We start from the raw sequence: 72089 nt of genomic DNA, 5'->3' as shown, positions 1-72089 counted from the left end.
TTAGGCTTCCAACTGCCTCCCTGAACCTTCTTTGATCTGTCGTTTTGTCTGCAACATCTGTGTACTCTAGTTTTGGTTCACATGGAGTCTCTCTGGACTTGCAATTTTGCATTTCAAATCTCTCTAAGATGTTGTGAACATATCTCTCTTGAGACATTGTGACTTTACCATTTGTTTGGTCAAAATCTATTCCCAGAAAATGTTTCAATTTTCCTAGATCCTTCATTTTGAATCTTTCAGTGAGCATCATTTTCACACTGTTGAGTACACCATTGTTTTTAGATGCTACGATGAGATGGTCTACCCATACTAGTAAAATCACGTTCTCATAATACTTCTCTCGTAAGTACACACAATGATCAGCAGAATTTTGTACAAAACCATTCTCAGTTAGACATGTGTGCAACATTGCATTCCAATTTCTACCGGACTGTTGCAAGCCGTAGAGAGACTTGTGCAATTTACACACTAGCTTTTCACCTGTGACTGATTCTTTGTCGTAGCCTTCTGGCTGTTCGATATGAATTTCACAATCGATCGGAGCGTGAAGATAAGCAGTCTTCACATCAAGCCGGTGCAGCACTAGCTCCTCTTGTGCCGCCTTTTGCATGATCACCCTCACACTTGTCATGTCTGCTGTGGGTGAAAATGTCTCTTTGTAGTCAGTTCCCTTTTCTGACTGTAGCCTTTCGCTACGAACCTCGCTTTGTATTTATCTGTTCCGTCAATGTCACTCTTGAGGCCATAGACCCATTTTCCCCCCACTGTCTGGTGGCAAATGGGTGAGGGTAAAGGTGTCGTTTTCCTCCAGTGACTTTACCTCATCATCCATAGCATTTTTACACTGCCTTGATTTGTTTGACATTATCGCTTCCTTGTAGGTTTGAGGAATGTCACATACTGCTCTGTAGCCAGAGTCCACGCATGTTACAAATTTGTCCAATGTATCCTCAGTCTCAAAGTCCTGTAAGTGAACCGGCCTCCTCCGGGTTCGTGGTGGGTTCCTTCCGTTTACAGTGTCAGGGACTCTGTGCGTTCAGTCTGTTCAGGTAAAGTCTCAGAAACACCCTGTAAACCTTGATCTGGTACATTTTCAACCTTGTCATCATCAACACAAATTTCTCTTTCATTAACCCTGGGGTTTACATCACCATACCCCGTGTATGACTCACATGTTTGTGTTTCTTTTTCTGTTGCAGTTTTGGTTGTGAATTTTACCAATCTGTGTTTCTGAACTTTCTCTTGTTCTGGGTAGTACACTAGGTAGTCTGGGCAGTTTTTATCATAACCCACAAAAACACCCTGCTCACACCTAGAGTCTAGCTTGCCCTTGGCTTGTTGCTGGTAAGCATAGCACACTGATCCAAATTTTTGCATTTTGGAAATGTTTGGTTCTTTCCCTACGAACAACTCGTATAGCGTTTTCTGTGTACGCCTAGAGTAGCATCTGTTCCGTACAAAGGCTGCCGTCTGTACAGCATAGTTCAACAGGTAAGTTACTTTCTAGCAGTAAGCGTCTACCCATCTCATGAAGGGTTCTCCACCCTCTCTAGGCCGTGCCATTTTAGTGTGGTGAATAGGGTGAAGACGTTTCATGTCTAATCCTATTCTTTATTAACAGTGCCTGGAACTCTTTGCTTGTATACTCAGAAGCATTATCTGATCTGATGCACCGAACCTCACTGTATGGTGCTACGTCAGCTAAGAACCGTTCTGTTGCGAGACCTGCATTACTCTTAGACCTTAGAAAGTACACCATCATGGTACCAGAATAGTCATCAGTAAATATTTGTGCATATTTGTGACCATTGATGCTAGGCGTTTGCATGAGACCGGCTAGGTCAGTATGGACTAGCTCCAAGGGTTTCTTAGCCCACCTGTCAGGCTCCTTGTTTCTCGTCTGGGTAAATTTGCCTTTTGTGCACACTTCACATAATTGTGCTGGTTTAGCCACACTCCCTATTATCTCCATGCCTCTCACTACACCTTATAATTTCTGCACATCTTCATAATTACAATGGCCCAACATTTCATGCCAGGTTTGTACATCATGACACACTTTACATTGATCAATATCAGTTTGAACAGTAGGCAAGTAATACAGATGACCACTTTGGTGTATGTCAAACCTGCTACCGTCCCTTGTGACCATGCGATTGTCCCCTTTCTCGAAGGTGATCGTCGCTCCTCCATTTGTGGCACGCGGCACGGAAAATATGTCATGTGGATATGTGGGTATCATTATTTAATATTTATACACTAAACATGTATTTAATATTAATACACTAAACATATTTAATTATATACTAATTATATATTTAATATTCATACAGTATACATGTATTTTTTTAAACATGTATCTAATATGTATACACTAAACATGTATTTAATATCAATACGCTGGACATGTATTTAATATTAATACACTGAACATGTATTTAATAATCATATACTAAACGTATATGTAATTATACACTAATCATATATTTAATATTCATACAGTAAACATGTATTTATTATCCTCTAAATAAGGCACACTTGGACATAATGAATTTCTTTATGTGTGCAGTTGCGGCAGAAGTCCACAGGAGGGCGCACGTTCCCTCTTAATAAGTCTGCCCCCCCACATAAGTTATGACCTAGTTTTATCGACCAGCCCTATTGGCCTTTTTCCTTCTTCTTTTTTTACTTTTATTTTTATTTATTTTTTTACATAAGTTAGGTTTCTCATACACGTATATTCATACACTAAAGATGTATTTAATATTAATACATTAAACATGTATTTAATATTCATACACTAAACATGTATTTAATATTTATACACTAAACATGTATTTAATATTAATACACTGAACATGTATTTAATATTCATTAACTAAACATGTATTTCATATTCATACACTAAACATTGATTTAATATTAATACACTAAACATGTATTTAATATTCATACACTAAACATGTATTTGATATTAATACACTAAACATGTATTTAATATTCATACACTAAACATTGATTTAATATTAATACACTAAACATGTATTTAATATTAATACACTAAACATGTATTTAATATTAATACACTAAACATGTATTTAACATTAATATACTAAACATGTATTTAATATTAATACACTAAACATGTATTTAATATTAATACAAAAACATCTATTTAATTTTAATAAACTAAACATATATTTAATATTAATACACTAAACATGTATTTAATATTCATACACTAAACATGTATTTAATATTCATACACTAAACATGTATTTAATATTAATACACTGAACATGTATTTAATAATCATATACTAAACGTATATGTAATTATATACTAATCATATATTTAATATTCATACAGTAAACATGTATTTATTATCCTCTAAATAAGGCACACTTGGAAATAATGAATTTCTTTGTGTGTGCAGTTGCGGCAGAAGTCCACAGGAGGGCGCACGTTCCCTCTTAATAAGTCCGGTCCTCTCCGTCTCTCTCTCTCTCTTTTTCCTTTTTTTTTTTCTTTTTTTTTTTTACATAAGTTTGGTTTCTCATACACTTATATTTATACACTAAACATGTATTTAATAGTAATACACTAAACATGTATTTAATATTTATAAACTAAACATGTATTTAATATTAATACAAAAACATGTATTTAATTTTAATTAACTAAACATATATTTAATATTTATACACTAAACATGTAGTTAATATTAATACACTAAGCATCTATTTAATATTAATACACTAAACATGTATTTGATATTAATACAAAAACATGTATTTAATTTTAATAAACTAAATATATTTAATTTTCATACACTAAACATGTATTTAAAATTAATTTAAAAAAATGTATTTAGGTTTAATAAACTAAACATATATTTAATATTCGGACACTAAACATGTATTTAATATTTATACACTATAATAATAATAATAATAATAATAATAATAATGATAATAATAATAATAACTACATGTTTAGTGTATGAATATTAAATACATGTTTAGTGTATGAATATTAAATACATGTTTAGTTTATTAAAATAAATACATGTTTTTGTATTAATATTAAATACATGTTTAGTGTATAAATATTAAATACATGTTTAGTGTATGAATATTAAATACATGTTTAGTGTATTAGTATTAAATACATGTTTAGTGTATAAATATTAAATACATGTTTAGTGTATTAATATTAAATATATGTTTAGTTTGTTAAACTTAAATACATGTTATTGTATTAATATTAAATATATGTTTAGTGTATAAATATCAAATACATGTTTAGTGTATTAATATTAAATACATGTTTAGTGTATTAATATTAAATATATGTTTGGTTTATTAAAATTAAATACACGTTTTTGTATTAATATTAAATACATGTTTAGTGTATAAATATTAAATACATGTTTAGTGTATTAATATTAAATATATGTTTAGTTTATTAAAATTAATACACGTTTTTGTATTAATATTAAATACATGTTTAGTGTATAAATATTAAATACATGTTTAGTGTATTAATATTAAATATATGTTTAGTTTATTAAAATTAATACATGTTTTTGTATTAATATTAAATACATGTTTAGTGTATAAATATTAAATACATGTTTAGTCTATTAATATTAAATATGTGTTTGGTTTATTAAAATTAAATACATGTTTTTGTATTAATATTAAATACATGTTTAGTGTGTAAATATTAAATACAGGTTTAGTGTATTAATATTAAATACATGTTTAGTGTATGAATAATAACTACAGGTTTAGTGTATTAATATTAAATGCATGTTTAATGTATTAATATTAAATACATGTTTAGTGTATAAATGTTAAATACATGTTTAGTTATGAATATTAAATACATGTTTAGTGTATTAATATTAAATATATATTTAGTTTATTCAAATTAAATACATGTTTTTGTATTAATATTAAATACATGTTTAGTGTATAAATATTAAATACATGTTTAGTGTATTAATATTAAATACATGTTTAGTGTATGAATATTAAATAAATGTTTAGTGTATAAATATTAAATACATGTTTAGTGTATTAATATTAAATACACTTTTTGTGTATAAATATTAAATACATGTTTAGTGTATTAAAATTAAATATATGTTTAGTTTATTAAAATTAAATACATGTTTTTGTATTAATATTAAATACATATTAAGTGTAAGAATAATAACTACATGTTTATTGAATGAATATTAAATACATGTTTAGTGTATAAATATTTAATACATGTTTAGTGTATTAATATTAAATATATGTTTAGTTTATTAAAATTAAATACATGTTTTTGTATGAATATTAAATACATGTTTCGTGTATGAATATTAAATACATGTTTAGTGTATAAATATTAAATATATGTTTAGTGTATTAATATTAAATATATGTTTAGTTTATTAAAATTAAATACATGTTTTTTGTATTAATATTAAATACATGTTTGGTGTATTAATATTAAATACATGTTCAATGTATTAATATTAAATACATGTTTAGTGTATAAATATTAAATACATGTTTAGTGTATGAATATTAAATACATGTTTAGTTTAGAAATAGTAAATACATGTTTAGTGTATAAATATTAAATACATGTTTAGTGTATGAATATTAAATACATGTTTAGTGTATAAATATTAAATACATGTTTAGTGTATAAATATTAAATAGATGTTTAGTGTATTAATATTAAATGCATGTTTAGTGTATTAATATTAAATACATGTTTTGTGTATTAATATTAAATATATGTTTAGTTTAATAAAATTAAATACACGTTTTTTGTATTAATATTAAATACATGTTTGGTGTATAAATATTAAATACATGTTCAATGTATTAATATTAAATACATGTTTAGTGTATTAATATTAAATACATGTTTAGTGTATAAATATTAATTACATGTTTAGTGTATTAATATTAAATACATGTTTAGTGTATAATTAATAAATACATGTTTATTGTATTAATATTAAATACATGTTTAGTGTATTTATATTAAATATATGTTTAGTTTATTAAAATTAAATACATGTTTGTTGTATTAATATTAAATATATGTTTAGTTTATTAAAATTAAATACATGTTGTTTGTATTAATATTAAATACATGTTTAGTGTATTAATATTAAATATATCTTTAGTTTATTAAAATTAAATACATGTTTTTTGTATTAATATTAAATACATGTTTAGTGTGTAAATATTAAATACATGTTTGGTGTATGAATATTAAATACATGTTCAATGTATTAATATTAAATACATGTTTAGTGTATTAATATTAAATATATGTTTAGTTTATTAAAATTAATTAGATGTTTTTTGTATTGATATTAAATACATGTTTAGTGTATGAATATCAAAAATACATGTTTTTGTATGAATATCAAATACATGTTTAGTGTATGAATATTAAATACATGTTTAGTGTATAAATATTAAATACATGTTTAGTGTATAAATATTAAATACATGTTTAGTGTATAAATATTAAATACATGTTTAGTGTATAAATATTAAATACATGTTTAGTGTATTAATATTAAATATATGTTTAGTTTATTAAAATTAATTCGATGTTTTTGTATTAATATTAAATGCATGTTTAGTGTATTAATATTAAATACATGTTTAGTGTATTAATATTAAATACATGTTTAGTGTATAAATATTAAATATATGTTTAGTGTATTAATATTAAATACATGTTTTGTGTATTAATATTAAATATATATTTAGTTTATTAAAATTAAATACATGTTTTTTGTATTCATATTAAATACATGTTTGGTGTATAAATATTAAATACATGTTTAGTGTATTAATATTAAATACATGTTTTGTGTATTAATATTAAATATATGTTTAGTTTACTAAAATTAAATACATGTTTTTTGTATTAATATTAAATACATGTTTGGTGTATGAATATTAAATACATGTTCAATGTATTAATATTAAATACATGTTTAGTGTATTAATATCAAATACATATTTAGTGTATAAATATTAATTACATGTTTAGTGTATTAATATTAAATACATGTTTAGTGTATAATTAATAAATACATGTTTATTGTATTAATATTAAATACATGTTTAGTGTATTAATATTAAATATATGTTTAGTTTATTAAAATTAAATACATTTTTTTGTATTGATATTAAATACATGTTTAGTGTGTAAATATTAAATATATGTTTAGTGCACAAATAGTAAAAATATGTTTAGTGTATAAATATTAAAAACTATGTTTAGTGTATGCATGACCAGACTTATTAAGAGGGAATGTGCGCCCTCCAGTGGAAATCTGCCTTAACTGCACACAAATAAATTAATTATTTCAGTGTGCCTTATTTAGAGAATAATAAATACATGTTTACTGTATGAATATTAAAAAATATGATTAGTATATGAATATTAAATGTGTTTAGTATATGATTATTAGATACATGCTCAGTGTATGAATATTAAATGCATGTTTAGTGTACGAATATTTCAGTGTATAAATATTAAATACATGTTTAGTGTATAAATATTAATTAAACAATATATATATATATATAGAGAGAGAGAGACAGAGAGAGAGAGAGGGAGAGAGAAAGACAGAGATAGAGAGAGAGAGAGAGAGAGGGGGGTGGTGGGGGGGACCAGACTTATTAAGAGGGAACGTGCGCCCTCCTGTGGACTTCTGCTGCAACTGCACACACAAAGAACTTCATTACTTCCAAGTGTGCCTTATTTAGTGTCCCAGACTTCCAATTCCTCCTTTACATGTTTAGTGTATAAGTATTAATTAAACAACTGTTTAATATATGAATATTAAAAACTTGTTTAGTGTATAAATATTAAATTCATGTTTAGTGTATGAATAAATACATATAAATATATATATATATATATATATATAGAGAGAGAGAGAGAGAGAGAGAGAGAGAGAGAGAGAGAGAGAAAGAGAGAGAGAAAGAGAGAGAGAAAGAGAGAGAGAGAAAGGGAGAGAGAGAGAGAGAGAGAGAGAGAGAGAGAGAGAGAGAGAGAGAGACCAGACTTATTAAGAGGGAACGTGCGCCCTCCTGTGGACTTCTGCCGCAACTGCACACACAAAGAACTTCATTACTTCCAAGTGTGCCTTATTTAGTGTCCCAGACTTCCAATTCCTCCTTTACATGTTTAGTGTATAAGTATTAATTAAACAACTGTTTAATATATGAATATTAAAAAATGCGTTTAGTGTATAATATTAAATACATGTTTAGTGTATAAATAAATAAATATATATAGAGAGAGAGAGAGAGAGAGAGAGAGAGAGAGAGAAAGAGCCACCGGAGCAGAGACTGTGAACAACAGGTACCCTGTTTATAATCGACACCTGTGTAATATACATCACTTGTGTTTTTATTCCAGTTTATTTTGCCAGCGACATTAAGTCATGACCGTGGTTAAGCGTCTGTCGTGTGTGTGTGTGGCCTCTTCAATGCCCAAGATGGCGGTCGCCGTTAGCAATGACTGCTACATGTAAAGCTGATCACTTTCTGTGTGGGTCCAAACCAGGCTAATCCGTGTTTATAGCAATGTATGCTTAAGACATTGTGGACATAACAAACTGTGTGAATGATGAACCGGCTAAATATTTTGGGATACTGAATGAGCAGTGTGTATTGACGGAAGAGCTAAGCTAATTATTATCCCGCCAGAATGCTCTAGCCCAGGGGTGTCAAACGTCCGGCCCGAGGGCCGCTTTAGGCCCGCTAACAAATTGTATCCGGCCCGCAGGATGAGTTAAAGTATAAAAATGTACCTGACATTTTTAAATGAAAGAAACAGCTGTTCTAAATGTGTCCACTGGATGTTGCAATAGCAATTCTTTGTAGTTGATGCAACATATGTACAAAATAAAGCACATGATGTTAGTACATCAGTCGAGGAAAATGAGCAAACTACACGAATAACATCCTGTAATTTGACTTTGATATAATTTGTTTTATCTTGAAAGACACCAATGAGTTGACTGATGAACATTATCACATAATGTATTCAGAAAATATAAATAACAACAAACAAAATGATTAACCACAGCATGTCAGTGTAAAAAAAACTTTTTACACTTGTTCTATTTTCAAACAATGAAAAACAGTCTGAAGTTGTCTTTATTTTTAAGTTATCGTGCTGTGATTTTACCAGTCCGGCCTACGGCTAGAGCAGAGGTGTCAACCCTCCGCCCCCGTTCAAATGTGTTGTGGGTACTAGTGCTGCCGTGATTAGTTGGCTAGGAATTCACACGGTTTTGATTGATTGATTGAAACTTTTATTCACAGATTGCACAGTACAGTACATATTCCGTACAACTGACCACTAAATGGTAACACCCCAATAAGTTTTTCAACTTGTTTAAGTCTGGGTCCACGTTAATCAATTCCTGGTGGGCGAGAGAGAGACGTGAGTGTAACGTAGGCGTATCAATTAACACCGCCGCCCTTTATTTCTCTATATTTTCAAGATAGTCGACCATGAAAAGGCCATTTTTTTTTTAGCCGACGGGTTGTTCTACTATTGACCGCCTATTTATTTTTGTTCTCCCGTCCCAAACGGCTCACTGTAATTCACTTCCACAAGTCTGTGCCCTGCTGGAAAAGCAGATCAACTGAGAACAAGAGAGTATTAAGACACGTTAATACAATTATTCAGTGTGGAGTAATGGTCTATTACTGAACTGTCATTTTCACCTTTTATGTCATTCATGTTTATGCATTACTTACCTGCACTTATGTTCAAAGGGGTGACTCTACACTAAACACAGTATTTCCATAGCTAATATTACTTGCTAATACTTACCTGTAGGACCTGTTGAGTAAAGTTAACATGTATTTGAGTAAAGTTAACATGTATTTGAGTACTTACCATGAATATGTAGACAAAGTAACTGATATAATACTGAGTATGGTAAGTGTAGCATGTCTGTGTGGTGTAGCCTATACTATTTATGTGTAATATAAAGTGTATGAAGTATCTGTTGAACATAGAGGTGGTGGGAAAAAAATGGATAATTGTCTGCAGCTAAATGCTTTTAGTGAAACCAAATATTTCCATTTCATGTTTCTTGTGTTTCAGAGGAGGATTGAATGCAGTGCAAATATTGCAAATTGGAAAGCTCCAATCAAGAGGTATGGCTGTCATTTATTTATTAACTGTGGTACTTATATGTTCATTGCCCTGTATGGAATAGGTGTAGGAGTGTACACATTTATTGACACACTGCACTATACCTGCCCTCCCACTCCACTACATGCTCCTCCAACATAAAGCACCCCACTATACCATCAGCCCTGAAATTTCAAGTCAAAAGCTCACATTGTGATTAAAGTTAAATGCCATTGCTCCGCTGATTGTGTTTTTCAGATATCTGAAAAATGTCATGGCATCACCAGCAAAGATCTCCTGAAGATTTTCAATGAGTGCCTTGAGAATTATGTGCCTCGCCTGCTCAGACTGTACCGGGCTAGAAAGGAAGCTATTGGTCAGCAAATAGAAGACTTCCTGGATAAGCTTGATGAACAAGTAAGTGATGGACATGTGTCAGTAAAATGGATTTTATCAGTCATTGCTATATGTTCTTAGTTTGTGCTATTTGATAATTATAACAATGTTTAATTTGCAAAAGTAGAAAATGCTTTAGTCTGAAGGCTTGAAGTGTTTTTTTCCCCTTTTCTTGAGCATGCTACTGGTCAGACTTGCGGTCTACTGGTCATTACTAAAAACAACTTTTGATTTTGCCATTTGTATAAATCCACTATGGCGCTTCACTAATGTACATGCTTATGTCTTCCACTGTATACTCTATAGACATCAGACATTGTGTCTCACCGAAAGATGACAGCACTGAGATGCCTCCCCGTTTTTGTCTGGGACGACACAACTAAGTGTGGAGAGACGCAGCCGACGGGCCGACAGCGGGCGGACAGAGGCGTTCTGGACCAAGATGAAGGCCAGGAGGCGGGGCATGCGGCGTGACGCACGCGGAGCGGCAGGAGGACGGCCATCGGAGTCAGGTGCGTAGGACACACATCTGCTCACAATCTGCGCATCTGCTCCTAGACTTTAAGAGAGGCGAGGGGGGCACGATTGCGAGAGGGAAGACAGGAAAGGAAAGGAAACCACGGCAGCCCGACCACGAGCCCGACGACAGAGAGCAGTCCGCAACGAGTCCCCGCCACAGACGCAGCAGGCGAGCACCAAAGGGTGCAGAGCGACCAGGAAGAGGTGCCAGCGCACTAGAAATGGGTGCGCCCGACTGGCCCGAAGAAAGGTTGTTTGAACCAATAAATGGGAATCAAACCTGCTACGATGCGTCGTGTGTTCAATGTCACAGCAACCCACACGAGGACGGCTGGGAGTTCGTCACATACGTTTTTCCTGCAGCATTTGGTAAGTAATAATAATAATAGGACATTTACTTGAAAATTAAAAGTAATTTGGCCTAATGTAGCTTCAATGGAATAGTTCAACATTTTCATATTCTAGCTTGTTGCCCTGCTCTCTGGTTTAAGATCCGTCGATAGAAACCATTCCTTTAACTGTGGATGTATTTTTGAAGAAGAATCAGCCAATGTTTCCTCATCGCTTGTTAGATTAGCTCAAATACTGGTAGTCTATTGGTAGCCTGCCTTCGCCAACAGTCAGAAGATAAACTTTACAACTCTATTCCGACGACATGCTGTTAGTTTTAAGTTGCAGAAGAGAAAACGACGTTGCTGATGAATGTCTGTTGAATATAAACTAAATTCACCCTGGCTCACAGTCGGCAGCGGCATACTAACACTTACAACTGACTGCTAGTTTTTGAGCTAAGCTTACTTGCGATGAACAATCTTCGCCTATTCCTTCCAAAATGCACAAACAGTTAAAATGAATGATTTCTGTTGCCTTGCCTTGAACCAGAGAGTGGAGCAACAAGCTAAACAACTATTACTATTTTAACATTTTGAGTAGGATCTGATTGTAGCTGAGATAGGCACCAGCAACCCCCGCGACTCCATAGGGAATAAGCGGTACAAAATGGATGGATGAATGGAGTAGGATCTCATAGCTGATGACAAAGATTTTATGCATAATACACTTTGTGTAGATTTCATTTTGTGCCCAGATTTGTTTTTGAAAGCCCAAATGTCATATTCTTTAGCCAAAGCATTTAACCATAAAGAAAAGTTCCTGCCCAATTTTTTTTAAATATTTAATGGTTAATGTTCTACCTTCAATTCATTTGAAAGTAATTTAAGGGTTTTTTCCATTTTTTTGAACATTGTAAAATTGTAATCGTTCCCAGAAGATCCACACAATGACATCCTTTTGTTGGACCTAACACTCAATCATGCATGTGTTACTTACCCTCAGGAAAGTGACCCTGAAGAAAGAGTGCTCAGAGGCGTGTCTGTTGGCATCCTTACAATCCTTGAAGAAGATGATCCTGCTGTATCACCCAACTTACGGGACTGGGCTGTTGTGTTGGAAGGTTCCATGGTGCTACATGACCTGCCAGACCTCGGTACCGCCTTTGCATACCTCTTTGGCCTACTGTATGCCATCAACATTGATTATCCAAAGGAGATGAAGTACACCTTTGAAGCAATTCAGTCTATCTTTTTCCAGCTTGGCTCTCAGTGCGGCCCTGCGATGAGGTGGCGACTTGTCCAGAGTGTACCCTGCCTGGCGCCCGATTGTAGCTGAGATAGGCGCCAGCGCCCCCCGTGACTCCAAAAGGGAATAAGCGGTAGGAAATGGATGGATGGATGGGCTCTCAGTGGACAAGGTCTCTGAAAACAAAGCTTTTGCTGTGACTCTTAATGTGGAAGCCAACCTATGTTTTCTGCCTGTTCGAGTGCATTGTGGTTGGTGCTCATATAAAACTTCACGGCCAGTGATTTAAAACATGCAAGGCCACACGGAAAACAATTATATTTATTTTCAAAATGTATTTACAATTAAGTGAGATACACAATTTTTTGAATTTTTTTTTTTTTTCAAAATGTATTTAAAATTGAGTGAGATTCACAAAACGCCATTATGCCACATAACCCGCCAGAACTCGGTACTGCCATTTGTTATGTAGCATATTGGTATTTTGTGAATCTCACTTAAATGTAGATATATCTTTTTCTTTATATTTAAGTGAAGTTGACAAGAGGTGCATATTCACTGTCAGCTGATCAAGTTTGTCAACTCTTCTAATTTACTAAACACATTTTCTCTATCTATGAAGATAATTCTATCATCAAATCATTACACAATTATATTGCCTGGCTGCTGTAAAAGCATTTATTTCTTAGCTTTTAACTTTCTTAGCTGGTTTATTCACTTTAAAGAAAATAGCTGGGAAAGTGTCAAGGTCTCTGACACACCCAATTGAACCCTTATGTTAAACATGTTTCTAAATGAGAAATAAACAAGGTTTTGGATGTATTTTGATGTCTGCTCTTTATTTTATTTATTCATTCAGCATTTAAAAAAAAAAATTATCGCAACATAAATGTTACTTGACTTGTAAAGGAATTTTACTAACTGAAGTAACAAGAATTTCCGAGGTAGTTGAAGGTGAAAATACATGGAATTGAAGCATGAAATTTATTGTTGGTCCGACGTGAATATAATAATTTGGTGAACAAGATCGAGTTGGTAAAACTCTTATCTAAACTTTGAAATCTTAGTTAAGTCAAGAACAGTAGTCAAAGTTCAACAAGAATATATGAGTTAGTTGAAGGTAATAATATATGGAATTGAAGCATGAACTTTATTGTTGGTCCGACTTAAATATAATAATTTGGTGAACAAGATGATCTGAGTTGACATAACTCTTATCTCAACTTGTAAATCTTAGTTAAGTCAACAATAGTAAAACGCTAAAATCTTGTTGCATCAAGTTACCTTGAAAATGTGCGTTTTCTCAACTTTTTTTTTTACATTGTACTGGTTTGACGTGCCCAAAACACCTCCATAGGGAGACGTTCGGTGGCATCCTGAGCAGATGCCCGAACCACCTCATCTGGCTCCTCTCCATGTGGAGGAGCAGCAGCTTTACTTTGAGCTTCTCACCGTATCTCTAAGGGAGAGACCCGCCATCCGGTGGAGGAAACTCATTTTGACCACTTTTACCCGTGATCTTTTCCTTTTGGTCCAAACCCAAAGCTCATGACTATAGGTGAGGATGGGAACGTAGATCGACCGCTAAATGGAGAGTTGAGCCGGAAGGCAAAGCTCTTCTTCACCACGTCCGCATTACTGAAGACACCACACCGTGAACAAGACTCCGAGATACTTGAACTCCTCCACTTGGGAGCAGGGTCTCCTCCCCAACCTGGAGATGGCACTCCACCCTCTTCCGAATGATAACAATGGACTCGGATTTGGAGGTGCTGATTCCCATCCCAGTCGCTTCACACTCGGCTGTGAACCGATCCAGTGAGAGCTGAAGATCCTGGCCAGATGAAGCCATCGGGACCACATCATCTGCAAAAAACAGAGACCGAATCCAGCAGCCACCAAACCAGATACCCTCAACACCTTGACTGCGCCTAGAAATTATGTCCATGAAAGTGTTGAACAGGATGGGTGACAAAGTCCAACCGTGACTGGAAACGCCACACCGTCCCGTTAATATTATGTATAGTATATCAATATATGTGTATGTATACATGAATATACACATGTATGGGATTTATATATATATAAATGGTAAATGTTTGTACTTGTATAGCGCTTTTCTACCTCTTTTTAAGGAGCCCAAAGCGCTTTGATAGTATTTCTCCATTCACACACACATTCACACACTGATGGCAGGAGCTGCCATGCAAGGCGCTAACCAGGATCCATCAAGAGCAACGGTGAAGTGTCTTGCTTAAGGACACAACGGACGTGACTAGAATGGTAGAAGGTGGGGACATATACATATATATATATATATATATATATATATATATATATATCTTGATTGGATTATCCAGAGAATAGTGCTCGATACCGTGGTAGAGCGCAATATGTAGGTGTGGGAAAAATCACAAGACTACTTCATCTCTACAGAACTGTTTCATGAGGGGTTCCCTCAATCATCAGGAGATTTTAATGGAAGCATTCACATACAATGGTTTATATAGGGCACAGAGTGGGTGGGTACAGGCAGGCGTAGGGTGTGGTGATTGGCTCATGTGTTACCTAGGAGGTGTTTCCGTCTGTGGCGGCATGTTGAAATGATTTCACTGTGCTTGTTGAGGGATGACAGATCTGGATGATATATAATAAACAGTGTCTCTTTTAAGCATAGGTTGCATCTTTTATTACCACTGTTGTAAGGTGTGCTGGATGCAAGAGTTTGCCATGTTATTGAATATTCAACATTATTGTCTTTGAGGTTCCAAATGTGCTTGCTGAGTTCTGTGGAATATTATATATATATATATATATATATATATATATATATATATATATATATATTATCCAATTGTGGCCCTCGAGTCAAAACGTTTAGAGACTGCACTGGCCTTTCTAGAGCTTTTCAGGTCTTTAGTATTCACATTGCATTTAAACATGTTCTACAACCTGTCACTATTTACACTTCACACACCCTCTGTTACGGTGTGGTCGCATCGTGGATGTGGGAGGAGGGCCACCTCTTGATGCCAAAGGACCCGGAGCAAGCAGGATGAAGGTAGGAACTGGTTCTAATATAGAAATCCAAAATAACACATGACAAAAGGGTAAAATAAAGGTGCGCCAAAGCACGGGAAATAAAATGCTAATGTTAGCAAGGGTTGAGTTCAAAGTCCAAAGCAGCGCGAGCCGAGCGCGCAGAGGCTAAGCTAAAACTTAGCGAGGAACAAACAAAAGGCTCGGGAGGAAACAACCTAACTGTTGCATTGAGCAAGCAAAACGTCCAGAATGAACTCAGGTAGCAGGCGGACTTAAATACTAACACAACAATCAAAAGCAGGTGTGCGTCCGAAAGTAAGAGCAGGTGGAGCAAATGAAGTAGCCATGGTGACAAAAACAAACAAGGAAGTGCTCAAACAATGGGATCGGCGGAGTCCAAACATAAGAAAATACACAAAAGCAAACAACAAATGAATCGTAACACGTGGCCATCTCCACCTCTCCAATGTCCTTCTTTCAACCATTAACCAGTGTCATCAAACTAATATCCTTCATGTCTTCATCTGACTTCAATTCATATATAATCTTGCAATTATCTACCATCATCTTTTTCCTCCTTTCTACTCTTTTAGTGCGCTACTTTCCTTCATGACCTCCTCTCCGCTTCTTTCCTCTCTCCCCTCTGTTCCTATCCACCTCCATACCTTCCTCATACATCCCCTCCATATATCCACTTCCATCTCTTTTTAACCAGCTACCAGAAATCCAGAGCTGGGTAATGGAGAAGTTTTGTGAAATAATAAAAAAAAAATATTCACCTAAAAGCAAAACTAAAAATGAACTAAATCTCCTCTGTTCTGTACATCATTGTCCAAGTGACATTATATTGTCATCTTCCTCTTTATGCCATTTCTTCAAGGTGATGTTATGTATCGACAAGGGGGAAGGAGACCGCACAACAACAGGAGGTATAGCTCAACGGGTTTATTGAGTCTTTAATGAATACGTGGAGTGTGTATGCAACTATGTGTGTGGATGTTAGACTATGTGTGGAAATTAAAGGGGAATATTATCACCAGACTTAAGTGTCAATATATACCTTGATGGTGCAGAAAAAGAGACCATTCATTTTTTAACCGGTTTCCGAACTCTAAATGGGTGAATTTTGGCCAATTAAACGCCTTTCTGTTTATCAATCAATCAATCAATGTTTACTTATATAGCCCTAAATCACTAGTGTCTCAAAGGGCTGCACAAACCACCACGACATCCTCGGTAGGCCCACATAAGGGCAAGGAAAACTCACACCCAGTGGGACATCGGTGACAATAATGACCCAGTGGGACGTCGGTGACAATAATGACTATGAGAACCTTAGAGAGGAGGAAAGCAATGGCTGTCGAGCGGGTCTAACATGATACTGTGAAAGTTCAATCCACAATGGATCCAACACAGTCGCGAGAGTCCAGTCCAAAGCGGATCCAACACAGCAGCGAGAGTCCCGTTCACAGCGGAGCAGCAGGAAACCATCCCAAGCGGAGGCGGATCAGCAGCGCAGAGATGTCCCCAGCCGATACACAGGCAAGCAGTACATGGCCACCGGATCGGACCGGACCCCCTCCACAGGGGAGAGTGGGACATAGAAGAAAAATAAAAGAAACAGCAGATCAACTGGTCTAAAAAGGGAGTCTATTTAAAGGCTAGAGTATACAAATGAGTTTTAAGGTGAGACTTAAATGCTTCTACTGAGGTGGGACGTCGCTCTGTGGTGAACTTAACATCGCCGAGGTAATAAAGCCGCCATTTTAATTTTCAACACATTGCAAACATTGGGTATCAGCTCTGTTATTTTCCGTTTTTTCGACAATTTTTTGGAACCTTGGAGACATCATGCCTCGTCGGTGTGTTGTTGGAGGGTGTAACAACACTAACAGGGAGGGATTCAAGTTGCACCACTGGCCCGAAGATGCGAAAGTGGCAAGAAATCTGCTGCCAGACCCCCATTGAATGTGCCGGAGTGTCTGCACATTTTACCGGCGATGCTAAGGCAGACATGGCACAGAGATGTATGGATAACCTGCAGATGCATTTGCAACGATAAAGTCAACGAAATCACAAAGGTGAGTTTTGTTGATGTTGTTTACTTATGTGCTAATCAGACATATGTGGTCGCAGCGTGACTGCCAGCTAATCGATGCTAACATGCTATGCTAATCAATGCTAACATGCTATTTACCGGCGGTGCTAAAGCAGACATGGCACAGAGATGTATGGATAATCTGCAGATGCATTTGCAACAATATTACGTTTCCTTCCACCCACATTTAAGGCGAAAAAAACACTTACCAATCGACGGATTTAAGTTGCTCCAGTGTCACAAGATGGGAAAGTCCTGATAGTTTGGTCCGCACATTTTACCGGCAATGCTAACGCAGCTATTCGGCCATGCTATGGTTATGAGTAGCGTCAATAGCTATTCGCTCAATAGCTTCAGTTTTTATCTCAATACTTTTATACTCCAACCATCTGTTTCAATACATGCGTAATCTGTTGAATCGCGTAAGCCGCTGAAATCAGAGTCTGAATCCAAGCTAATGTCGCTATATCTTGCTGTGCTATTCGTCATGGTTTGTTTGTATTGGCAGCACTGTATGACGTCACAGGAAGATGAACAGTGTCAAGGCAAGGAGCGAAAAAAAGGCACTTTGAAGCTTTTTTTAGGGATATTCCGGGACCGGTAAAATTTTGAAAAAAACAAGCCACTGAGAACTGATTTTTATTGTTTTTAACCCTTTTGAAATTGTGATAATGTTCCCCTTTAACACAATGTGAATTACCGTGGGTTTGTTGAAGGTGTGTGTTGGTTGTGGCAGCGTCCAAGTCCAGAGAGGAAGATCCCAAAGGGTTCGTGATCCAAGCAAGGTCCGTGGGGCAGGAGAGAAGCGTCCGAGGTCCAAATCCGGGTGTGGGGTCGAGAATCAAGGGAGGCAATCAGAATCCGGGTAGAAGTGCAAGGCGACGACTGAGGCACGAAGGCTGTGGGAACAGGAGAAGACAAAAGGACAAAATCAGGGCCAGGCACAAGGAAGGCAACAACAGGCAAGAGAGAAAGCACAGGAGGGGAGCCAGAGACGTGAGAACTTACTGTAACCAGGACTACGTTCCCACGAGAAGCAGTCAGCGACGAAGCTCTTTATTCTGTCGCCTCTCATTAGTCCCAGGTGTGTCGTTGGTAGATTGCCACCTGCTGTGTCGGCGCGTGGGCGCGGTCTGCGCAACGAGCATGGGGGCGTGTCCTGCTTGGCTCACAGTGGAGCCTCTTGGTGTTCCCACAGCAGACAGTGTGTGTGCCATGACAGGTGACAGAAAAACATGATACAACCTGCCTATCATGTGATTCTACCATGTTGGCAAAATACAAACACACAATATATTGACATATATAACACATAAAACATGGAATTAGAAGTGAACAGTACCCATCCCTACCAGCAAGTGTTGTTGTACTGGAAACTAATTTACAAACACAACTTCATCACACACAATACTCCACTATGGAATTGTTCTTATATTAAAATGAGAAACAAATCCATCTTTGTACAGCAATGGTTTGAAAAAGGCATTTGGTCACTGATGCACTTATTGACTGATAAAAATATGTTAATATTTGAAGATTTCATTAAGTACGACCTGCAAATAAACAAAATATTACAACATTTAAAAAGGCTTTCATTCAAAATATTCTAGTTACTGCATCTTTTTTAATTCTTTACTATTTCTTCTTCTTATTATTTTTTTTATCTGGAACAAAAAAATACTCACAACTTAAAGTTTCCATTCTTTCCAAGACGGAATTGACCACTTAAAATATTTTGGATGTTGTTTTGCAATTAGATACAACATTTGTTGGTTCTGTGACTGTGAATCACAATAAACAGTTTATTTTATGAATGTATGAAAAGTAAATCTCTGTGGGATGATGTACAATATTGGCTTTTGTCTGACACTCCAAACTTTGACTGATATTGATGTTGTTTTGGGGATGTTAAAAAAGAAAAAAAAAACATTGAAAAAAAATGTTTAAAACACAATACTGGATTTATTTGATTTATCCACAAATGTAAGTTTGTAAAAACAAAGCCATCCTTCCACAAAAACTCAGCCATTTTCTCTCACTTGTATATTGCATAAAGGTCTGGGGACATACATATAAAATAATCACAACACAATCATCATAATACAGAGTAATAACGGTAATGAATAAAATAGATTATAGAGACCCAACAAATGATTCAAAGAGACACATATTTTAAAATTGTATAAAAGACAACTGTTCAAATGATGTATGAAGTAAATAATAATATGCTTCCTGAAGTGGTCCAGAAGATGTTTCAGATGTGAACCAGTACATATGTATATCATATAAAGGTGACAATCTATGGGGTTATTAACAATTACAAATACAAATATGTAATACTTCAATATTTCATATAAATAGGTCTAAAATTGTATGATGAATATACAGTATATATATATATATATATATATATATATATACATATAGAGAGAGAGAGAGAGTGTGTGTGTATGTGTATACATACACACATGTTTATTGCATGTAAAATATGTATTTTACTGTTTACTCTCACTTTTTTACTCAAATTGTTCTGTCCATTTTTTAACAAAAGTACACAATGTTGCATATTAATGCATGTACTTGACTGAAAAAGGCATTACTATAAAATGTCTAATCTATAAATGTAAAGATCATATTAAACAGATTGTTAGACAAACAACAATGTCACACATGTTATATGTGCTGATGTTGTTAGAAAGTCAAAATGAAAGTCTGGACAGTTTATTTCAAATCCTGCAGTTTCATTTGCTGCTGCTGTTCTCACCAGCACACTTGTGTTTCTTACACTGGTACTTAGAAGACAATCTTTCACCACACACACTGCAACTCAACACTTTCTCTCCTGGGTGTCTTCTCATGTGTCTTACAAGCTTTGATCGTCAACAAAAGCTTCTGTTGCAGATTCAGCAGGAATGTGATTTTTCACCACTGTGTGTTCTGTTGTGTCTTTTCAAATGTTGACTTTGTGCAAAGCATTTACCACAGATTGAACAGGAGAAAGGTTTTTCACCAATGTGTGTTCTCATGTGTACTTTCAAACCCTGACTTTTAACAAAGCCTTTACCACAGATTGAACAGGAAAAAGGTTTTTCTCCAGTGTGTGTTCTCATGTGTCTTTTCAAACTCTGATTTTGTGCAAAACCTTTACCACAGATTGAACAAGAAAAAGGTTTTTCACCATTGTGTGTTCTCATGTGTACTTTCAAACTCTGACTTTCAACAAAACCTTTACCACAGGTAGAACAGGAAAAAGGTTTTTCACCAGTGTGTGTTCTCTTGTGTCTTTTCAAATGTTGACTTTCTCTAAAACCTTTACCACAGATTGAACAGGAAAAAGGTTTTTCACCGGTGTGTGTTCTCATGTGTACCTTCAAATTGATACTTTGTGTAAAACCTTTACTACAGAGTGAACAAGAAAAAGGTTTTTCTCTAGTGTGTGTTCTAATATGTCTTTTCAAACTCTGACTTTGTGTAAAACCTTTACCACAGGTTGAACAGGAAAAACGTTTTTCACCAGTGTGTGTTCTCATGTGTACTTTCAAATTGATACTTTGTCTAAAACCTTTACTGCAGAGTGAACAAGAAAAAGGTTTTTCTCCAGTGTGTGTTCTCATGTGTCTTTTCAGACGACAATGGTATTTAAAGGTTTTGTGAGAGTGAGAAGATGTGAAGTGAGTGTTGTCAGTGTGACATGTCTTATCATCTTTAGAGTCTTCATCATCAGTGTCAGGAGAGTGTGACGTTGTGTCCTCACTATCTGATAGTGGAGCTAAGAGCTTGTCTGCTTGTGATCCTCCACAGTGGTCTCCATCAGCTTCTGTTGTCATGTGTTGTGTTGAGCTGCTGCTTGGAGGCTCCCCCCCTCCCCTCTCCTCACTTTCACCTTTCACCTCATCATCTTCACTCTTCACAGGGACACCAGTCACTGGGAACTCCTCCAACCATTTAGGCTGACTGATGCCCTCTTCCTCCTCTTCCTCTCTAATGTGCGGCGGCTCTTGGTCCTCCTCTTGCTCCTTAAAGTGAGGGGTCAGTGGATCCTCCTCTTCCTTTTTAATGTGAGGTGTCAGCGGGTTCTCTTGCTCCTTAAAGTGAGGGGTAAGTGGATCCTCCTCTTCCTTTTTGATGTGTAAGATCAGTGGGTCCTCCGCTTGCCTTTTATTGTGAAGGGTCAGTTTAACATTATGGGTCTGTGGCGTCTCATGTTTCGCTTTATTGTGGGGGGGCTGTGGGTCCTCTACTCCCTCTTTAATGTGTTGGGAATGCGGTACATCTTTTTCCTCTTTAATGTGGTGGGGCTGTGGCTCTTCTTCCTGCTCATGAGGAAGATGTCCTTTATTGAGTTCTGCGGAACAGGAGAAAACAAACATTCTTCAGAAAAGTCCAGCTTTGCTCAATCACATGAGACATTGTCCTACACCAAGAAATTATTTCACAATCTCATCAGTTTCCCCTCACAGCAGTCAGGGTACTTCCAGCTGACACATGAAGAAGACCTTCAGAGGAATGCTTTTTCAGGCCAACATCCAATCCATTTTATTCATATAAAAACAGTCTAAAAGTCATTCCTACAATCCTTAATGGTAGACGCCATACATGAAAGTGTGCTGTTCTCCCTCTGAATAAGTCATACACACACAGGAAATAATGTACCACATGCCAGCCTCCACACAGTAGTACTAGTGATGAGCTCCCCCTGCTGGTGGACAATAATTAGTCATTTTCCTATTCATCTTTAGAGACATGTCTGTTATAAAAGAAGCATGAGCACAGTCAACATGTTGGCCAAGAAAGATGACATCTGTTTTGCTTTCATTTAGATAGTGTCACCACAGTTAAACTGGGAAGAAGTAATCAGATTACCGACTACACCTTCAAAAGATAACTTGTTTACCTTATTAATAATAGTAATAATGGATTATATTATTTAGTGCGTTACTAGACACTCAAATTGCGTTAGAGTGAGAACTGAGAAGGCATCATTCATGCAGTCCACACATTCAATCAAAATCAGAATCAGACATACCGTATTTCCTTGAATTGCCGCCGGGTATATAGTATGCACCTGCCTAGAATTACTGCCGGGTCAAACACGTTTCGCAAACTAATTAGCGCATGCTTAGCATTACCGCCGGCTCAGGATTAAAGCCGGGTCAAACTCGTTTCGCCAAATAATTAGCATATGCCTACAATTCCCGCCGGGTCAAACTTGTCACGTCACGAGTGACACATCACCTGTCATCATTTTCAAAATGGAGGAGGTTGATTTCAAAAATTTGAAATCGCATAAAAGGAAGAAAATTAAGAGCTATTCAGTAGGATTTAAGGTCCAAGTTATTGAATATGCTAAAAAGAACAGTAAGCAGCTATGTTTTATTAATATACCGTAGCTGCGTGTGTCAAATATGAGTCATTAAATGACTCCCGCCTCCTGGTGGTAGAGGGCGCTAGTGATCCTTCTTGCGACTACTCGGCTGAAGAAGAAGTGACAACAAGCAGCAAGAGTGAGCAGCGTGTGTTTATTTTTTCCTCTCGCTTGCACTTTTAACATGGAGGATTACATATCTAAAATAAAACCGTTTTCTAAACTGGACTTTCAATCGAAGCAGGAGGTAATAATGGAAGATCTCCATTGAGACAGAGAGACTTTTAAAACTGAAGAAAGATAAGGAGGACTTCTATAAACAAGTTATCGATGCTTTTGATCAGAAGGAGCTGCGCATAGACATCATTTATAAGTAAAGGTAAGACCATAATAACTTTTTTCTATTAAATGTGCTTTTCATGATGTATCCTTACATCACACTCAAATTTTTAAGCGCAGGCCTAAATACACCGCATCCCTTTGGTAAGTGCCGGAGTGAGAAGAGGTTTTACATTAATTAGCGCCCCGGCGGCAATTCAAGGAAATACGGTACTTTATTAATCCCCAAGGGGAAGTTAAAACTTTCAGCAATATGGTAAGATACATTTAATAATAATAATAATAAGTAGATGAGGCAATTGTTCCAAGGAATTGTGTGAATGCAGACAATTCTCACAACACCACAACACTTCTTCTCTCACCTTCCCAAAGTAATAATCTAGTCAATAATCACTGAAGTCATCAAAAAAATAAGGCATATTATATCAACAATGACTTTTTTTCAAGATGGCGCTGCCCGTGACTGACGTCTTTGCGTCGTCGTCCTGACAACATTTACGTTTTTTTATTTATTATCCAAACCCCGTTTCCATATGAGTTGGGAAATTGTGTTAGATGTAAATATAAACGGAATACAATGATTTGCAAATCCTTTTCAAGCCATATTCAGTTGAATATGCTACAAAGACAACATATTTGATGTTCAAACTCATAAACTTTTTTTTGTTGTTGCAAATAATAATTAACTTAGAATTTCATGGCTGCAACACGTGCCAAAGTAGTTGGGAAAGGGCATGTTCACCACTGTGTTTCATCACCTTTTCTTTTAACAACACTCAATAAACGTTTGGAAACTGAGGAAACTAATTGTTGAAGCTTTGAAAGTGGAATTCTTTCCCATTCTAGTTTTATGTAGAGCTTCAGTCCTTCAATAGTCCGGTGTCTTCCATCCATCCATTTTCCACCGCTTATTCCCTTTTGGGGTCGCTGGCGCCCATCTCAGCCACAATCGGGCAGAAGGCGGGGTACACCCCGGACAAGTCTCCACCTCATCGCAGGGCCAACACAGATAGACAGACAACATTCACATTCACATTCACACACTAGGGCCCATTTAGTGTTGCCAATCAACCTATCCCCAGGTGCATGTCTTTGGAAGTAGGAGGAAGCCGGAGTACCCGGAGGGAACCCACGCATTCACGGGGAGAACATGCAAACTCCACACAGAAAGATCCCGAGCCTGGGATTGAACCCAAGACTACAGGACCTTCGTATTGTGAGGCAGACGCACTAACCCTTCTGCCACCGTGAAGCCCAGTCCGGTGTCTTGTTGTCGTATTTTACACTTCATAATGCGCCACACATTTTCCATGGGAGACATGTCTGGACTGCAGGCAGGCCAGTCTGGTACCTGCACTCTTTTACTACGAAGCCACGCTGTTGTAACACGTGGCTTGGCATTGTTTTGCTGAAATAAGCAGGGGCGTCCATGATAACGTTGCTTTGATGACAACATCCATCCCATCCCATCCATTTTCTACCGCTTATTCCCTTACGGGTTCGCGGGGGGCGCTGGCGCCTATCTCAGCTACAATCGGGCGGAAGGCAGGGTACACCCTGGACAAGTCGCCACCTCATCGCAGGGCCAACACAGATAGACAGACAACATTCACACTCACATTCACACACTAGGGACAATTTAGTGTTGCCAATCAACCTATCCCCAGGTGCATGTCTTTGGAAGTGGGAGGAAGCCGGAGTACCCGGAGGGAACCCACGCATTCACGGGGAGAACATGCAAACTCCACACAGAAAGATCCCGAGCCCGGGATTGAACCCAGGACTGCAGGAACTTCGTATTGTGAGGCAGACGCACTAACCCCTCTGCCACCGTGAAGCCCACATATGTTGCTCCAAAACCTGTATGGACCATTCAGCATTAATGGTGCCTTCACAGATGTGTAAGTTACCCATGCCTTGGGCACTAATACACCCCCATACCATCACACATGTGTAAGTTACCCATGCCTTGGCCACTAATACACCCCCATACCATCACACATGTGTAAGTTACCCATGCCTTGGCCACTAATACACCCCCATACCATCACACATGTGTAAGTTACCCATGCCTTGGGCACTAATACACCCCCATACCATCACACATGTGTAAGTTACCCATGCCTTGGGCACTAATACACCCCCATACCATCACACATGTGTAAGTTACCCATGCCTTGGGCACTAATACACCCCCATACCATCACACATGTGTAAGTTACCCATGTCTTGGGTACTAATACACCCCCATACCATCACACATGTGTAAGTTACCCATGTCTTGGGCACTAATACACCCCCATACCATCACAGATGTGTAAGTTACCCATGCCTTGGGCACTAATACACCCCCATACCATCACACATGTGTAAGTTACCCATGCCTTGGCCACTAATACACCCCCATACCATCACACATGTGTAAGTTACCCATGCCTTGGGCACTAATACACCCCCATACCATCACACATGTGTAAGTTACCCATGCCTTGGGCACTAATACACCCCCATACCATCACACATGTGTAAGTTACCCATGTCTTGGGCACTAATACACCCCCATACCATCACACATGTGTAAGTTACCCATGCCTTGGGCACTAATACACCCCCATACCATCACACATGTGTAAGTTACCCATGCCTTGGCCACTAATACACCCCCATACCATCACACATGTGTAAGTTACCCATGCCTTGGGCACTAATACACCCCCATACCATCACACATGTGTAAGTTACCCATGCCTTGGGCACTAATACACCCCCATACCATCACACATGTGTAAGTTACCCATGCCTTGGGCACTAATACACCCCCATACCATCACACATGTGTAAGTTACCCATGCCTTGGGCACTAATACACCCCCATACCATCACACATGTGTAAGTTACCCATGCCTTGGGCACTAATACACCCCCATACCATCACACATGTGTAAGTTACCCATGCCTTGGGCACTAATACACCCCCATACCATCACACATGTGTAAGTTACCCATGTCTTGGGCACTAATACACCCCCATACCATCACACATGTGTAAGTTACCCATGCCTTGGGCACTAATACACCCCCATACCATCACAGATGTGTAAGTTACCCATGCCTTGGGCACTAATACACCCCCATACCATCACACATGCTGATTTTTCAACTTTGCGCCTAAAACAATCCGGACGGTTATTTTCCTTTTTGTTCCTGAGTACACCACATCCACAGTTTCCAAATATAATTTGAAATGAGGACTCGTCAGACCACGGAACACTTTTCCACTTTGCATCAGTCCATCTTAGATGAGCTCGGGCCCAGCCAAGCCGGCGGTGTTTCAGGGTGTTGTTGGTAAATGGGTTTGGCTTTGCATAGTAGAGTTTTAACTTGCACTTACAAATGTAGCGACCAACTGTAGTTACTGACTGTGGTTTTATGAAGTGTTCCTGAGCCCCTGTGGTGATATCCTCTACGCACTGATGTCAGTTTTTGATGCAGTACCGCCTAAGGCAGGGGTAGGGAACCTATGGCTCTAGAGCCAGATGGGGCTCTTTTGATGACTGCACCTGGCTCTCAGATAAATCTTAGCTGACATTGCTAAACATGGTAAGTAATGAATAATTCTGCCGGTAATCATAGTGTCAAAAATAACGTTCAAAATATAAAATATTTTCATGCATTTTAATCCATCCATCCGGTTTCTACCGCACCTGTTCAAGAAGTCGCATTAATGGTAAGAAGTATTTTATTTATTGTTGGTTAGCTTCAGAATAACAATGTTATTAAAAAGAATAAGAGACTTATTATACTCAAAAAATGTTGGACTTACTTAAAAATGAATGCATCATCATCATTTATTGTTATTCCTTTCATTAAAATGCATATATACAAGCCACGTACAATTGACACTTTCATTGTTTTTTTTGTTTCTTATACATTTCCATGATCAAAAAGGAGCAGATGGAAGAATAATAGTCTTATATTTATCTGCCCCCCTTTTTAACACCAATTATTTTCGATGACTTTATAACTGTTCCCTCCAACAACACCCGAACTCCAACATACTTTTCAATTGTCCTTTAAGTATTTTCACAATGACACGTCCAATCAGATCAAAATTCAGTTTGATATAATTCCAGTTTTCTCTTTTTATAACTCTTTTTAAAAACAAAGGTATTCTCACAGCTTTTTAAGTCTTTGTTTAGAGAATATCATGCTTTCACAGCAACAACAGACAAGCACATTTGTTTCAAATTTGTTGGCACTCTTGGATGTTTAAAGTCATACGGCCTTCTGTGGTTCTCATCTCCAGATGTGAACACACAACTTTTGTACGTCCTTTGGAAGAATTGTATTTCTCGCTTTGAACATCATTAATAGACTATTCAATTCTACAATGTCTTTTAGTTTTAGTAATTGTGACCTAATGAAGTGGTTTTGTGTGGTCGCTATATCGTACTTTAAAAATTATACAAATTGCTCTTTTCTGTGAAATAAAAGCATTATGTTGCTATGATATGTATTTCCCAATATTTCTGCACAATAATTGAAATAAGATAGAATAATAGTTGTATTCAGTCTTAAAAAAAATATTATATGGCTCTCACGGAAATACTTTTTAAAATATTTGGCTTGTATGGCTCTCTCAGCTAAAAAGGTTCCCGACCCCTGGCCTAAGGGATCAAAGGTCCGTAATATCATTGCTTATGTGCAGTGATTTCCCCAGATTCTCTGAACCGTTTGATGATTTTACGGACCGTAGATGGTAAAACCCTAAATTCCTTGCCATAGCTCAGGTGTGCCCACACTTTTTCTGCAGGCGAGCTACTTTTCAATTGACCAACTCGAGGGGATCTACCTCATTTATATATATCATTTATATTTATTTATTTATGAAAGAGACATTTTTGTAAACAAGTTAAATGTGTTTAATGATAATACAAGCATGTGTAACACATATAGATGTCTTTCTTTCACGAAGACAAGAATATAAGTTGGTGTATTACCTGATTCTGATGACTTGCATTGATTGGAATCAGACAGTAATGATGATAACCCCCACATTTTCAAATGGAGGAGGAACAAAGTTGTCCTTTCTGTACAATACCACATGAAAGTGATTGGTTTTTGGCATCTAATTCATCCAGCTTCCATACACTTTACAAGAAAAACATTGGCGGCAAATTCCGTAGCTTGCTTGATTGACATTCACGGCACCCGAGGGTCTTGTGAGATGACGCTGGCTGCTGCCAGTTCATTATTATGAAAAAATGACAGAGAGGAAGGCGAGAAACACTTTTTATTTCAACAGACTCTCGCGCCGTCCCTTCCGTCAAAACTCTAAAGGCCGACTGCACATTTCCTATCTTCACAATAAAAGCCCTGCTTCATGCTGCCTGCGCTAACAAAATAAGAGTCTCGGAAAGCTGGCGTGCACAAGTGATGTGCACGCCAGCTTTCTGAGGGATCGCTTGTGCACGCCAGTTTTCCGAGACTCTGTATTTAGTTAGCGCATGAAATAAAAAGTGTTTCTCGCCTTCCTCTCGGTCATATTTTCATAATAATGATCTTGCAGCAGCCAGCGTCATCTCACAAGACCCTCCGGTACCGTGAATGTCATTTAAGTGACGTCTTGGTGAAGATTGATGATCACTAATTTTGAGGTCTATTTTTTTTAAAAGCCTGGCTCGAGATCGACTGACACACCCCCCGCGGTTGACTGGTAGCTCGCGATCGACATAATGGGCACCCCTGCAATAGCTTGTTGAGAAATGTTGTTCTAAAACTGTTCGACAATTTGCTTACAAAATGATGATACTCTACCAATCCTTCTTTGTGAATTACTTAACATTTCACGGAAACTGCTTTTATACCCAATCATGGCACCCACCTGTTCCCAATTAGCCTGCACACCTGTGGGATGTTCCAAATAAGTGTTTGATGAGCATTCCTCTACTTAATACGTATTCATTGCCACCTTTCCCAACTTCTTTGTCATGTGTTGCTGGCATCAAATTCTATAGGTAATGATTATTTGCAACAAGAAAAAAGTTTATCAGTTTGAACATCAATTATGTTGTCTTTGTAGCATATTCAACTGAATATGGGTTGAAAATTTTTTGCAGATCATTGTATTCAGTTTATATTTACATCTAACACAATTTCCCAACTCATATGGAAACGGGGTTTGTAGTACTAATTTGCATCCTAAATGCAAAGTTTTTGCATGAAACAGTGAGATATAACAGAGATGCACTTCTGGACATCGGAAAAGCTCACCACGAGCTCACTTATAGTCTGACGGACTTCAACTTTCTGCTACGACGAGAGCCAGCTAACCACAAAACAACAACAACAAGACGGCGGGGTTACATGCTAGGCTAAAGGCTAGAGCTACACAACCACCACTACCTAGCCTGCTGCTAGCTGACGTGCGCTCGCTCAGCAACAAGCTGGATGAGCTGAGAACCAGGACTACATCCCAACGTGAACTGAGAGAATGCTGTGCTCTTATTTACATGGAAACCTGGCTTTCGGACAGCATCCCAGACTCTGCTATCCAGCTAGCAACGCACTCAGTCTACCGTGGAGACCGGACAAAGGCTTCAAGAAAGGCGAGAGGCGACGGGGTCTGTGTTTACGTGAGTAACAGCTGGTGCTCGGACGTACAGGTGGTTGAAAGACACTGCTCGGACAACATTGAGTTGTTGATGGTGAAATGCAGACCTTTTTACCTGCCAAGGGAGTTCAGTGCAGTGTTTATACTGTCTGTTTACATCCCGCCACGGGCGGACTCCACTACAGCGCTAAAGCTGCTGCATGACGTCATCAGTAAACAAGAGACCCCACACCCTGATGCTGCGTTCACGGTAGCTGGGAACCACCTAAAGAGTGTCCTCCCAAAATACGATCAATATGTGAACTTTACTACGAGGGAGATAAACACCCTGGACCAGGTGTACTGCAACGTGAGGGGAGCCTACAAGGCTGTACCCAGACCACACTTTGGACTATCTGATCACATCTCAGCTTTTCTACATCCAGCGTCCCAAGCAAGCCCCCCCAGTGAGTAAAACTGTTCAAGTTTGGAATGAAGACACTGAACTAGTGCTTCAGGACTGCTTTGGGAGTACAGACTGGGACATGTTTAAAACTGCTGCTCAGAGGGATGACGGTACTGTGGACATAGAGGAATATGCTTCCAGTGTAACTGGCTACATCAGCACATGTGTGCAAAACATTGTTCCCACAAAACAATACAAGATATACCCAAACCAAAAACCCTGGATTAATGTTCGGTCCAAGCTACATGCCCGCTCCACTGCATTTCTCTCAGGCAACGCTGAGGACTACAAGAAGGCCAGATATGACATGTGTAAATCCATCAGCAAGGCCAAGGGACAATGCAGACTAAAGCTGGAGGGATTCTACTTCAACACAGATTCCCGACGCATGTGGCAAGGCCTGCAACACATCACAGACTACAAGCAGGGGAGCAGGGGGGTCACAAACAGCCAACAATCACTGCCAGATGAGCTGAATGAGTTCTACGCACGCTTCGAGGTCCTCAACACCAACTAACAGAGAGGGGTTCTGACCACGGAGCCCACGCAGGACCCACCGCTCACTGTGACAACAGCAGAGGTACGTACAGTTCTGAAGAAAACAAACCCACGGAAGGCAGTCGGCCTAGACAACATCCCTGGCCAGGCCCTCAGGGTGTGTTCATCAGAGCTGGCTGACGTACTTGCTGACATATACAACTTGTCACTAACACAAGCTGTTGTGCCCACCTGCTTCAAGACCACCACCATCGTGCCCCTGCCAAAGAAAAACACTGTGACCTGTCTGTTGCACTCACCCCAATAGTGATGAAGTGCTTCCAGAGGATAGTCATGTCACACATCAAGAAGACCATCCCAGACACACTGGACCCTCTACAGCAGGGGTCACCAACCTTTTTGAAACCAAGAGCTACTTCTTGGGTACTGATTAATGAGAAGGGCTACCAGTTTGATACACACTTAAACAAATTGCCACAAATAGACAATTTGCTCAATTAACCTTTAATAGATAAATCTATGTATGTATATATATATATGTATATATATATATATATATATATATGTATAAATGGGTATTTCTGTCAGTTATTCCGTCCTAACTTTTTTTTCCTTTTACGGAAGGTTTTTTTGTAGAGAATAAATGATGAAAAAACACTTAATTGAACGGTTTAAAAGAAGAGAAAACACGAAAAAATGAAAATTAAATTTTGAAACATAGTTTATCTTCAATTTCGACTCTTTAAAATTCAAAATTCAAACAAAAAAAAGGAAGAGAAAAACTAGCTAATTTGAATCTTTTTGAAAAAATTAAAAAAATTATTTATGTAACATCATTAGTCATTTTTCCTGATTAATATTAATTTTAGAGTTTTGATGACATGTTTTGAATAGGTTAAAATTCAATATGCACTTTGTTAGAATATATAACAAATTGGACCGAGCTATATATCTAACTAAGACAAATCATTATTTCTTCTAGATTTTCTAGATCAAACATTTTAAAAGACATTCAAAAGAATTTGAAATAAGATCTAAAATTGATTCCACAGATTTTCTAGATTTGCCAGAATCATTTTTTTGAATTTTAATCATAAGTTTGAAGAAATATTTCACAAATATTCTTCGTCGAAAAAACAGAAGCTAAAATGAAGAATTAAATTAAAATGTATTTATTATTCCTATTTTCTTTCTTTCTTTAGTTTATTTCGAACATGAATATTTACAACACAATACAATACAGACAATAAAAATTATTTACAATAAAAAAAAAATACTTGAACATTTATTTAAATTGTCAAGAAAGAAGAGGAAGGAATTTAAAAGGTAAAAAGGTGAATGTGTTTAAAAATCCTAAAATCAATTTTAAGGTTGTATATTTTCTCTAGAATTGTCTTTCTGAAAGTTATAGGAAGCAAATAAAAAATAAAAATGAATGTATTTAAACAAGTGAAGACCAAGTCTTTAAAATATTTTCTTGGATTTTTTAAATTCTATTTGAGTTTTGTCTCTCTTAGAATTAAAAAAGTCAAGCAAAGCGAGACCAGCTTGCTAGTAAATAAATCAAATTTAGAAAATAGAGGCGGCTCACTGGTAAGTGCTGCTATTTGAGCTATTTTTCGAAAAGGCCAGCGGGCGACTTATCTGGTCCTTACAGGTGACCGGTGCCCGCGGTCACCGAGTTGGTGACCCCTGCTCTACAGTTTGCCTACCGGCAGAACCGGTCCACTGATGATGAAGTCAACCCCGTCATCCACACCACCCTCACCCACGTAGAGGGCAAGGACACCTATGCCAGGCTATTATTCATCGACTACAGCTCTACTTTTAACACGGTCATCCCACAAAAACTCACTGCTAAACTCCTCACTGTTGGTCTGACACCAACTCTCTGTGACTGGGTCCTGAACTTTCTCACAAACCGGCCCCAGTCAGTCAAAATCGGCAACCAGACATCAGGCACAAAAGTTCTAAGCATTGGGACCCCCCAAGGCTGCGTGCTGAGCCCCCTATTGTACACCCTCTTTAAATTCCTCGGGACCCACATCAGCGAGGACCTCACCTGGAATCACAACACCCAACAAACAATAAAGAAAGCCCAGCAGCGACTGTACTTCCTAAGAAGGCTGAGAAAATTTGGCATGCCACCAAAAATTCTCAGCAACTTCTATAGAAGTACGGTTGAGAGTGTCCTTGCCAGCTCAATCACGGTCTGGTATGGAAACTGCACTGCTAAGGACAGGAAGGCACTCCAGCGAGTGATTAAAACTGCTCAGTACATATCAGGAGCAGCCTTCCCCTCACTACAGGACATGTAGTCTACCAGGGCCACCAGGAGAGCACACAACATCATCAAGGACAGTACACAGTCTCTCCAGCCTCCTACCATCAGGCAGACCATATAGGAGCCTGAAATCCAGGACTACCAGACAGACAAACAGTTTCTTCCCACAGGCCATCAGGCTTGTGAATGCTAACTTGTGAATGCTAGCTCCCTCCAACTCCCCGTTTTTACTTTTGTCTTTTTGAACAAAAGACAGCTACCTTGACCACCCCCGAACTGTGAACCATCACTGTAGACACGTTTCACCGTTGATCACTAAAGACACTTTAACTGCTGCTGTGACCCAAGGTCACCTCCATATTTATACTGTTGACTGTCAATCAGAATGTGCAATAATGTTATGTTACTTACTCTGCCTTGTATATACATTTTTATTTTTATTTTTTATTTTTAGCTAAGTACCGTGTGACTTGTTGAAGGGTGGACTAGCAAAGTAAGATTTTCATTGTACGGCAAACTGTCTAATTGTGCATATGACAATAAACAATCTTGAATCAAAAAGTGATTTGATGTAATATTTTGATATTTACACATCGCATATTTACACACACGCATTTTACTAGAATACCCTTATGAGCATTACATATATCAATATCAAGTACCTACTGTACTGTTTACTTGTTGAAATACCCTTTTTAGAACAAATATCTACCCAAATGGCCACTTTGTTGCTGCCAAAAATGTATCTTAAGTAATAATTTGATATTGACACATCTCATCTCTGCATATTTTACTAGAATACTCTTATGGACATTACATATATATATAAATAAAGTACCTACTGTACTGTATACTTGTAGAAATACCTTTTACAAAGCTAAAATATACCAAAACAACCACTCTGCTGCTGCCAAAATTTGATTTCAAGTAATATTTTGATACTGACACATCTCATCTCTGCATAGTTTACTAAAATACCCTTATGAGCATTACATGTATCAAAATCAAGTACCTACTGTACCGTTTACTTGTTGAAATACCATTTTTAGAGCAAATATCTACCCAAATGGCCACATTACTGCTGCCAAAAATGTATTTTAAGTAATATTTTGATACTGACACATCTCATCTCTGCATATTTTACTAAATACTCTTATGGGCATGACATATATATAAATCAATTACCTACTGTATACTTGTAGAAATACCCTTTACAAAGCTAAAATATACCAAAACAACCACTTTACTGCTGCCAAAAATTGATTTCAAGTAATATTTTGATATTTACACATCTCATCTCGGCATATTGTACTGGAATACCCTTATGGGCATTACACATGTATAAACCTAGTACCTACTGTACTGTTTACTTGTTGAAATACCCCATTTAGAGCTAAAAACTACCCAATTTGCTACTTTACTGCGACCAATAATCGATTCCAGATAATATCAACAATAATAACAAAATTGTCAGAATAATTGTATATAAGTTATAAAACAACTTTGTTTTCCATTGAATTCAGGTCCCCTGCGACGAGACCAAAGCTGTCTTTCATCTTATCAAACAAAAGGCTTGTAAAACTCCACTGTCTGCGATGGGATGCAACATGGAGGTGTCGGTTTCTTTGATCTATTGACAGCCACAGGAGACCTTTTCTTGACCCGAGAGCTACAAAGCGGAGAGGGAGCAGACCTGACGCAGCACAAGGCACCTTTTCTTTTAGCTGTTTATGATCGAGTGCGACAGCCATTTACGACCCCCCTCCCTTTAGAAACATCTGAAGCTATGTAATCAGAAAAGCCCCAAAGGAAAGAGGACGCGTGGAACTCCCTCGTCAGAGCGTGGTGGGAAACTGTACGAAGTTGCAGCCCAGACGTTTCTCCTCATGAGCTAAATTGAATCCTGTCTGTGTTTGATTTCTTTGCTCCTTGTCTTGTTTAATAGATGTCATCGGCAAAAATGTCAAAGCATATCTCTGAAACACAATGTTATACCTTCTGAAAACGATAGCAAGAATATACCTACAAATTTCAGAAAACGTCACGAGCAAACACTTTGTTTAAAAAGTTTTTACTGCCTTTTTAGCCCTTTCCTCATCGCAGCCACCCCCTCGTCTTCTCCCCCCCAGCCATGGTTGCAACCCCCTACTCCTCCACCAGACATTAGTCATCTTTGTGGACCAGGTCAGAGGTCAACTGAGGAAGCTGCATCCTAGAAACTATCTGGTGCGCACCTGAATATCTGGTGTGCACTATGTAATATTTAAGTACAGTCTTTTATTTTCCAATCAATTCATTTTGTAACATGAATTGATTAACGTGGACCCCGACTTAAACAAGTTGAAAAACTTATTCGGGTGTTCAATTGTACGGAATATGTACCGAACTGTGCAATCTACTAATAAAAGTATCAATCAATCATTCAATCAATTCCTACATGCAAACACAGTGTTACTGTTCAAACTGTGTGTAATGCAACAGTATTTAAAATTATTAAATATACTCGTTAAATAATGTGTCCTCCTTGTTTTTAATGAATAATTAAGGCCTACTATGCTACTGTATTTTAATGCTGTTCATGATGGTGGTACTTGGAAATCCAAGTATTTTCTGAGGTGGTACTTGGTTAAAAAAGTTTGACAACTACTGACGTAATGACATTGTAAACTAAATTGGCAGACACCTTTTTGTTTTACCTAAACGGCGTCTGCTCATACATCGCGCTTCCAACGAGATCCCGTCACCCCCCGAGTAAAAAGGTTCCACAACTGTTCACGTTTTACCATCTCATCTTATTTTCCATCATGTGAATGTTGGAAGTGGAACTAAATATGATCTCTGAGAGGGGTACACATTATTACCAAAGCAGGGCCCCCGTCCACATATACCAGCGTTTCTCAAAGTGTGGGGCGGGCCCCACCTGTGGGGAATAGAGACATGACAGGTGGGGCGCGAGGAACGGGAGGGAATTTCACTTAAAAACATGTTTTCATTATTATATTCTTGCGGCGGCAATGACCAAGAAGAGCGCGGAGTTGGAATATAATTACAACACTTTATGTACATATTTATATCATATTTACATAATATGTAACTACAAGCTCCATTCACAGACAGAGTCCCACTGCTTTTATGAGCGGTCAAGCGAGTCAAAAGCCGAAAATGTTTTTTTATTTTTTATTTGTGGCGGCCGTAATTCTTTCGTGGCGAGCCGCCACAAATAAATGAATGTGTGGGAAACCCTGACATGAATGTTACTTGATGTTCAATACATTTGAAAATGTTAAGCTTGGCATTAGTGAATTATATTTATATAGCGCTTTTCTCTAGTGACACACATAGTGAAACCCAATATCTAAGTTACATTTAAACCAGTGTGGGTGGCACTGGGAGCAGGTGGGTAAAGTGTCTTGCCCAAGGACACAACGGCAGTGACTAGGATGGCGGAAGCGGGAATCGAACCTGCAGCCCTCAAGTTGCTGGCACGGCTGCTCTACCAACCGAGCTATGCCGCCCCATTAGCGTTCTGTTGTGACGATGGGGGCAGGTGGGGCTTGAAAACTCCCCCTTGTCCAAAGTGGGGGATGACAAAAAAAGTTTGAGAACCACTGACATATACAATACTACTACATATCTGATGAAAAACAACATTATTTTAGTTTTTTTAATTATAAGTGTGCCAAATCACCTCTATTTGGACATTATCTAATGCAGGGGTGTCCAAAGTGCGGCCCGGGGGCCATTTGCGGCCCGCAGCTAATCGTTTACCCACCCGCCACACATTCTGCAAAAATTGCAAAATTGATAGTATTGCAAAAATTCAAAAACACATTTAAAAAAAGTGGAATGAGGTGAAATATAATGAGAAAACGTGGCAATGTTGACACAAAGCTGCCATGCAGGCAGTTTTTTTTTTCCTTGTGTCTTTATTTGTTTTTTTTTTCCATGTTTTATGTAGAAAAATATTGCATATGTTGTGTGGTTGCCATATAAAAAGATCAAAATTTGGACAAAAGAACATAAAATAAACAAAATAATAGTTCAAACTTAAAATCGACAGATATATCCGAAGTTTATCTTTAAATTTAAGTGTTAAAAGTAAAAAAAAAAAAATCTAATAAAAATGAATCACTTTATGAGTGGGGAACCTTTCGGATCTCAAATATATTTAGTAGGATTTTATTTAACTTTTCACTGTGATTACTCAAAAATATTAAATAATTAAAATCAATGATGTCCTGCATTATTGATCTTTGAGGGCTTGAATTGCTAAATAAAGGAACTCTCCTGAAGGAATCAATAAAGTACTATCTATCTATCTAAATACTGCATATTTCAGTTTTACGATGAAAAAACAAGTTGTCTTTGACTGAAAAGGCACAAAACCTTATTTGTTTTACTTTATATCAACCTCAAGTTGATATAGAGATTTACTGTAAGCATTAAATAAAAAAATAATAATAATAATTTGACCTTTTTTTTTAACATTTTAGTGACCGAGACCCTCTATGCTCCCCAGAAGCCCTAAGGATTAAAAAAAAAATCCATATATTTTGTTATGGTTTGAAAATGAAAAATATCAAAATGGCCCCTGCATGCTTACATTTTTCCGTGTTCGGCCCTCTGTGGAAAAAGTTTGGACACCCCTGATCTAATGGAAATGACTGCTGCAAACACGTCATGTTCATGATGAAATATAAAGTTAGTAAAGATGTGAGAGTAAGAAGTAAACAAACCTGTTCTGTGTAACACAACTTGAGGTTTCTTGAAAACAGCTTCCAATAGTTGACGTAGTCTCTCGTTCTCTTCTTTTGTCCGAGAAAGTTCCTCTTTGTACTCTGCTATCGTTCTTTCACACATTTTCACACAACAAAGTTCTTCCTCATACTTTGCTATCGTTCTTTCGCACATTTTCACACAATCACAACACTTTACACTCACACTTGATCTTAACTAAGCGATGTGTTGATCAAATCCGCGTCTCTTTGTTAGCGGCTAACAAGCTAAGCTAACTAGCATGCTAAGCTAATTGGCGCGCTCAAACAACTATCAAGCTAAACGGGCCTAATAATCTCCAAATGTGGCTGAGACGAGTGGAGTTTACCCTGACACGGAGGATGAATAAAGTGTAGTTAGTAGCGATGTGAGGAGATGTGCCGAGGCTTAGAAGCGTGTGTGGAGAAAAGGAGGACTTTGCCGCAAAGCGCATGTCTTCCAAGCATGCGTCCGTAGGGGCGGGGCCAAAGAGTAATAGTTGTGATGTTTTGAGCTAGGGAGTATTAGAACTACACTACCCAGCATGCAACAGTAGTGACGAGCATGCGCGGTAGCCCCGTGAAGTGGTGTCGTATGTCGCCATGCAGACAGCTAGAATGTGGTTATGAGCACGCTGTGTGAGTCAACGTTGAACACGCCTCGTCTGCATTTATTACAATTAGACAGACAACACAATAAGTGCATTAAAAACAGTACTAGTTAATTATTCTCATACATACATGATTTAAAGTAAAATACGGTTTATATATTTGAAATATCATTTTTGATTGATTGATTGATTGATTGATACTTGTATTAGTAGATTGCACAGTACAGTACATATTCCGTACAATTGACCACTAAATGGTAACACCCCAATAAGTTTTCAACTTGTTTAAGTCAGGGTCCACGTTAATCAATTCATGGTACAAATATATACTATCAGCATAATACAGTCATCACACATGTTAATCATCATAGTATATACAATTAATTATTTACATTATTTACAATCCGGGGGGTGGGATGAGGAGCTTTGGTTGATATCAGTACTTCAGTCATCAACAATTGCATCAACAGAGAAATGTGGACATTGAAACAGTGTAGGTCTTATTTAGTAGGATATGTACATCCAGCAGAGAACATAGTGAGTTCAGATAGCATAAGAACAAGTATGTACATTAGAACAGTGGTCCCCAACCACCGGGCCGCGGAAGAATTTTTTATAAAAAAAAAATAATAATAATAATGTTTTTTTGTATTTTTTTATTAAATCAACATAAAAACACAATATACACTTACAACTAGTGCACCAACCACAAAAAACTCCCTTTTTCATGACAAAAACCTCCCTTTTTCATGACAAAGAAGAAAAAAAAAAAAAAGAAAAAAAAAAGTTTTGTCCCGGTGGGATTTCTCCATCAGTTGCTTGTCACTCCTGACAGCTCTTTCCGCAAGTCCATTCGACTTGGGAAACTCTGGGCTACTGGTGGTGTGGATGAAGTCCCGCTCCTCAGCATATTTCCTGAATTGCTCACACTTGTACTGTCTTACATTATCAGATAGCAGTGTGTGTGGTGTACCGTGCAATGAAAAATGTTATTTCATTTTGGAAATTACAACTGTCGCTGTGATGTTTTGTAGAAGGTCAATTTCAAACCATCCAGAATAGGAATCCACTATCACCTGGTAGTGTTGTCCACGCCATTCAAAAATGTTTGTAGCAACTGTGGACCACGGAAGGTCTGGAACTGGATGGAGATGAAGTGGTTCTTTCTGCTGATGTGGTTTTGTGCTGTTGCACACTGTGCAAAAAAGTAGTTCTTTAGTGATGTCTCGTGACATTGATGGCCAAAAGATGATACCTCTTGCTCTGCGTTTGGTTGCTTCAATGCCTGGGTGACTTTTGTGTACAATATTAATGTACTCTTTTGGTAGTGACGTTGGAATGACTGCTTTCTGCCTTTTCATGACAATTCCATCTTCCACAGTGAGTTTGTCTCTGTAGGGGAAGAAAACTTCAATGGCAGGCTGCAGCTGAGTCTTTCTGGCAGGCCATCTACGCTGGATAACTACACTGAGTCTGCATTACTTCAACCTCCTCCATGTGCTTCTTGAGCTCTTCCAGGCGGGCTGTAGAAATGTAGCTCACAGACATGATGTCGAAAGAACCACTATCAGATGGGCTCTCACTGTCTGTTGCATTAGGGGCTCTTGAAAGAGTGTCAGCCAAGTACATGTGCTTTCCTTTTTTGTAGATTAGGCTTATGTCATAGCTTTGCAAGCGTAGCAGCATCTGCTGAAGACGGGCCGGGGCATTGTGAATTGGTTTCTTCAAGATAGTCCCCAACGGTTGGTGGTCAGTTTCTACTGTGGTGGCCTTGCCATACACATAGTCTCTGAACTTGGTGCATGCAAACACAACAGCTAGAAGCTCCTTCTCAATTTGAGCGTATTGACTTTCTGTTTCTGTAAGGGCGCGGGATGCAAAGGCTACTGGCCTTCCATTTTGCATGAGGCAGCTCCTAGTCCAAAGCATGACGCCTCACAGGTCAGCGTGACTGGCTCTTTGACATCTTAGTAGGCCAATACTGGTGGAAAGGAGAGACATGCTTTCAGGCGGTCGAAAGCATCTTGGTGTTGCTGGAACCAGCACCATGCGGTCTCTTTGTGAGTCAGCTTCCTCAGTGGCGTTGCGATGTCACTGAGGTTTGGAATGTGCTTGCCAAAATAGTTAACCATTCCCAGGAAACGGTGAAGTGAAGTGACATCTGTGGGGACTGGCATGTCTGTGATAGCAGCAGTTTTGGAGGGGTCAGCTTTCAAACCTTTACTTCTGAAGATATGACCAACGTAGCATACTTGGTCAAGTCGAAATTTGCATTTCTGCATGTTGAGTTTGAGGTTTATTTCCTTCACACGTTCTAGCACCTTTTTTGGCTTCCGATGATGATGTCATCGACGATGACTGAGCATGGATATCCAGCAAAGAGCTGATCCATTGTGCGCTGGAATACTCCGCTTGCTGAGTTAATGCCGAAAGGCATGCGAAGGAATCAGTAACGTCCAAAAGGAGTACTGAATGTTGTCTTCATTGAGGACTTCTTGTCCAGGCGGATCTGCCAGAATGAATTTTTTGCATCTAGTACTGAAAACATTTGTGCTGCTACCTCCTCCACACTTCTCATGGGGTGGTGGGGCCGTTTTAGTGCTTCATTTAAAGGCCTACTGAAAGCCACTACTACCCACCACGCAGTCTGATAGTTTATATATCAATGATGAAATATTAACATTGCAACACATGCCAATATGGCCTTTTTGGTTTAATAAATTGCAATTTTAAATTTCCCGGGAGTTTCGTCTTCGAAACGTTGTGTAATGATGACGTGTACGCAAGACGTCACAGGTTTTTAGGAAGTATGAGCGCTGCACACACACACACAGCTAAAAGTCGTCTGCTTTAACGGCATAATTATACAGTTTTTTGGACATCTGTGTTGCTGAATCTTTTGCAATTTGTTCAATTAATATTGGAGAAGTCACAGTAGAAAGATGGAGTTGGGAAGCTTTAGCCTTTAGCCACACAAACACACGGTGATTCCTTGTTTAAAATTCCTGGAGGTGAAACTTTCCTATGGATCAGAGCGCGGTCAAGAGAACATGGATCCCGACCATATGTCAACCAGCAGGTTTCGGTGAGATAATTGTGGTTAAAAAGTCAGTTCTTACCGGAGAAAAGCTGAGCTTGTGCCATCCATAGCTGCCGTCGACTCCCCTGAGACACTGCGCGTCAAGACAGTCGTGGAGACACACTTCCGACTATCAGGTACTATTTAACTCACTAAAACACTGGCAACACAATAGAAAGATAAGGGATTTCCTAGAATTAACTTAGTAAATATGTCAAAAAACTTCGGAATCCGTCCCAATGCAATCACGTTTTTTTTTAAAAACTTTTTTTAAATTATTTTTTTCTAGTCCGTCGCTATCAATATCCCCAAACACGAATCTTTCATCCTCGCTCAAATTAATGGGAAAATTGTCGTTTTCTCGGTCCGAATAGCACTTTTTGTTGGAGGCTCCCATTAAAAACAATGTGAATATGTGAGGAGCCATCAAACATGTGACGTCATCGTCTGCGACTTCCAGCATTTCTCTTAGCACCGAAAGTTGCGAAATTTATCGTGGATGATCACTACTAAATCCTTTCAGCAAATATATGGCAATGTAGCGAAATGATCAAGTATGACACATAGAATGGCCCTGCTGTCCCCGTTTAAATAAGAAAATCTCATTTCAGTAGGCCTTTAAATCTTTGGGGTTGATGCACAATCTGATTTCTGATTTGACTTTTGTGTGCCCAGCGACCATGGATGACACCCAAGCTGTTGGTTCGGTGACTGAAGTAATAACGTCTATGCTTTCCATGGATTTAAGTTCAGCTTTCACACAGTCTTGCATCGCTACTGGGATGCGGTGGGCCGGCCTAACAACTGGCGGCACATTGGGGTCCACTGTCATTGTGTAAACAACTGGTAGTTCTCCGAGCTCTTCACTGAAAATATCTTGGTATTGTGTGAGGATCCGTGCGCTGAACTCTCCAGTGTTCTCTGTGGTGACATGGTGCACATCGGGACTCAACTCGACTAGCCCCGTACGCAGGCATGCACGGAAGCCCAACAGTGATGTCACATTCTATCCACTGTGAAAAATGGCAGTAAGTGGCGCTGTCCCTTTAAAAAGCATGTCAGCGTAGCTTCACCTTGTGTCTCGATTTTGGCTCCTCCGTAAGCCACCAAATTTGTGCTTCTGTGTTGTTTGGCGAGTTTCACGCCGCTGTTTACTCTATTGAAAGTCTTCAGTGACATTACATTGCATTTAGCACCTGTATCCACTTTCATTTTGGTTGGCATGTCGTTTATGCACACTGTGACAAATCCTTCATCTTGGTCTCTTTGTTGTGGATTTACAGAGTCAATGCAATTTTCTATTTCCAAGCCATCCACGTAGAATGTGTCATTTTCACTTTGGCTGTGTTGATCCACTGTCACATCATGCACAGACTGTCCATAGCACTTGTTTGTGGTAAACTTGGACTGACTCTGTGGCTTTGACTTGCAGCATTTTTTGTACAGATTTTGTTTCTTGCAGCTGTTTTCATGTTGTAATTCTCGAACACACCACCAGGGTGTGCACATCGAGGAGTCAGTTACTACCACCCTCTCATGCAGTGCGTATGTACAATTACTGTCCTGCTGAAGTCTTATTTAAAGCCAACTTATTCATGCAGCTCGGCACAGTTCTTCCTACGGGTAACCACAAACAACAACAAAACAGTCATTTCACCAAATGATCTACATTTTCCATTTTAAATTTTCAAAACAGAGACATACAACTTATTTTCGTAAAAATATTCAAATATTTAACAATGTATTGAAACAACAGTAGCATAAGGAAAGAAAAAAAGAAACAAAATAAATATTACACTTATGATATTATTTTTGTTTTTGATGATCATTTGTTTTATAATGTATTTTAGAATGTAGGAGGTTTTCATGTCCTCTTTAAATTTCAATTGGCATTACATATATTATATCTATACATCTATATCTGGAAGCACGGCGGGGGAGGGGTTAGTGCGTCTGTGTCACAATACGAAAGTCCTGAGTAGTCAGGGTTCAATCCCGGGCTCGGGATTTTTCTGTGTGGAGTTTGCATGTCCTCCCCGTGAATGTGTGGGTTCCCTCCAGGTACTCCGGCTTCCTCCCACTTCCAAACACATGCACCTGGGGATAGGCCCCTCCCACTTCCAAAGACATGCACCTGGGGATAGGCCCCTCCCACCTCCAAAGACATGCACCTGGCGACAGGTTGATTGGCAACACTAAATTGGCCCTAGTGTGTGTGTGAGTGTGAGTGTGAATGTTGTCTGTCTATCTGTGTTGGTCCTGCGATAAGGTGGGGACTTGTCCAGGGTGTACGCCGCCTTCCGCCCAATTGTAGCTGAAATAGGCACCAGCACCCCCCCTCCCAGCCCCACCCCCCGCAACCCCAAAAGGGAATAAGCGGTAGAAAATGGAAAGAGAGATAGATCCATCTATCTATCTATCTATCAATCGATAGATGGATATAATATATATAATGCCACCCTCGGGCAGACGCCATAGGGTGCTAAAAGCTGGTACAAATTCACTAAAAATCAGCTTTTACCCAAGAGCCATAGTAGCACAATATGTCCTTCATGTCCTCATGTGTCATGTTTTTAATTTCTTTCAATTTTTTCGGACTGTAATAAGCAATAATGTTATATGCATGTGTGTGTATATATTCATATGCATGCATGTATGCATCTGTGTGGATATATATACATATATAGATACATCTCTTATTTCTATCTACCTTTTTTTTGTACTATTTATATTACCATATTGTACATGCACCTTTGGGGATCTGCTCCAATTTCGTTGTTCTTTGAACCTGTTCACTGCGATAATGACAATAAAACTCTATTCTATTCTATTCTATTCAAAGGAAATTTGAAAAGAACATGAAAACCTCCCACATTCTAAATTACATTATAAAAACGATTAACATCAAAAACAAAAATAATATCATTAATGTAATATTAATTTTGTTTCTTTTTTGTCATTCCTTATGCTACTGTTGTTTGAATACATTTTTAAATATTGAATTTTTTTTACAGAAATAAGTTTTATGTCTTAACTATGAAAATTTGAAATGGACAATTTTACTTTTATTTTCATAATAAGTAAATAGTATATAATAAAATATTTTTACCGGTGGCGGAAAGCTGGTTTTACTTATTTCTCTCGCGAGATTTGGAAAATAGCTGCTTACTTGTTTCTCTCGCGAGATCTGACAACACTGCGCGCGAACCAAACACGGCGAGGATAAAGCAAGATGGCGTCTGACGGTGAAGACGTTATTGCAGTCGTCACAGTTCAGTGTTCTTAATCTGTGCCTCCATGTACACATATATGTCCTTTATTACACTCTAGTAAATAGAGTAAACATCGTTAATAACTGTTTGCATCCGGTTATATTAGTCTGAGCGCACTTTGATGCTTCTCGAGCTAGCTTAGCCTGCTAGTTAGCTTAGCTTGTTAGCTGCTAACAAAGAGAGGCGGAAGTGATCAAAACACATCACTAAGTAGAGATCAAGTGTGAGTGTAAAGTGTTGTGATTGTGTGAAAATGTGCCAAAGAACCACAGCAGAGTACGAGGAGGAACTTTGTCCAACAAAAGAGGAGAAGGAGCGACAACATGAAAAACATCAAGTTGTGTTACACAGAACAGGTTTGTTTACTTCTTACTCTCACATCTTTACTAACTTTATATTTCATTATTAACACTATTCCTAAATGGATTGTCTGTAGGAAGATTAATTGTCATTTGAGGATGATGCACTAATTGTTTTACATTGTTGACAAGAAGGAGACAGTGCCAGACACACAATATTTAAGAGAGGTTGATGTTTGTAACAATGTGTATCAACATGTTTACACAAAACTCACACAGTCACCGGGGGAATATTCCAGAGAGCAAGTTAAGTGCAAAGTCCTGAGTATGTAAAGCTTAAGAGTTTTACCTCCAAAAATAAGAGAGGTAAGACAAAGTCAGAGTCAGTTACCATGGTGACTGACTCTGTTAACCTAGCCTGATAGCTGGCAGGTTTGACGAGTTATATATGTGTGTCAAAGCATACTGACCTGTTATTTCCTTCATGTCGGTGCACCCTCCCTGAGATCGGTAGGTTGTGAGTTCAAACCCCAACCCAGTCATACCAAATACTATAAAAATGGGACCCATTACTTCTCTGCCTTGCACTCAGCATCAAGGGTTGTAATTGGGGTTTAATCACCATAAAAGTTATTCCCGGGCATGGCCACCGCTGCTGCTCACTGCTCCCCTCACCTCCCAGGGTGTGATCAAGGGTGATGGGCCAAATGCAGGGAATAATCTCCCCACACCCAGTGTGTGTATGACAATCATTGGTACTTTGACTTTTTAATGTGGCTGTGATTGTCAAAAAAACAAAGCCTGATCTAAAGATAACATTTTGATCTCATACTATCTCAAACCAATTGACTGTTCATTATTAAGTGAAATGTTTTATAGTCGCTTAAATTTGTCTTTAACCAAGCAACACTGTTTTATTCAGTTACTCAACTAATCGGAAAATTTCCAGTAGAACACTTGATTAATAAAATTTTCAATAGCCACAGCCCTATATTTCATGTACAATTTAATATTCAGCATGTAGAAGTTAAAATGTGTTTTGTTTGTGTCCTGTAGACATCCATCAGCTGATTGGACACCAAGAAGAATGTCTCCCTCATCTGCAGGGGGACAGTTTCACTTTAGAGTATCCACAGCTCTCACATTTTAAAGGGGACAAAGATGAGCCACAGCCCTCTTATTTCAAAGAGGAAGAGGAGGGAGAGTGTCTTCTAGGGCAGGAGGAGGCTGATGTCAGCAAGTTTCCACTGACTGTTGTCTCTGTGAAGACTGAAGAGCATGAAGACAAACCACCAGAGTCCTCACAGCTTCATCACAGTCCAAGTAAGCACAACATCCACATATCATCTAATACAATGTTTGTGACACATGTTCAACTGGGGGCCACATTTAGGACTAAAGATGGAGATAAACATACTCATCAATCATCAACAGTGTAATTGCTGGGGTGTAACCATGTGACCTAGAGGCCGTCCTCCTTACCTCACGTGGTCAAATGAAGGCAAACATTCAATATGGCTACTGTTTATTTACCTTTAGCAGCACATATGTCAGCATATTTCAAAGGTTTAGTGGTGAAGATAAGAGATGTACACCAAGTACCATTTTTTTAGTACTGGTTCCTAATGATGTTGTCCATGAGGACCGTGAAGATTCTGGACTAACGGCACAACTATTTGTATTTTTAATTCCAGCTGACTGACATAACTATGATACATTTTCACACTGAGTTCAGCTGCCGCTGCTACACATTACAATCAGCTTTGAATGATGAAAAATAAGGAAGCAACCAAAGTTAGATGTGTGTGTTATTGAGAAGAAGATGACATAACTGCATTTCACCTTGCACTGCACACATAGTTGACTTCTTTAAATTTTCCTGAAGGAACTCTCCTGAAGGAATCAATGAAGTACTATCTATCTATCTATTTAAGACTTCAAATAAACAGCTGCTGATAAAAGACTTCCCTGCTTTAAAATGTTACAGAACATCATGTTGGAGGTGTTCAAACTCTTGTGCTAATAGAAATGCTATTTAAAATGCCTTTTTTCCAGGTTTTTATTTCCACAAATGACATGTAGTACCGACAAGAGTACTGATAAATACTGGTATCGATAAGGAATATTTATTAGGGTATCATATCCATGAATCTATAAATTTACATCCCTACTGAAAATACAAGCCAGATATCTTAAAAAAATAAAATCATTTTTTATTTGGATTTAGTTACTACTCCGCTGTCCAGCAATGTCTCAACACCGTTGAGAGATGAATTAATGTAGTTTATTTTTACTAATTAGCTATGTTTTGTTGATGTTAAACATCAGAATCAGACACATTTTTATTAACCCCCGAGGGGAAATTAAAATGTTCAGCAGAATCCCATTCAAGGTCAGACAAACATTCTAGGGAGACAGAACAGGATCGCTGACGGGTCTGCCAACTTGCGGCGCCCCTTGCAAAAAAGGTGAGATACATACAGGTAAACAAGTGGGGGCAATGAGAGAAAAAAAAAAAAATCGGTCCAAGCCTGGGCCCCTGGAGAGGGGGTCCAGACTGAGGCCAAGGGAAGAAAACAACTCATTGCCATAGCACACATTCCTCTTTCATGTGTGTAAGAGGGAAACATCAAACAGGACAAAGGACATTAAAAGAGCAGAGCTGATGCAACCAGCCACTTCTACATACAGCTATGAATAAAAAGTAAAAGAAACATATACAATGTGGTGGCTTTTGCGGTGTCCCACGCCATCGTCTGCTGGGGTGAAGGGAGCTTGGCCAGAGACGGGAGCAGACCCAACAAAGCAACCAAGAGAGCCGACTCCACTCTTGGCCGCCAAACCAAGTCTCGGCCAGTGTCCAGTCCGCATGGATGAGTGAGGATATGTCCAAAGAGACCGAGGTGTCCGATACCTGCTCATTCAGCCAAGACACTGTGAAGCTTTTCCGTCCCGGCGCTCAGTGCTAGCTCCGCAGTCCTGTCTCTTCATCTGCATCTCCTCCAGTCTCTCCAAACGGAGTCTGGTGTGGCAGAAACCCAGCAGCTGGTCTCCATGGCCAAAAGGCTCTCGGGAGGCAGATCCAGAAGTTCACAAAAAAGCACCGCAGAAGTCACGAAAGTGCCACCCCTTGTCACACAGTCCAAAAAGGTCCGGACCAAAAGGCAAAAAAAATAAAAATAATAATACACATATATATATATATATATGTATATATATATATAAACATGAAAATAAGAGGGAAACACAAAAGGATGACACAAGAGCACAGAGTTCCTGCCAACAGCAGCCACTACAGGGTTGCCATCTTGGGGGGGAAAAAAAAAAATTGCAGCATACCAGCTACAACAACACACAAATCATAAAAGTTTCCTAAAGGAAAATGTTCATATTTAAATAAGTAGAGTAAATAAATCATAAAGAGGATTTTACAGTTTAAATGCAAATGTTGATGCTCCTCTTAGACACTGTTCTTTGTTCTCTTTCGGGTGTACAAGCAGCTGTCTTGTTTGTATGTAAGTGTTTTACTGCTGTGTTTATTTTTTTCATGAGTTTTTGTATTGCTTCGCTGATGTACCGTATGGTTTTGACATCTTGAAAGTCAACGTGGGGACTGATGAGATCCTCAGAGACAGAACAGCGGCAAACAGCTTCCCGCCAAGAAAAAGAAGAGGGCCAAGAAAAAAGTGTCGGCCGACAAGGGCAAGAAGAGCGACGCCCAAGCAGGACGCTCCTCGTCCAGCCCCAAGAAGTCCAGAGCGGGGAGCAAGTCCAAGGCCATCGTCATGGACTCCAGCACAGACGACGAGAAGCATGACGAGGAAGAGAAGTTGACGGCGAGGGACAAGTGGTCGGAAAAAGAGGAAGAGTCGTTGGAAAAAGAGTTGAAAACTTACCTGCAGGACTAAGTGTGGACTTGGATCTTCAATCCGCCAAACTCTTCTCACATGGGAGGAGTGTGGGAAAGACTAATTGGCATCACGCGCCGTATCCTGGATGCATTGCTCCTTAAGGAGGGAGGCTCTCACCTTTCTCATGAGGTGCTCACCACTCTCATGGCTGAGGTCATGGCAATTATAAACGCAAGACCTCTCATTCCAGTTTCAACTAAACCAGAGATGCCAGCAATACTAACACCTGCAACCTTGCTGACACTGAAGAGAGACGTCATATCTGCACCGCCAGGAGACTTCAACGTGAAAGACATCCACTCACAACAATGGCGGAAAGTCCAATCTCTCTCTGATAGATCCGGGAAGCGATGGAAACAAGAATACCTGTCAACCATACAAACTAGGAGAAGAGACTCGGCTGAACGCCGCTGTGCTACCTCCAGCACGAGCCCCCCCTTCCACAAGCGGATGCCAGACGCTCTCTCTACGGTCTAAAACTACCTCTAGGGGGGAGTGGGGGTAGGAACTGAAAGAGGTAGACAGGGTGGGAGGAAAAGTCACAGGTGGAGGGGTTTCAGAGGGGACTCTGCCACCACCATTGCCCCAATAATCACACATATAATAAACTTCTCAATCAAACAAGGCCAGTTACCCAAGGATTTCAAGATAGCAAGAGTAACCCCCCTTTATAAAAAAAGGAAGCAAATTAGAACCTGGTAACTACCGACCTGTTTCTATGCTCAGTTCCATTTTGAAAGTAATGGAAAAAATAGTTTATGAACACGTTGATGGATACCTTGCTACTAATAAACTAATGTACAAATTCCAATCCGGCTTCAGAACTAAGCACTCCACTGACACATGCCTTCTCTAACTGAGGTGGACGCGGGCAAATACTGCGGCATGGTCATGCTGGACATTCAGAAGGCCTTTGACACCGTTAACCACGCTATACTGTTGGATAAGCTCAGAGCAATCGGATTCGATGAAACCTCATCAAGCTGGATGCAATCTTACTTGGAGGGGAAGAAACAGGTGGTAGAGGTGCCCCTCCCCTCTCAGTAAGCTGTGGAGTCCCCCAAGGCAGTATACTAGGACCTTTACTGTTCCTAATATACGTAAATGACATGCCATCAGCATGACACTGTGAATTCTTCCTGTTTGTGGATGACTCGGCCCTGCTGGTATCCGGCAAGGACAAGTCACAGGTGGAACACATCCTCAGTGCTGAACTACTTAATATTTGCACCTGGCTCTCTGACAACAAGCTATCCATACACTTAGGTAAAACGGAATCCATCCTATATGGGTCCCATATCAACCTTAAAGGGGAACATTATCACCAGACCTATGTAAGCGTCAATATATACCTTGATGTTGCAGAAAAAAGACCATATATTTTTTTAACCGATTTCCGAACTCTAAATGGGTGAATTTTGGCGAATTAAACGCCTCTCTGTTTATCGCTCTCGGAGTGATGACGTCAGAACGTGACGTCACCTAGGTAGAGAACAGCATTTTTCTCCACCACATTACAAACACAAGTCAAATCAGCTCTGTTATTTTCCGTTTTTTCGACTGTTTTCCGGTACCTTGGAGACATCATGCCTCGTCGGTGTGTTGTCGGAGGGTGTAACAACACGATCAGGGAATGATTCTAGTTGATTTATGTAGAATGTGCATCGATTAGCACGGCATGCTAATCGATGCTAACATGCTATTTAGGCTAGCTGTGTATACATATTGCAGCATTACGCCTCATTTGTAGCTATATTTACATCCAGCCTTTCCCTCCACCCACATTTAATGTCAAAAAAACACATCCTAATCGACGGATTTAAGTTGCTCCAGTGTCAAGAAATGCGAAAGTCCCTCGTTTGGTTTTTACCGGCGATGCTACGACAGAGATGGCAAGAATGTGTGGATATCATGCGACACTCAAAGCAGATGCATTCACAACGATAAAGTCAACGAAATCACAAAGGTGAGTTTTGTTGATGTTGTTGACTTATGTGCTAATCAAACATATGCTAACATGCTATTTAGGCTAGCTGTATGTACATTTGAAACCATATTTACATCCACCGTTTCCTTCCACCCACATTTAATGCAAAACAAACACTTACCAATCGACGGATTTAAGTTGCTCCAGTGTCACAAGATGCGAAAGTCCTGATCGTTTGGTCCGCACATTTTACCGGCGATGCTAACGCAGACATGGCCGAATAGCGTCAATAGCTATTCGCTCAATAGCTGCAGTTTCTTCTTCAATTTCATTTACGCTATCTGCCTCCATACTCCTACCATCCATTTTAATACATGCATAATCTGTTTAATCGCTAAAGCCGCTGAAATCCGAGGCTGAATCCGGGCTAATGTCGCTATATCTTGCTATGGTAACCGCCATGTTGTTTGTATTGGCATCGCTATCTGACGTCACAGGAAAATGAACAGTGGCTTCGCACATAACGAAAATCAATCACGTTAAAGCTTTTTTTTAGGTATATTCCGGGACGGGTAAAATTCTGAAAAAAACTTCGAAAAATAAAATAAGCCACTGGGAACTGATTTTTAGTGGTTTTAACCCTTTTTAAATTGTGATAATGTTCCCCTTTAAGAAAGTCATTGATTTCACTATAAAAGTGGGTGACATTGTTATCACCTGGAAAGATGAGATCACCTACCTAGGTTCCATTCTAGAAGCTAATCTTTCCTGCGATAAAATGGCAACCAAGGTAATCAAAAAGGTCAACCAAAGAACGAGATTCCTCTACAGAATCTCCTCTCTGGTCAACAAAAGCACCTTGAATATTCTAGCGGGAACTCTCATTTAACCTTTTTTCGATTACGCTTGCTCCTCCTGGTACCTTAGCACCTCCAAAACCCTTAAATCTAGACTCCAAACATCCCAGAATAAGCTAGTCCGGTTACTTTTAGACCTCCACGCCAGATCACACCTCACTCCAACCCACTTCTCCAAAGTGGGCTGGCTCAGGGTGGAGGACAGAGTAAAACAACTTGCACTGAGCCTAGTCTATAAAATCCGCTACACCTCCCTGAAACCGAAGTACATGTCCAACTACTTCCTGACCGCCATAACCACAACACCAGGGGGAGCTCCACAAACCACGTTAAACCCAGATTCCGATCTAACAAAGGTCTTAACTCATTATCCTTCTATGCCACATCAATGTGGAATGCACTCCCAACAGGTATAAAAGTAAGTGCATCTCTATCCTCCTTCAAAACCGCTCTAAAACAACACCTCCAGGCAACTTCAACCCTTTACTAATACCCTCCTCCATTTACATCCCATCTCCCCGGATTATAAATAACCTAATGTAAATAATCAAATGTACTTCTAATGTATATACTTGTTCTTATGCTATCTGAACTCACTATGTTCTCTGGTAGCTGTACATATCTTACTGTAAGACCTACACTGTTTCAATGTCCATTTCTCTGTTGATGCAATTGTTGATAACTGAAGTACTGATATCAACCAAAGCTCCTCATCCCACCCCCAGATTGTAAATAATGTAAATAATTCAATGTATATACTATGATGATTAACCTGTGTGATGACTGTATTATGCTGATAGTATATATTTGTACCATGAATTGATTAACGTGGACCCCGACTTAAACAAGTTGAAAAACTTATCGGGGTGTTACCATTTAGTGGTCAATTGTACGGAATATGTACTGAACTGTGCAATCTACTAATACAAGTATAAATCAATCAAGCAATCAAATTCAGAAAATAAAGACTTATACTGTGATTGAAAACAAATGTCTTTAAGGAGTGTAAGATTGTCATGTATGTCCCCTGTGGACGACTGAGGGAGTGCCTGCTCTAAAAACAATTCTTAATCCCCACTATGTTCTGGGGACGTAAGAGGGCTGACGTCACGGGTGCAGTACCCGTGACTACCAGACCAGCCGGAGGAGTCAATAGTAGAAAAACAAAAAGGATTACCAGGCGTGTATGGTGAGTCCTGGACAAGTTGAAAGTGGCTGTGTCCGTGAAGGGGTGATGGTGGAGTTAGCGTGTCTCTGTCGCTAGGCGATGCCCTTCGCCGCGGCTTCCGCCTCTGCCGACGCATGCGAGGGGGTGGGGTGAGACGGGGCGTTGCCGGACCTAGTGGAGTCAAGCGGGACTTGGAGACCTCCAAGCCCCAAGATCATCACATACGGCGCGCCGCGGAATGTCCCAGCCTGCATCGCTTGGGCTAACCTCCACGTTATCCTGTCGAATTCTTCGACTTCCGCTGCGAGAGAAGCTTCATTAGCTCGGACTTTACTGTGACATCTTGCTGGTATCGTGGTGAAAAGTTATTCTCTCGTGGGTGCAGTGGAGGATGGAACACAGCGTGAGGGTAAGGATAATGATTTATTATACACTACAAAAACAATTTTTGAACAAAAAACACTTGCACAAGGCACTGAAAACAAAACAAACAGAACTAACGTGGAAGCTAAAAGGAACAAAAAGCGCTAGTATATAAACTACGGACAAGCAAACAATATAGCATGGAAGCTAATCGTATAACAAAAAGTATTTTACTACAATCGGGAAATGTGACGTCATCTGTTGCGTGTAGCAAACTAAACTCCGAGAACAAAAGGCAAACAAAGACAGGCATATATAGGGGCAGAAATAATCAGAGGCAGCTGCACGTGATCAAAAACAACAAACAGGTGACACTAAATGCGTAACTAGGCAACCGAAACAAACCAGGAAGTACCACCAGAAACTAAAGACGTCAAATACAAAACAGGCTGTGATAACAAAACAGAACAATGACATGGTCCAAGACGTGGACCATGACACCTAAATGGATTCATCTGCTTTGTAACTTTATTAGAACGTCCTGGATTGGTTGTTTGCTGTCTGCCAAGCTGTATAACCTCAACACATATAGTGAGGGCAGAACAACACTCAATAAACGTTTGGGAACTGAGGAAACTAATTGTTGAAGCTTTGAAAGTGGTATTTTTTACCATTATTGCTTGATGTACAGCTTCAGTTGTTCAACAGTCTTGTCGTATTTTACGCTTCATAATGCGCCACACATTTTTGATGGGAGACATGTCTGGACTGCAGGCGGGCCAGGAAAGTACCCGCACTCTTTTACTACGAAGCCACGCTGTTGTAACACATGGCTTGGCATTGTTTTGCTGAAATAAGCAGAGACGTCCATGTTAACGTTGCTTGGATGACAACATATGGTGCTCCAAAACCTGTATGGACCATTCAGCATTAATGGTGCCTTCACAGATGTGTAAGTTACCCATGCCTTGGGCACTAATACACCCTCATACCATCACACATGTGTAAGTTACCCATGCCTTGGGCACAAATACACCCTCATACCATCACACATGTGTAAGTTACCCATGTCTTGGGCACTAATACACCCTCATACCATCACACATGTGTAAGTTACCCATGCCTTGGGCACAAATACACCCTCATACCATCACAGATGTGTAAGTTACCCATGCCTTGGGCACTAATACACCCTCATACCATCACACATGTGTAAGTTACCCATGCCTTGGGCACAAATACACCCTCATACCATCACACATGCTGGCTTTTGAACTCTGCGCCTAGAACAATCCGGATGGTTATTTTCCTATTTGTTCCGGAGGACACCATGTCCACAGTTTCCAAATATAATTTGAAATGTGGACTCGTCAGACCACAGAACACTTTTCCACTTTGCATCAGTCCATCTTAGATGAGCTCGGGCCCAGAGAAACCAGCGGCGTTCCTGTGTGTTGTTGATAAATGATTTTCGCTTTGCATAGTAGAGTTTTAACTTGCACATACCGATGTAGCGACCAACTGTAGTTACTTACAGTGGTTTTATGAAGCGTTCCTGAGCCCGTGTGGTGATATCCTTTACACACTGACGTCAGTTTTTGATGCAGTACCACCTGAGGGATCAAAGGTCCGTAATATCATCGCTTACGTGCAGTGATTTCTCCAGATTCTCTGAACCTTTTGACGATTTTACGGACCGTAGATGGTAAAATCCCTGAATTCCTTTCAATAGCTCGTTGAGAAATGTTGTTCTGAAACTGTTCGACAATTTGTTTACAAATTGGTGACCCTCGCCCCATCCTTGTTTGTGAATTACTTAGCATTTCATGGAAGCTGCTTTTATACCCAATCATAGCACCCACCTGTTCCCAATTAGCCTGCACACCTGTGGGATGTTCCAAATAAGTGTTTGATGAGCAGTCCTCAACTTTATCAGTATCCATTACCACCTTTCCCAACTTCTTTGTTACGTGTTGCTGGCATCAAATTCCAAAGTTAATGATTATTTGCAAAAAAAAAAATGTTTATCAGTTTGAACATCAAATATGTTGTCTTTGTAGCATATTCAACTGAATATGGCTTGAAAATAATTTGCAAATCATTGTATTCTGTTTATATTTACATCTAACACAATTTCCCAACTCATATGGAAACAGGGTTTGTAGAATTAGCTTTCATTATCTTAGAGGTGAGAAAACAGTTCAGTATGTCAATATAGCAGCATAAGCTAGTTACTTCTGTGATCAACGCGCCGCTAAAAGTAGGTCCTTAATATTAGCGCTTATAATAACAATATCATTAATACTTGGTTAATATTCAGGTCACAAAATGTAAAATGAGTATTGTTGGCAATTTTTTTGGATGTTTTTTTGGAGGACTTTGTGGGTCTAATAGAGGAGCTCCCATTGACTCCAATGTTAGCTGATTTTTTGCTCATGATTATTTAATAATTAAATTTCATAAAAGTTTGAAACAAATGTCTTACATAAGGATTGTGAATGATAGGTGACATTTCTAAAAAGTGCAGTTTCCTTTGAATTTGTCAGATAAGTAAACAGCCCTTCAAATTAAAGATGTAAAACAATTGAGGTTGTTTATAGATATTATCCACTATGAAGTTACAGTCAAACGAAGCACACAAGGGAAAGTAAATAAATAAATAAATAAATGGGTTGTACTTGTATAGCGCTTTTCTACCTTCAAGGTACTCAAAGCGCTTTGACTCTACTTCCACATTTACCCATTCACACACACATTCACACACTGATGGAGGGAGCTGCCATGCAAGGCGCCAACCAGCAACCATCAGGAGCAAGGGTGAAGTGTCTTGCTCAGGACACAACGGACGTGACGAGGTTGGTTCTAGGTGGGATTTGAACCAGTGACCCTCGGGTTGCGCACGGCCACTCTCCCACTGCGCCACGCCGTCCCTAAAAGTACATTCATATACACATGAAGTACACACATGTGTAAGAATCATGTTAACCACCAAAATATTGTCTTGTTCTCCTAAAGCCAATATCGAGTATCCTTTGGTGAGCTGACCGTATCGTCACACCCTTAGTTAAAAGCACACCATCCCCATGACATGACACTTCCACGTGATGTAGAACAGTAGTCCCACATTTTAAACATACACACACATCTGAAGAATATTAAAATTAAATATATTTGGTGGGCCAAACAAAATGACTCGACGAACCAATGTTTGGTATGGGCGATATGACCTCAAATCTATATCCTAACAACAATATGTCACAATATATAATTTGATATATGATTGAGAATAGAATAATTTCAAAACTAGGTACAAAAGCTCCTAATTTGGCAGCTGACATATGCAGTAACATATTGTTCGTTTCTAATAGTATTATTTTGTCAAAACAGTTATTAATAATGTACTTGTTTATTTACTGTTAATATCTGGTTACTTTATTTGAGAAAATAATACTGGAAATGTAATATTTTACTGCATATTTCAGCAACTAAATTAGGAGCCTGTGTAGCCAGTTTTAAAATGGTTCTATCAGTAATTCTAAATGAAATACTGTATCGCAAAATCAATTTTAAACCATATCGTTCATCCATAGTAAAAAGTCCTGTCCTGGTTTTTGTTTCTTTTCCTGTGAATAATGTTGTAAAGAGCAGCGTGTTTGTGCGTCACTGAGATTTCAAGACAGTTCATACGATAACTTGTTTTTCCTAAGTGCATGTAAAAGTACTGAATGCATTGTGTGACTGAGCAGAGATGCTGTGTTTGTCTTGCAGATGTCTGTGAAGAACATCTTCACCCTGAGCAACAGAAGTGGAGCTTCAGGATGCGGACAGAGGAGCCGCAGCCCTCCCACATTAAGAAGGAAGAGGAATACACACTGATACCCCATTTTAAAAAGGAAGAGGAGGACCCACTGACACCCCATTTTAAAAAGGAAGAGGTGGATCCACTGACTCCTCACTCTAAGGAGGAAGAGGAGGACCCAGTGACCCCTTACATTAAAGAGGAAGAGGAGGAAGAGGGCATCAGTCAGCCTAAATGGTTGGAGGAGTTCCCAGTGACTGTGAAGAGTGAAGATGATGAGGTGAAAGGTGAAAGTGAGGAGAGGGGAGGGGGGGAGCCTCCAAGCAGCAGCTCAACACAACACATGACAACAGAAGCTGATGGAGACCACTGTGGAGGATCACAAGCAGACAAGCTCTTAGCTCCACTATCAGATAGTGAGGACACAACGTCACACTCTCCTGACACTGATGATGAAGACTCTAAAGATGATAAGACATGTCACACTGACAACACTCACTTCACATCTTCTCACTGTCACAAAACTTTTAAATACCATTGTCGTCTGAAATCACACACGAGAACACACACTGGAGAAAAACCTTTTTCTTGCTCAGAATGTGGTAAAGGTTTTACACGAAGTCAACATTTGAAAGTACACATGAGAACACACACTGGAGAAAGACCTTTTTTATGTTCAATCTGTGGTAAAGTTTTTATTCGAAGGTACTATTTAAAATCACACATGAGTACACACACTGGAGGAAAACATTGTTCCTGCTCAGAATGTGGTAAAAATTATACTCAAAGCCATAATTTGAAAACACACATGAGAATAGACACTGGAGAAAAACCTTTTTCATGTTCAATCTGTGGTAAAAATTTTACTCGAAGGCAAAATTTTAAAACACACATGACAAAACACACTGGAGAAAAAAAATGTTTCCTGCTCAGACTGTGGTAAAAGTATCGTACTAAATCAAAGTTTAAAAGTACATATGAGAACACACACTGGAGTAAAACGTTTTTCATGTTCAATCTGTGGTAAAGATTGTACTCAAAAGAAGCATTTCAAAGCACACATGACACTACACACTGGAGAAAAACCTTTTTCATGTTCAATCTTTGGTAAAAAATCTATTCGAAGGCAACATTTAAAAACACACATGAGAATACACACTGGAGAAAAACCTTGTTCCTTCTCATAATGTGGTAAAAGTTTTGTCATAAGACAAAGTTTAAAAGTAAAAATGAGAACACACGCTGGTGAAAAACCTTTCATATGTTCAGTATGTTGTAAAAGTTATATAGAAGGACGACAATTAAAATTACACATGATATAGCACTCTGGGGAAAAACCATACTCCTGTTCAAGCTGCGATAAAAGCTTTGGTCACCTAAGCACTCTTACAGTACACATGAGAAGACACCCAGGAGAGAAAGTGTTGAGTTGCAGTGTGTGTGGTGAAAGATTGTCTTCTAAGTAGCAGTGTAAGAAACACAAGTGTGCTGGTGAGAACAGCAGCAGCAAATGAAACTGCAGGATTTGAAATAAACTGTCCAGACTTTCATTTTGACTTTCTAACAACATCAGCACATATAACATGTGTGACATTGTTGTTTGTCTAACAATCTGTTTAATATGCGCCTACATTTATAGATTAGATATTTTATATTAATGCTTTTTTTCAGTCAAGTACATGAGTTAATATACACATTTGTGTACTTTGAAATGAACACAACAATTTGACTGAAAAGGTGAGAATAAACAGTACATACAATTATGTTACATACAATAAACATTGTATGTGTAAATATCCATAATTTACCTCTATACTTATTCATAATAGTGTTTTATATGTTTTTTGAAAAATGACGTGTTACATATTTTATTTTCTAATTGTAGATGATTCCATAGATGAACTCCTTTATATGATGTACATATTTGTTTTACATGTGTTCATACCTTTGCTTTTGAGTACACATAAATCCCTCTTAGTTCATATTTACTGGTTCACATCTGAAACATCTTCTGGACCACTTCTGGAAGCATATTATTATTTACTTTATACATCATTTGAACAGTTGTCTTTTATACAAGATCTTTTACTTTTATAATGTGTGATTTTTTGAATAATTTGTTGGGTCTCTATAATCCATTCTATTAGTTGTCTTTATTACTCTCTTGTGTAATATGAATATTGTTGTGTGATTGTTTTATATGTATGTCCCCAGACTTTTATGCAATAAACAATGTATGTTTCAACTGAAGTTGGCTACAATAATTCTAGTTAATATTTGTATGTATTTTATTCTCTTTAGTATTGCACTCCATTGTTTTATTGTTTTCTTTATATGACTTACATGTAGTGTCCAGCTTACTTCATCATCTATATTAACTCATACAAATGCGATTACCTTAATTCCTTTAATTTCAATATTATCCATCATAATTTGTGTTTTACATTTTTACAATCTTCAAATATGATGTATTTAGTTTTATTGAAGTTTAGTGATGGTTTATTGATGTGCAGCCATCTTTTTATGGTTAAGTTCTCTCTGGATAAAATAAAATGAGAGTTAAATCAAGCGGTAATGAAGATTATTATATACATAATTACACTCAGTAGTGACAATTAAAGACACTTCCATCCTGTTCATTTGAGCAAAGAAAAAGAGTAAAGTGTAATATTCTAAACAATAGAAGAATATTAATATCAGCAGTCAATATTCCAACATTGTGAAGCTGACCTATGGTAAAAAACATATTCAGCATTAAAGGCTTTATGAGAGTGATGTAATGATCAGAATCAGAAATACTTTATTAATCCCCACAGGGAATTTAAATTGTCAGCACTGTTATAAACATGTGAATATTCAAAGTAATAATGTATGATATGAATACCATAATAAATTGGTACGTTTGGGGATGTGTAATATTGTGTGTATGAACATCCTGAATGTTTTCATGCTAGAATAGTTTTAATTAGTAGAGAGTGAAACAAATGAGGCAGTAATGATAATAATGGTTTGTTTTAAGCCTGTTTATGAATAATTAAAGATAATTAAGATACCAAAATGTAGCTTACATCCTCAGTGAGCTGAACTCCAGCAGTAAAGATGAGAGAAATAATGTGGAAAGGTCAGAAGTCAAATGTTTCTTCAGGTGATACATGGAGCCTCTGCTGCCACCCAGCGGCCGTTGGAAAGAATGCATACATTTTGTTTTGACCTCCTTAAAGCTGCTTTTTACTTTCTCTCCTGTTTGTGTCCAAGTCTGTAGTGTGGGCCATAGGACAGAAGGAAGACATTTTGTTAATAGACTGTGGAGGGCAGCAATACACCTAAGATGTTCTACTAGTCTGCTGGAAATAGAAAAGAGGAGAAAGCAAGATGGCGTTTGATGGAGAAAGTCTAAACGTGGGCATTATTGTTCTGTATTTTTAATCAGTGCATACATGTGCACATATATGTCCTTTAATAGAGTAAACATCAAAAATAATTGTTTGTATCTGAATGCATTTTGTATTTAACACCACCATTCTTAAATATGTTGTTTGTAAGAATGTGGGTGTTGTTGAGAAGATGATGCAGGTGTTCTGTCCAATTTAGCTAACTGTAAAAATGTGTTATTTATTCTAGTTTATTTTTAACAATTAATTGTTTTCCTATATTATATTCTCCTCACTTTATCCAGACAGTCATTAGGACAAAAGACCCTGGGAGGAATTTGCCCTTTTAAAAAGGGAAACCTATTCACTGTGGCAGGACAGTATCAAGATGAATTGATCACATTTGTGTAATCGGCTACGAGGCATTTTATTGTCATTGTACAGCACTTACCTTTGGGCTGATACTGATACTGATACTGATACTGTGTTGACCAGTTTGATGATTGAATGTCCAGTACTGTAGAAATGTGTTTGGATATGACAATCCCTTTATTCCAAGCTATCAAAATGAAATGAAAAGTAGGTTCTAGAACATTATGTATGCTGACCTTGGCTTGAATGGCACATTGTCACAGCAGTGAGACCTGACCACACACCACACCACACGCTCCAAAACTGTTTGTCCTCCATGCAATCACCCCCCAGTGTTCCCAGCTGAACACAATTAAAGGAGGCTACCATGGCAACCGCACCATAGCAACTGTCCCATCCCTGTCAACACTTCCTGGTTCTCAACAGGAAGTGGGCGGAGCAATCTGCAGAAAGGGACATTCAGCATGAACTGAAGCCAGCTATCAATCAGAGAAAACAAAATAAAAACAATATAAGCAAATAAGGAAATTTGGCTCCAACAGTCAGTTTTCGTCTTTTGGTGCAGTTGACCTTGTTCTTACATTTCTCCTTCCTCCTAGAGTTCCTGTGTTGCCTTTGTGGGCGGAGTTGTGGGACGTGCACAGCTGCTTCCAATTGACCCTGGTGCTACTTAAGCAGCACCTTGACAGCTGGATGGCACTCGGCGATTCCACTCCACGCCAGTTGATTACATGCTTTGAGTATTTTGCTACCTTGGCCATTCCCAGTGCCATCCATCTTGGTGTTGTTGTGTAGTGTGCACGTCTTGTAACTCCAAACCAAGTTGACTTTATTTGTGTATAGAAGTAGCTTTTGTTATTTTTTCCAAAATGCACATTTAGTCTTCTCTTTTTCGCACCATCGTTTTTTGTTTCCTACTGTTTGGATTGTTTTTGTGAGTAGATTTCCGCAGTAAAAGAAGTGTGAACAGCACTCTGACAGAAGGAGTTCCTCCAAAACGCAACACCCTTTGGCGGACAACTATGTGATTAAATGCTATACATATAAAATGAAAGAGACAAGTGGTAGAACAAATGGATGGATGTACAGTAAAGCTCTGTGGGATGATGTACATAATTAACTTTTCCCAAACATTCCAAATGTTCCCATGTTTTCTGAAATTGATAATGTTTGAGGAATTCTAAAAAAGGGGGATAAATCATGAACAACTTTAAAAAACACTTGTCATGTGTAGTACTTGACTGAAAAAAGGCAATAATCTAAAATACCTCATCTATAAATCTTAGAAACTATGTGCTGATGTTTTTAGAAGGTCAAAGTTAAAGTCTTGACAGTTTATTTGAAATCCTGCAGTTTCATTTGCTGCTGCTGTTGTCACCAGCACACTTGTGTTTCTTACACTGGTACTTAGAAGACAATCTTTCACCACACACACTGCAACTCAACACTTTCTCTCCTGGGTGTCTTCTCGTGTGTCTTTTCAAATGCTGACTTTGTAAAAAACTTTTACAACATACTGAACATGTAAAAGGTTTTTCTCCACTGTGTGTTCTCACGTGTTCTTTCAAATAGTGCCGTTGCGCAAAATATTTACTGCAGATTGAACAGGAAAAAGGTTTTTCTCCAGTGTGTATTCTCATGTGTTTTTTGAAATTTTCCCTTCGAGTAAAATCTTTACCGCAGATTGAACATGAAAAAGGTTTTTCTCCAGTGTGTGTTCTCATGTGTACTTTCAAATGTGGCCTCTGAGTAAAATCTTTACCACAGATAGAACATGAAAAAGGTTTTTCTCCAGTGTGTGTTCTCATGTGTACTTTTAAATCTGGCCTCTGAGTAAAATGTTTACCGCAGTTTGAACATGAAAAAGGTTTTTCTCCAGTGTGTATTCTCATGTGTCTTTTCAGATGACAATGGAATTTAAATGTTTTGTGAGAGTGAGAAGATGTGAAGTGAGTGTTGTCAGTGTGACATGTCTTATCATCTTTAGAGTCTTCATCATCAGTGTCAGGAGAGTGTGACGTTGTGTCCTCACTATCTGATAGTGGAGCTAAGAGCTTGTCTGCTTGTGATCCTCCACAGTGGTCTCCATCAGCTTCTGTTGTCATGTGTTGTGTTGAGCTGCTGCTTGGAGGCTCCCCCCCTCCCCTCTCCTCACTTTCACCTTTCACCTCATCATCTTCACTCTTCACAGGGACACCAGTCACTGGGAACTCCTCCAACCATTTAGGCTGACTGATGCCCTTTTCCTCCTCTTCCTCTTTAATGTGCGGGATCAGTGGCTCTTCCTCTTTAATGTGAGGGCTCAGTGGATCCACCGCTTCCTTTTTAAAATGGGGTGTCAGTGGGTCCCCCTCTTCCTCTTTAAAATGGGTTATTAGTGGCTTCTCCTCTTCCTTTTTAAAATTGGGGGTCAATGAGTCCTCCTCTTCCTCTTTGATGTGAGTGGTCAGTGGGTCATCCTCTTCCGCTTTAAAATGGGGGATCAGTGGGTGTTTCTTTTCCTTTTTAATGTGGGAGGGCTGTGGCTCCATCCTGAAGCTCCACTTCTGTTGCTCAGGGAGAAGATGTTCTTCACAGACGTCTGCAGGCCACAAGAAGACAAACACGTTTTAGAAACATCCATCTGTGCTCAGTCACGCAATGCATTCAGTACTTTTACATGCACTTAGGAAAAACAAGTTATCGTATGAACTGTTTTGAAATCTCAGTGATGCACAAACACGCTGCTCTTTACAACATTATTCACAGGAAAGGAAAAACAAACCAGCACAACAGGACTTTATACTATGGATAGACGGTTGATGGTTTAAAATTGATTCTGTCATATATTATTTCTTATAGAATTATTAATAGAACCGTTTTAAAACAGGCTACACAGGCTCCTAATTTAGTTGATGAAATATGCAGTAAAATATTTCATCATTTCCAGTATTATTTTCTCAAATAAAGCAACCAGATATTAACAGTAAATAAACAAGTACATTAATAATAATTGTTTCGCCAAATTAATACAATTAGAAAAGACACAATATGTTACTGCAAATGTCAGCTGCCAAATTAGGAGCTTTTGTAACCCATTTGGAAATTCTTCTATTAGCAATCATATACCAAATGATATATCGTGACATATATTGTTATTAAGATATAGATTTTAAGTCATATGGCCCATACCAAACATTGTTTCGCCGAGTCATTTTGTTTGGCCCACCAAATATATTTATTTTTATATTCTTTAGATGTGTGTGTATGTTTAAAATGTGGTACTACTGTTCTACATCACGTGGAAGTGTACATTTAAACCAATGTGGGTGGCACTGGGAGCAGGTGGGTAAAGTGTCCTTCCCAAGGACACAATGGCTCAGATGGCAGAAGCTGGGATTGAACCTGGAACCCTCAAGTTGCTGGCATGGCCGCTCTACCAACCGAGCTATACTGCCAGGCCACCTTAACAACATCAACACATTACCCACCGCCTAAACTAAAGTCTTAAAAAAAACAAAACATTTTTTGTTTTTTTGTCCTGTCCGGCTTCTCAGGCAAATCATATAGTCGATGTAGATGCCCATATCGCATGTTCACATTTACTTTACAAAAGAGAAGTGTACGATACTTCTCTGGTTGCCTTATTTGTATTTGACTTCATTAGACGTATTGATATTATCATTTTGTGCTAAACTAAAGTCTTAACAAGCTGGTACGCTTCATACTGCCTCTGTCACTATGTCTCTGCAGCCCCCAGCATTGTCCCACCCACACAACCATCTGATTGGTTACAGGCAAAGCGGTAAGAGCCAATCAGCAGTGCGTATTCAGAGTGCATGGAATCAGGGCTCACGGCAGAGGCAGGCAGAGAGGAGAGACGGTGCATGTTAGCAGAAAGGTGTTCAGCAGGTGAGCATAATGCAGCGGACGATCCCCATATCATAATAAACACCTCCCAGTCAACTACTTGTAACATCACTATGAGCCCGTTGACGATCTGGAGGTATAGGCGGTAGCTCAGCTCGCTCACAGTCCTTGAGGTGAAGGCTGATTAGCTTTTAGCGTAACGTTAGCTCATTTTGCGATGTGTGCGTGCGTGCGTGTGTGTGTTACGGACAGTAAAGCCCTGTCTGTCTGAGAGAAAGACAAGCATTATTGACCGATAGTTAACATCTAAGTTATTTCACTTAACCTTTTTCTGTGTTGACGCAGCAAAAAGTCAGTGAGTCCTACTCTTCCTCTTTATTGTGAGTGGAGCTGTGACTCCTCTTTCTCTGTAAGGTAAGGGAGGGCTGTGATTCATTTTTCTCCTTAATGTGAGAGCTATCTGGCTCCTCCTTCCCTTTAATGTGGGGTTGCTTTGAATCCTCTTCCTCTTTAATCTTGGGGTACTGCAGAACCTCCATTTCCTTTTTAATATAAGGGGTTGTGACTGATTCTGCTCCATCCTTGAGGTCCGCTCTTGCTGCTCAGGGAAATGTTCTTCAATACACAAGTTAGACGAACAAATGCTTTAGAAAAGTCCAGATTTACCCAGTCACATGACACTTTGTCCTGCATATATTCTGATAATGTCTCTGAGGATTTTATCAGTCCCCACGTTGACTTTCAAGATGTCAAAACCATACGGTACATCAGCGAAGCAATACAAAAACTCATGAAAAAAATAAACACAGCAGTAAAACACTTACATACAAACAAGACAGCTGCTTGTACACCCGAAAGAGAACAAAGAACAGTGTCTAAGAGGAGCATCAACATTTGCATTTAAACTGTAAAATCCTGTTTATGATTTATTTACTCTACTTATTTAAATATGAACATTTTCCTTTAGGAAACTTTTACGATTTCTGTGTTGTTGTAGCTTGTATGCTGCATTTTTTTCCCCCCCCAAGATGGCGACCCTGTAGTGGCTGCTGTTGGCAGGAGCTCTGTGCTCTTGTGTCATCCTTTAGTGTTTCCATCTTCTTTTCATGTGTTTATATACATATGCATATACATATGCATATATATATATATATATATATATATATATATATATATATATATATATATACACATATATATATATATATTTTTTTTTTTGCCTTTTGGTCCGGACCCTTTGGGACTGTGTGACAAGGGGTGGCACTTTCGTGACTTCTGCGAAGCTTTTTTGTGAACTTCTGGATCTGCCTCCTTGGAGCGTTTTGGCCATGGAGACCAGCTGCTGGGTCTCTGCCACACCAGAATCCGTTTGGAGAGACTGGAGGAGATGCAGATGAAGAGACAGGACTGCGGAGCTAGCACTGAGCGCCGGGACGGAAAAGCTTCACAGTGTCTTGGCTGAATGAGCAGGTATCGGACACCTCGGTCTCCTTGGACGTATCCTCACTCATCCATGCGGACTGGACACTGGCCGAGACTTGGTCGGCGGCCGAGAGTGGAGTCGGCTCTCTTGGTTGCTTTGTTGGGTCTGCTCCCGTCTCTGGCCATCCTCCCTCCACCCCAGCAGACGATGGCGTGGGACACCGCAAAAGCCACCACAGTGTATTTGTTTCTTTTACTTTTTATTCATGTATGTATGTAGAAGTGGCTGGTTGCATCAGCTCTGCTCTTTTAATGTCCTTTGTCTTCTTTGATGTTTCCCTCTTACACATGAAAGAGGGATGTATGCTAGGGCTATAAGTTGTTTTATTCCCTTGGCCTCAGTCTGGACCCCCTCTCCAGGGGCCCAGGCTGAGACCGATTTTTAATTTTTTCTCACATTGCCCCCACTTGTTTACCTGTATGTATCTCACCTTTTTTGCAAGGGGCGCCGCAAGTTGGCAGACCCGTCAGCGATCCTGTTCTGTCTCCCTGGAATGTTTGTCTGACCTTGAATGGGATTGTGCTGAAAATGTTTATTTCCCCTCAGGGATTAATAAAGTATGTCTGATTCTGATGTTTGATATCAACAAAACATAGCTAATTAGTAGAAATGAACTAGATTAAATAATCTCTCAAAGGTGTTGAGACATTGATGGACAGCGGAGAAGTAACTAAATCCAAATAAAAAAATGATTTTATTTTTTTATAAGATATTTAGACTTAGACTTCCTTTTTATTGTCATTCAAAGTTGAACTTTACAGTACAAATAAGAACGCAATTTTGTTGAATTATCTCTTGGTAGTGCAGGATAAAAAAAACAATAAGGTGCAGATATACAGTTGTGATCCAAATTATTAAACCGCCACACAATTTTGGTGTTTTAGCAAGTTGGACATTTATTCCGTATTTTGTTTATAGTCATATCAAATAAAGATGTTTCAAATAGACAAATGCAACTCAAATCGTAACACTGTATTTTACAAAATACCAAAAAAGGACATTTTTCTTAATATCTCATTGACAAAATTATTCAACCCCTTGCAGATCATAACTCTTAAGAACAGAACTTGAATAAGGTCTTTTCAATCAGGTGTTGAACACACCTGTAGATGTGATTAGAACCATAACGAGCAACAATTAAAGTGATTGAAAAAGACTGACGCTCAGCTTCTTGTAGATGGTCAATGGTGTATTTGCAACATGGTGAAGTCCAGGGAGTGGTCAAAGAAGTCAAGAGAGGAGGTAATTTCTCTTCATAAGAAAGGATATGGATATAAGAAAATAGCAAAGACATTACACATTCCAAGAGACACAGTTGGGAGCATAATTGGCAAGTTTAAAGCTAAAGGCACAGTGGAAACACTACCTGGGCGTGGTAGAAAGAGGATGCTGTGTGCGTACAGTGATGAAAAACCCCCGGGTAACAACTGAGGAACTACAACAGGACATTGCAGAGGGGGGAACGCAGGTTTCGTCCCAGACAATAAGGCGCGCACTACGAGATGAAGGCCTCCATGCCAAAACTCCCAGGCGCACCCCACTTCTGACTACCAGGCACAAGAAAAATAGACTCCAGTATGCCAAAAAATCATCTGGACAAACCCCAAATGTTTTAGGAAACTGTTCTATGGAGTGATGAGACAAAACTGGAACTCTTTGGGCCTATGAATCAACGTTATGTCTGGAGGAGAAAAAAATTAAGCTTACAAAGAGAAGAACACCATTCCTACTGTTAAGCATGGTGGGGGGTCAATCATGCTCTGGGACTGTTGCTCTGCCTCAGGTACCTGATAATCTTTTCCGTCGTCCTCACCACTCTCTGGAGAGACTTCCAGTCTGAGCCATTGCAGGCTCCAGTCCAGACAGAGATGCTGTTGGTCAGCAGGCTCTCTATAGTTCCTCTGTAGAATGTGCTGAGAATGGGGGGAGGGAGCTGTGCTCTTTACATCCGACGCAAAAAGTGCATGCGCTGCTGAGCTCTTTTTACAAGATCTCCGGTGTGTAGGGACAAGGTTATATTGTCAGTAATCTGCACCCCCAGGAACTTGGTGCTGCTTACCATCTCCACCGCTGTGCCGTTGATGAAGAGTGAAGTGTGGCTGGACCGGTGCTTCCTGAAGTCAACGATGATCTCCTTGGTCTTGTCGACGTTCAGGACCAGGTTGTTGGTTCTGCACCAGTCAACCAGATGTGTCACCACCTCCCTGCGAGATGTTGAAGATGTCTGTGAGAACCCCCGCCAACTGGTCTGCACATCCCTGAAGCACCTGGCCCGGAATGTCATCAGGTCCGGGGGTTCACTTTCCTCAGGGTATTCAGGACATCCGCTGTGTCCAAGTTGAGCGGCTGCTCATCAGAGCGAGGGGTGTTTTTTCTCGCCGGAGTGATGGATGTTCTCGCCGGAGGGGTGTTAAGTGCCTCAAACCTTTCAAAGTAGTTGTTTAGGTCATTTAGGAAGCTGATACTGTTGTCACAGGGATGGGGGGCAGCTTTATAGTCCGTGATGACCTGTATGCCCTGCCACATTTGTCGAGTGTTCGTGGGGTTCTGGAAGAAGTCCTGCACTTTCTGACTGTGAGCACCTTTGCAACCTTAATGGCACGGTTCAGGTTAGCTCTGGCTGTTTTTACTGCTACCATGTCGCTAGACTTAAACGCCTTGTTCCGAGCCTTCAGCATTGCACGCAGTACCTCACTGTTCATCCATCCAGAGTTTCTCTACGGCCCGTGTGGGGATGTTCTTGATAATAATAATAATAATAATAATAATGGATTCGATTTATATCGCGCTTTTCTATTGTTAGATACTCAAAGCGCTCACAGAGAAGTGGGAAGCCATCATTCATTCACACCTGGTGGTGGTAAGCTACATCTGTAGCTGCCCTGGGGTAGACCAACGGAAGCGTGGCTGCCAATTTGCGCCTACGGCCCCTCCTACCACCACCAATCATTCATTCATCATTCATTCACCAGTGTGAGCGGCACCGCGGGCAAGGGTGAAGTGTCCTGCCCAAGGACACAACGGCAGCGATTTGGATGTTAATAGGTGGGAAGCGAACCTGCAACCCCCAGGTTTCTGGCACGGCCGCTCTACCCACTACGCCATGCCGCCCCTAATCTGATCACACTGACATCCTCCATGCACTTCTGAATGTATGCGGACACAGACTTTGCATACTCCTCCACACATGTGTTAGGATTATCGGTGACGGCTGCCTTGAACATGTCCCAGTCTGTGGTTCCGAAGCAGTCTTGTAATGCTTCCATTGCTCCCTCTGGCCAGGTCCTCACCTGCTTCACTGTAGCTTGCTTTCTGATCAGCAGGGGCTTGTATGCAGGAATTAGCATCACATATAGATGGTCTGAGGAGCCCAGGTGGGGGCGTGGTGCAGCTTTATACGCCTGTTTAATATTACTATAAACCAAGTCCAGCTTGCTTCCACCCCTGGTTGCAAAATTCACATATTGATGGAAATGAGGGAAAACTGTTTTCATGTAAGCTTGATTAAAATCCCCTGCGACGATGAAAACTTCCTCTGGATGTGTAGTTTGCAGTTCATTGATGGAGCAGCACAAAGCGTTCAAAGCTTCTTTGGTGTGAGCACTGGGGGGAATGTACACTGTTGTGAAGATCATAGCACTGAATTCCCGAGGTAAATAAAATGGCCTGCATTTTATAGTTAATATTTCTACATCGGGAGAGCAGTGACATGAGACGTTCTTCCCGTTGTTATTGATGTATATACAAACACCACCGCCTCGGGATTTACCAGTGAGAGTGCTGCTCCTATCCGACCCAAACATAGTTAGCTCCTCGATGCTAACTGCCTCGCCCGGGACGAATGGTTTCAGCCACGTTTCTGTGAGAAATATGGCGCAGCAGTCTCTCATCTAGATAGATAAATAGATAGTACTTTATTGATTCCTTCAGGAGAGTTCCTTCAGGAAAATTACAATTCCAGCAGCAGTGTATTGCATATGAATCCAGCGTCAGGTAGTCCAGTTTGTTCTCCAGTGAGCGGACATTTGAGAGCAGGATGGAAGGAAGCGGCGTTCTGTGAGGATTAGCCTTTAGCTTTGTTGTTAGCCCCGCTCGGCATCTCCGTTTCTGTTTCTGATCACACCGCTTATGTCTCCTCTGTCTGCGGTCCCCTCTGGTACTAGGCTCCGCTGCCTCACAGGCCGGCGTAGTATTCCCAGGATAGCGAGGAGGTCCAACGTATACGCATCTTTCGGTCTAATACTGCCCGATCCATCCACATCCAAAATTGTCTGGCGGTCCTACGTTACTACGGAGTGTCCACGCTGGAAGCCAGCCATGAAATTCACAGAAATTACTGGTAGATTTGCCAAAATGTTCTATTACTACCAAGAGCCTCTGCAGCCGCAGCCGAGCAGGGCGCCGCCATCTTGAGACCAATATCTGGCTTGTATCTTCAGTAGGGATGTAAATTTATAGATTTATGGATATGATACCATAATCAATATTCCTTATCGATACCAGTATTTATCGGTACTCTTGTCGGTACTACATGTCATTTGTGGAAATAAAAAAGTGGAAAAGAGGCATTTTAAATAGCATTCCTATTTGCAGAAGAGGTTGAAGTCTTAAAGAAGTCAACTATGTGTGCAGTGCAAGGTGAAATGCAGTTATGTCATCTTCTTCTCAATAACACACACATCAAACTTTGGTTGCTTCCTTATTTGTCATTATTTAAAGCTGATTGTAATGTGTAGCAGCGGCAGCTGAACTCAATGTGACAACGTGTCATAGTTACCTCAGTCAGCTGGAATTAAAAATACAAATAGTTGTGTCGTTAGTCCAGAATCTTCACGGTCTTCATGGACCACATAATTAAAGGCCTACTGAAATGAGATGTTCTTATTTAAACGGGGTTAGCAGGTCCATTCTATGTGTCATACTTCATCATTTCGCGATATTGCCATATTTTTGCTGAAAGGATTTAGTAGAGAACATCCACTATAAAGTTTGCAACTTTCGGTGCTAAGAGAAAAGCCCTGCCTCTACCGGAAGTCGCAGACGATGACGTCACAAGTGTGGGGGCTCCTCACATATTCACATTGATTTTAATGAGAGCCTCCAACAAAAAGTGCTATTCGGACAGGAGAAAACGACAATTTCCCCTTTAATTTGAGCGAGGATGAAAGATTTGTGGTTGAAGATATTGAAAGCGACGGACTAGAAAAAAAAAAACGCGATTGCATTGGGACGGATTCTGATGTTTTTAGACACATTTACTAGGATAATTCTGGGAAATCCCTTATCTTTCTATTGTGTTGCTATTGTTTTAGTGAGTTAAATAGTACCTGATAGTCGGAGGTGTGTCTCCACGGGTGTCTTGACGCCAGTGTCTCAGAGGAGTTGACGGCAGCTTTATGGACGGCACAAGCTCAGCTTTTCTCCGGTAAGAAGCGACGTTTTAACCACAATTATCTCACCGAAACCTGCTGGTTGACATTCTGTCGTGATTCATGTTCTCTTGACCGCGCTCTGATCCATAGGAAAGTTTCACCTCCGGGAATTTTAAACAAGGAATCACCGTGTGTTTGTGTGGCTAAAGGCTAAAGCTTCCCAACTCCATC

The 72089-nt window shown here is 39.2% G+C and overlaps 3 protein-coding genes across 4 annotated transcripts; 1 reads left to right on the top strand and 2 right to left on the bottom strand.

Moving 5' to 3' along the window:
• Positions 1–20259: 20259 nt before the first annotated feature.
• LOC133547488 (oocyte zinc finger protein XlCOF8.4-like) lies at positions 20260–38611 on the bottom strand. Of its 2 annotated transcripts, none has more exons than XM_061893176.1 (2): positions 38108–38611; positions 20260–22172 (listed from the first exon to the last, which is right to left on the bottom strand). In XM_061893176.1, exons 1-2 carry the CDS (start codon positions 38280–38282, stop codon positions 20731–20733), a joined length of 1617 nt encoding a protein of 538 aa, XP_061749160.1. In that variant the 5' UTR covers positions 38283–38611; the 3' UTR covers positions 20260–20730. The 2 variants fall into 2 exon arrangements, 1 of the variants encoding a protein (XP_061749160.1); XR_009805512.1 differs by lacking the exon at positions 38108–38611 and adding an exon at positions 30260–30372 and having other exon boundaries at positions 22036–22172.
• A 6431-nt stretch (positions 38612–45042) lies between these two features.
• Positions 45043–59661, top strand: LOC133547490 (zinc finger protein 180-like). The gene is made up of 3 exons (XM_061893178.1): positions 45043–45443; positions 46443–46709; positions 57381–59661. The coding sequence occupies exons 1-3, from the start codon at positions 45341–45343 to the stop codon at positions 58352–58354; spliced, it is 1344 nt and encodes a 447-aa protein (XP_061749162.1). The 5' UTR covers positions 45043–45340; the 3' UTR covers positions 58355–59661.
• A 1647-nt stretch (positions 59662–61308) lies between these two features.
• LOC133547491 (zinc finger protein 25-like) lies at positions 61309–68668 on the bottom strand. Its single transcript, XM_061893179.1, has 2 exons — positions 68546–68668; positions 61309–63735 (listed from the first exon to the last, which is right to left on the bottom strand). Exon 2 carries the CDS (start codon positions 63683–63685, stop codon positions 62510–62512), a length of 1176 nt encoding a protein of 391 aa, XP_061749163.1. The 5' UTR covers positions 63686–63735; positions 68546–68668; the 3' UTR covers positions 61309–62509.
• Between the last annotated feature and the right edge of the window lie 3421 nt (positions 68669–72089).

Source organism: Nerophis ophidion, unplaced genomic scaffold (assembly GCF_033978795.1).
Source record: "Nerophis ophidion isolate RoL-2023_Sa unplaced genomic scaffold, RoL_Noph_v1.0 HiC_scaffold_127, whole genome shotgun sequence".
In the NCBI taxonomy this organism is placed as follows: domain Eukaryota; kingdom Metazoa; phylum Chordata; class Actinopteri; order Syngnathiformes; family Syngnathidae; genus Nerophis; species Nerophis ophidion.
This window is presented reverse-complemented; position numbering and strand designations above follow the sequence as displayed.

What these genes read in the sequence shown, in the direction of transcription:
- LOC133547488 (XM_061893176.1), bottom strand. Translation starts at nt 38,282, where the DNA reads ATGTGCGAAAGAACGATAGCAAAGTATGAGGAAGAACTTTGTTGTGTG. An exon ending in AGTTGTGTTACACAGAACAG is followed by an intron (nt 22,173 to 38,107) that starts GTTTGTTTACTT and finishes CCTGTTCCGCAG; the next exon opens with AACTCAATAAAGGACATCTT.
- LOC133547490 (XM_061893178.1), top strand. Translation starts at nt 45,341, where the DNA reads ATGTGCCAAAGAACCACAGCAGAGTACGAGGAGGAACTTTGTCCAACA. An exon ending in AGTTGTGTTACACAGAACAG is followed by an intron (nt 45,444 to 46,442) that starts GTTTGTTTACTT and finishes TGTGTCCTGTAG; the next exon opens with ACATCCATCAGCTGATTGGA. An exon ending in ACAGCTTCATCACAGTCCAA is followed by an intron (nt 46,710 to 57,380) that starts GTAAGCACAACA and finishes TTTGTCTTGCAG; the next exon opens with ATGTCTGTGAAGAACATCTT.
- LOC133547491 (XM_061893179.1), bottom strand. Translation starts at nt 63,685, where the DNA reads ATGGAGCCACAGCCCTCCCACATTAAAAAGGAAAAGAAACACCCACTG.